At 39.5% G+C, this 72089-nt stretch overlaps 3 protein-coding genes across 4 annotated transcripts in view; 1 reads left to right on the top strand and 2 right to left on the bottom strand.

The window, feature by feature from the left end:
- Positions 1 to 19440: 19440 nt before the first annotated feature.
- tmem175 (transmembrane protein 175) lies at positions 19441 to 29429 on the top strand. The gene is made up of 10 exons (XM_078251440.1): positions 19441 to 19756; positions 21522 to 21560; positions 21749 to 21846; positions 21983 to 22034; positions 23539 to 23574; positions 23683 to 23766; positions 24059 to 24223; positions 26022 to 26100; positions 26261 to 26396; positions 26838 to 29429. Exons 1-10 carry the CDS (start codon positions 19553 to 19555, stop codon positions 27508 to 27510), a joined length of 1566 nt encoding a protein of 521 aa, XP_078107566.1. The 5' UTR covers positions 19441 to 19552; the 3' UTR covers positions 27511 to 29429.
- Positions 29430 to 29478: 49 nt separating this feature from the next.
- Positions 29479 to 62374, bottom strand: cds1 (CDP-diacylglycerol synthase (phosphatidate cytidylyltransferase) 1). Of its 2 annotated transcripts, XR_013502020.1 has the most exons (14): positions 62017 to 62374; positions 50112 to 50269; positions 45629 to 45725; positions 45305 to 45402; positions 41629 to 41768; positions 40236 to 40294; positions 39216 to 39298; positions 38724 to 38811; positions 37865 to 37933; positions 36581 to 36733; positions 36062 to 36181; positions 34809 to 34912; positions 33561 to 33755; positions 29479 to 30982 (listed from the first exon to the last, which is right to left on the bottom strand). XR_013502020.1 is itself a non-coding variant. In XM_078251441.1 (13 exons), the coding sequence occupies exons 1-13, from the start codon at positions 62083 to 62085 to the stop codon at positions 33620 to 33622; spliced, it is 1374 nt and encodes a 457-aa protein (XP_078107567.1). In that variant the 5' UTR covers positions 62086 to 62374; the 3' UTR covers positions 29479 to 33619. The 2 variants fall into 2 exon arrangements, 1 of the variants encoding a protein (XP_078107567.1); XM_078251441.1 differs by having other exon boundaries at positions 29479 to 33755.
- A 5306-nt stretch (positions 62375 to 67680) lies between these two features.
- The window catches only part of wdfy3 (WD repeat and FYVE domain containing 3), a 101933-nt gene continuing 97524 nt past the window's right edge, over positions 67681 to 72089 (bottom strand). Inside the window, exons 66-67 of the mRNA XM_078251438.1 lie at positions 70860 to 71057; positions 67681 to 68637 (exon numbers count right to left, since the gene is read on the bottom strand). Coding sequence (XP_078107564.1) covers positions 68517 to 68637; positions 70860 to 71057 — 319 coding nt within the window. The 3' untranslated portion in view covers positions 67681 to 68516. The remainder of the gene's footprint in view (positions 68638 to 70859; positions 71058 to 72089) is intronic.

Here is a 72089-nt window from a genome sequence, read left to right as displayed (position 1 = left end):
CCTGCACTGCACCACAACAGAGGGTGTGATTTATCCGTCAGTTGGCTAGGAGGGTGCCGGGTTCCACCATTAGCAAATGAGCCCTAATTCATCCAGACAGAAGAGAACTCACTTCCTCTAGTCTTTCAGTTCTTGACTCACAGCCCAAGACCAATGCTGCTCAGGAAGCTCTTTCCCCTTGAAAGTTCACACCTGTAGTTCAATTCCCTCAGACATGCAAATAAACAATTTTTTTTTTTAGGTGGTCAAATTTGATGCAGTAGATCAGTGCATCCTACACTTCCCATAAAGCAACTCAATAGCATCTTTCTGTTAGATCTTCCTTGCCTAGTAAATGCCCATGTCTTCCAAACTCCACACCCCCACTTTGTAATGCAGGCTTTCTGTTAAATATTCTCCAAGCCCACTAACTACTACTTTGAAGGCAAGGCAAGCCAAGGCAGCTTTATTTGTATAGCACATTTCAGCAACAGAACAATTCAAAGTGGAACAGGAAAAGATTATTCTAACATTTTCCCCTGATACCTGCTGGGCTCCATTATAATATTCAACACATAGACAGGAGTCTCGACTGACTCCTCAGACTGCAAACATGGAAAGCCCCAGATGATTCCTCACAATACTCAATTATGCTGGGATCAATCACCCTGACAGTTCATTGACAATTTGAGTGTTCATTCATTCAGTGGTCAAATAATGCATCTTTCCAAGAGGCCCCTATAAACCCTAAGGTGCTTATTGACACCTTTTGAATCCTATAAAAACCTTCAAGAATCACTCAGTTTTGATACATGTGGACACCTTTTATCAGTACCTTTAGCACGACTAACACTAAAAGCGAGTTTACACTACATGATTTTTGCCCTGATTTTCCACTCGCGGACAGTTTTTAAAGAACGCTGACGAAAGCCCCAGATCAGAGACAAATCAGCGCTAGATCCTGTAAACGATGATCGGTATGTGTGAATTTTCAATGACTTGATCAGAGAGATATCCAGCAGGTTAATTATCTGGGTCTGTGTGAAAACAAATCATGAGCTTGTCGAGCTACAACATGAGCAGGTAGCTCCCTGTATTCACTGCAAAAAAAATGTATTCACCTCCATATCTCTCGCTGCACAACAGTCAATCCTCGCTGCCTGCGTCTCCCCAACCAATCTCTACATACAACAGTTAAGAACCATACTATAAAATGGTCTCTGGTGTTTTTGAAAACTGGGTTTATACCAAGTACCGCAAGCCCACAGATCACAAAACACATCCAGTGCTTAAAGGATTTAACTTTAAATTCAACTAAGAAAAACATAACCACTGTTGTGTTTTTTTTTTTACCCCGCAACTGCAGCAATGTGCTTCTTTCTGATAAATCATTTATGAGGAAGGTTTTGAGGGAGTGTGCTGGAAGCTCCTCACTATTAATAATGTACTGAAGACAGAAGGCAGGTAAGAGAAAAAAGGTAAAAAAAATAGTTTCCCCAAAATATTTCTTCTGAGACATGTTTGTTTGATTATATACGGAACAGATATTGTTGAGGTTTTACAGGTTTGTCTATAACGATTTCAAATTATCGTAGAAAGTTCCAACTATAACCATGTGCTAAATACCTCATCAATCCAGATCATCTGAATTGCACTCATTTTGGTTTTAGTTCTGATTTGGCTGACACATAGAGATTTTCTAACCCATGAGCATTTCAATCTGGTTTACATGTAAAAACACAAGCTAAATTATTACGAAAATATGTGAAATCCCAGTGTAAGACAATGTATGCTTTCCTAAAGCCAACGTGACAAAAATGAAGCGGAGAAGCTACCTATAGCAGCTGGAGAGATTTAACCTACAGTTTCTTAACCTTAGGGTCGACTAAAATGCAGCCAGAATCCATGACATTTTAAAGATAAAAGTAATATGTGTTTGCTATATTCTAAACAGAAAAATTAAATAAATCACCAACCACACATAATCTCTTTGGAGCTTACTCCATGCTTGTAAAAATACTAAACTTTGCTATGGACAAATTCACGTTAACCTGTAAACTGTCAAAACGATGACAATTAGGCAACCGGAATCAAGGACCAGAAATCCCTGCTATAATGGAAGGGTTGTAATTTTATTATTAAAGGTCCAGTGTGTAACGTGTTTAGTTGTTCGTTATCAAAATCCAGTCCCTCCAGGATTTCGCGGCCTTTTTTTGAGATTGTTGCGGCCCAAAATGCCTGATTTCGCGGGAGCTTTTGTAAAAAATTGCAATAAAAGTTGCGATGTCTTTTGTATGTTTGTTGCAATGAAGTTGCGGGAGACGGTGAAAGTTGCAAAAAAGTAGCGATTTGTTTTATTTATTTTTTTATAGTTCTTTAAAAATAAAAAGGAAACATGTTTTGGGGAGAATAAAACTACTCTGGGCTGAGATTTCTTAGTAACCTTACCAAAAAGGCTCAGGATGCTGTAAATGTTGGTATAATATGAAAATGGCTGGTGGATTTAAGACTTAAATAATAATTTATTGAATGAATCAAATTTGAACATATGTGTCAGTGGCTTGTTGATCTTTACATTGTTAGTTAATTTCCTAACCTGGCCTGGGACACACATTCATACGGTTTGATGAAGTACTGACTTTAACTTCTCATTGCACTTACAATAACGAGCGTCGCTGTCCTCAATTTAGGTCATCGTGTCGTCTCATCTCCTTTTTTTCCTGCATCCACCGTGTGTGTTGTTTGTGTGTGTGTCTGTGTGTGTGTTTGTGTGCAAGCGTCAGTCGCGGGGGGAATGGAGCTGCAGCCCCGCCCGCTGCAGAGAGCCGACAGGATTGAAACGGCAGCAGTGAGATGTTCGACTCACATACGTCTCGTCTTCATATCACAAACAAGGAAATGATTAACCCGTTCTCACTCCCGCTTGGTCATTGGCTCTCAGAGTGCACGTGGGACTGCTGGTATTGGTTGAAGATGCGGGAAATTTCAGGTTATTGATCAAATTTGCGGAAAGATTGCGGTGATTGGTCAAAATTGCGAGTCGCATTGGTTGAATTAGCGTGAATTGGCGCCATCGCAACATCGCAAAATCCTGGAGGGACTGAAAATCTGTGTTGCGCGTTCACAAACCTGTCATTTTTCATGAATATTTACCACCACCATCAATTCCAAGTATTCCTTTTGGCTTGAAATTTTACATTTGCATTCGCTTGAACTGGGGTAGACGCTCCATATTCATGCGCCATCTTGAAATACGTTAGCCGGTAAGGGACATACAGGACATACTGCTCCACCTTTCGCGTTTTCGCTGTCACATGATAAACTCACAGGTGCTGCTAATGCTGCTAATGCCCCGGCAAGTTTGAAGAAGGAAACATGGAGGACCACACGTATTCAAAATCCAAATTTCAGGAACAGGAGTCTTCTTCTTCGCCCAGAAAAAGAAAAAGGATATTGAAAAGAGCAAGAGACCGGCTTTTTGAAGCGTGAAGGCTACCGTAGCTGTAATACGGACTTTGAACTGCGTTTGATTGCAATATATGATCTCAACGCTAGATGGGAGAAATTCCAACACATTGGACCTTTAAATAAAATATATATTTTATTATTTATTCCAGGTCATTCTTAAATAAAAATGTTACCGAACTGCTTAAAATGTAGGTGCAAAAAAACCTAATTATACAGGATAATGTTTCTGTTTGATGCACACAGTGACGGCTGAGGCACAAGCTTTCAGAAGGCATTAATTCTGCTTAAAAATGTATGAACTTGTCAAAGTCAGATTCAGAGCACAGAAGGGAAGCCGTGTCTGTAATGTTGTCTTATTTGATATCTGTGTGTGACAAAAGAGTAGAACATTTTTATTTTGGGGATCAACACCATAGATGTTGTGTTGTGGCAGGTGAAATAATTCCCAATATCAAACAGACAGCTGAGCTGGCAAACACTGTAGCGCGCACACAAACACGAATGATTTCCCTTTCCATGAAATTTTCATCGAAGAGGGGAGCCTGGGTCTTGATTAAAAAATTCTGGTCCCAGGATGGCGTCCCCCTCCAAGTGAGATGCAGGCAATTTTTCGGGTAACGATGTGAATTTTGATTCATTCCATGCATTGACTGAAACCAGATGGATCCTCCACTCCATCTTATTCCCCACAGGCCAGCTGAGTGACAGGCACACACACACTAAAATATGTCAAACCAAATGTTAGCGAAAACTGCTGGATGCAAGAGGGCTATTATTAGAGTGCACGCACGCGCACACACACACACACACACACACACACACACACACACGCGCACACACACACACACACACACACACACACACACACACACACGGTTTGTCTACCAACACACACATCGGATGTGGGATTTCCGCTTTCAGCTATTTTGTGTCAAAAAGGAAATCTCAGGGGAAATGAAAATGTCAGATACAGAGGTAGCCACTGACGTTTTTCTTCATGTATTATCTCTCGTGTCTTCAGTCAACAGAAATTAACTGTAACACAAACATTAAGTGTCCATCAGCCAAAACATTATTTGAATCTCTTGATAGCCAAAGGACAACATTTCACTTCCATTATTTATAAGTAGAAAAAGATCACACATCTTCTTCTTTCTTCTCTTTTCCATCCATACCAATTTGTTACACTTCATCTCTTTCCAAGCCTCATTACCTTCAATTTCCCATCCACTTTCAATCACTGTTACACACACACACACACACACCCATATAGTGCGTTTCACTATCTTTGTGGGGACCGTCATTGACACAATGCATTCCCTAGCCCCTTACCCTAACCTTAACCATCACAACTAAATGCCTAAACTTAACCCTTACCCTCACCTTAACCATAACCTAATTCTAATCCTAAAACCAAGTCTTAACCCTCAAACAGCCCTTTGAAATTGTGGGGTCCAGCATTTTGGCCCCACAAAGCTGTCCGGACACCGCAAGTATACTGTATTCTCACACACACACACACACACACACACACACACACACACACACACACACACACACACACACACACACACACACACAAACAGGTAAAAGTGTGAGGAAGAGCAAGAGGAAGAGAGAATCTAATTGAAAAGGGTAAACAAAGATGTAGAGAGCTGTCTTGTGTATAATTACTTCCCATCATGGCTTCCTCTTGTTCCCTCCTCCCCCTCCTCCCTGGAGGATGTTTTTAAACGACAAGAGGGTCAGCGAGATGAGGCGCGACACATCTGTGATTTTTCACACAGCAGATAAAACACTGTGGACACAAGTCAGCTTTGGGCTTCGACCCTCAAAGCATTGAGAATGTTTATTTCTGATATAAAATTTCAAGAATTGAGAATGCATGCATGGCGAACATGTTCCAAAACTCCAATATGTTCAAAGGAATAGATATTTTGGGAAATCTGCTTATTCGCTTTCTTGCCGAATTAGATGAGATGATGGAAAACATTCTCATATCTGTGTGTCTATATCCATCCTTTGTGGCCAGGAGTAAGGACTTCCAGGAGTCTCTGCTGGTTGACTGGCAACTTCATGGTGACAAAAAAGTTCCAGGATGTCACTGAATTAAGTTACCTCACTTAACTCCCCGTAAAACCACATCTTGTAGTTTTTACATTTCTATTTGTATGTGGATTACAGCTGATGAGTTCCCCCTGCTTCCAGTCTCTATGCTAAGCTAAGCATCTGCTGGTCTAGCCTCTCCCCAAAATGTCAAGCTAGTCCTTTAAGTCCATATTACGTGAACCATTGTTTTCCACTTATAAATAACTTTCAAAAAGCAAACCAATATGGGTGCCTCATGTCAGCCAAAGTCGGTCAATCAAAGTAATTAAACACTATGGGCCCTATTTTAACGATGTAAGCACACAGTGTGAAGCCCCTGGCACAGGTGCATTTAGGGCACGTACAAATCCACTTTTGCTAATTTAACAGTGGAAAAAATGCGGGCGCATGGTTCAAAAGGGTTGTACTTAGTGTCTTCATTAATTCATGGGTGTGTTTTGGGCGTAACATGCAATAAACCAATCAATCTCCCATTGCCTTTAAAAGCCAGGCGCGTTTGTACCTTGGCACATTGCTATTATGATGGCGGATTTGATAAGCAGGAAGGAGAGATTTTCAGGAGAAGAAACTGATCTGCTCGTGCGTGAAGTGAAAGCGTGCAAGCAGATTTTATTTTACATTTATGGCACGAGCACTATGCCACCAAAACTATTTCACATTGTTATAGTTTTATTGTTAATCTTTTGCATGTTTGTGTGCTGCTGCGTGTCCCTGTGTGTAACAGGCATAGGGTGCACGCTGTGCACGAGCCTAAAATATTTGCGCTGTTAAATTAACAATGAAATGCTGCGTTATTGACTTTAGACCAGGTTTTTGTTGGTCGATGGCACGATCACTTTCCACTGCCTCAAGATAGCAATACGCCAAGAATGCACCTGAACACACCTCCCTGTAAGAGCAGCACACCCATGGGCGTGCACATGGGCGCAGGTGCATTTGCTGTTTAAACATTGTGGGCGGTCTTAAACCAGCAAAGACACTTGCGTCGGGCGTTGCGCTGCGCTGCGCCGGGTGCAAGATAGGACCCTAATTCAATGAATAAAGTGCTACACTAACTAGCAGTCATCAACTGTCGATTAAAACTAATCAACGCTGTTTATAAATAACTAATAAGTGTGTTTTGTCAGCAAATACTTTAGCTTATTACTTTTCATTTACCTTTTAATTATTTAAGCGATTATTTGTGCTTATTTGTTTTCTGTCCCATCTGTTCCTTATGTGAACAAAGCATTATTCCCTAACATTTTGGACTATCTTGTGTCGTTGAGGTGGTATCCTATGATTTTATTTATTCTGACAGAAACACTTTATATCAGAATAATATCTGCATCATCTTCTTTCTTTACAGCATTTACATGATTTAAAAAAACATTTCAAAATGGGGGTATTAACTAAATAAACCAACAAACACTAGAGTAGTTATTTAGTTGTGTGACATGCAGGCAACTGCAGCATATTGACATATGATTCAAAAAATAATATTGTCTAAAATTCACTCAATGAACCCACTGTTATCTCATAATATTCCTGTCCATAAATCAGCAAGCAGCTTAACTCATAAGCTATATTTCCTATAGGGGCCCTCACTTTGAAACAGGCTTCATGTCAGTGTCAGAGAATGGGACAAGTTTAAGACTCAAGAGTCAATTATTGAGTACTGCTTACAATCTACCTAAAAGCTACACAGGCAGTTTGTAGTCCCAAATGGAAGCCATGACTACTGAAATGAAGAAGACCTCAAGACCCAGACTGAAATTGACAAGTTCCTGCCTCTCTCTCCACACCAAGCGACACATTCGCAGCAGTAAACGTATCTGAACTCAGATATCAGATGTAGGCAGACAGGCACTCTGTGCGATGCTTAAAGCCTTCCCCTGATGCTCTTTAATGATAACATCCTCTGTGCTGATCCTGTCTTACCCTACTGTCGCTGCCCTTTCCACAGCCTGTTCACCGGCTGACCCTCACCCTCCGGATGATCACATCTTATCCATCAGAGAGTAAAAGGCCTGGACATTGGGAGGGATTTACCTTCCATTAATGGTGCCTGTCTCAAATGGCTCAGACTTAACATACAACACACACACACACACACACACACACACACACACACACACACACACACACACACACACACACACACACACACACACACACACACACACTCACAGGTCCACAGCTTCTTCTCAAATAGCTACTTGAGTGTTGTCGAGATTAAAGAGCAATTACAAGCTACTCCACAAATGATAGATTGGAAGTGGAGTCAATGTAATGGTGACCCACTTCTGGGCGAGAAGAGGAAACGGGGAAGGAAAAGGAGAGGGGGGAAAAAGGGGAGGAGAGGAAACAAGTACATAGAAAACTACAGAACTTGATAATACAAACCAGTAATGTACAGTATGTTTTACATCTGATGATAGCACATTTAAGGTTCCCTGTGAAGCTTTGACCTCTAGGAGCACTATGGAGCTAATTTTCTATGAGTGGGTCTCCGTTTTGTTTATTTTGTGCAGGCACCCATAACACTGCAAGATAATATAGGCGGTGAAGAAGAAGACTGCAAATATGGATGTAAACCATGCTGGATTAAAATACGAAAAAACCCACAAAAATGTTTTGACCTCAAGGATACACATTTCTGTGTCTTCACTTGAATCTAGAATGTTTGCTTATTAAAAGGCTTTGTTGAATACTTGATTCTGATTGGTCAATCACCGCATTCTGCAGTCTGCTATAGAGCTCAACAGTGTTGCTCCGTAAGTAAAAGTCCCATTCATTTTCTCCATAAGGATTTTGATTGTTAGCCATTATGTCTAAATCATACAAGGTAGACTTACCACGAGATTGTGAAACGAAGGTTTATGCCTCTGTAGAAGCCACAAGTCTGTATGATATCAACCTTGTTATAAGAAATACATGTTTTATACGGAATGTCATGGAGAAGAACTACACTACACAATCCTAAGCACAACAGCGACATCTCTGATTGGTGGAGCTCGCTGTTACCATGGAAATGTTTACAGCACCTGTGAACCCGTGAACAGCTATAGCTAACTGCTACCATTGAAGTCTATGATCGTTTATTTACACAGTCTTGTACCTTTGCCTTTTAGGCCGTTTCCGTTTAGCCGTTTGCGCTGAATCAAATGTGTAATGGTCACGATTCATCTCGTAGCTGGTTGGCTTGGTTCCAGGCTTAAAACTCTTTATACAAGCATTTAATGAAACGTCAATGGAGATATTGAATGGGGAAAATCACTTTTGGAACCACAGCCGTTCAGAGCTTTCTACTGAAGGGCTCGCTCTACATTATCCCTTAAATAATTACTCTCATTCTTGGTCAGTCCTTTCTTGACTTCCGTAAAAAGTTAATTTTGTTGTACAAAGCAGATTTGCAGCAGTGTTGACTGGTTGCAGTATGCATTTTTTTTGTTAAGACAGAAGCTGTAACATGATTTTACATAATCCTGTTTTTTTAAACTTGCTATACTGATTGTATATGTACAACTTCAGAAAGACTTTTCTGGAAGTAAACCTGACTTGATGACTCCTGAAATCCATGTGTTATTACTGGGATTATGGGCACTTCACGTCACACAGTGTCACTAATCAGGTTTAATCTCACCATTTAATTTTAATGTACTTATTGTACATTGTTTGTGTTGTGTTTAAATGGGCTTTGAGTCTGACAATAAAGATGAACCGAACTGTTCATCAATGATTGACTGACGTGAGCTGATGATCACCATAAATGTGGCTCACACATAAGTACATGCTGCACTCGCACACAATATTACCCATAAGCTTTCACAGCCTATGGGCACAATCATTTCATCCCCTCGATGAGTAATAAAGCTCAGTCCGCACTGGTGAGAGAAGCAATGGCTGTCATTGGAGCATCGCTAATGTCTTTATAGTTGTGCTAAAGACAGAAATGGTGTGACCTTGTGTGTGGAGTGTGCAGGTCAAGCTGCCTTTAACTCACAAGCATCTATGAGATAACACAAAAGAATAGTCTATAGCTATAGAGCCTATAGATGTTAGCTGAATTCTGCACGGATTGTTCTACTTTTGTTGGTCTGTTGCACTTCTTGATATTGTTGGGTGAAATCCTATTATATAGTAATGCTAGTGATGATACTGTGGACTAGTAGTTGGGATATTCAGGAAGGACATAGTCACTGCTTCATATAGCATCATTTTCAGTTTTATACTGCAATTCTGTTATTCTCTAACAGCGGTGGAAGAAGTATTCAGATCCTTTACTTAAGTAAAAGTACTAATACCATACTGTAAAAAAAGTAAAAAAGGTCAGTAAAAGTGTTACTTAAGTAAAAGTATGTAAGTATCATCAGGAAAATGTACTTAAAGTATTCAAAGTACTCAATGCAGAAAAATACTCACATTTTAGAAACTGGAAACGATCCAAATAGTTCTTCTCTCAACTAAGTGTTTAATGGTCTAATCATTTCAGCTGGACTTGTAGCCAGTTATTGTTGGGTAGTTTAACTTATAATCAAACATCGTATTTTATAAACTACATGTGTTTTGTCTTCATTTGTAAAGTAACTAGTTAAGATGTCAGATTAATGTAGTGAAGTAAAAAGTACAATATTTCCCTCTGAAATGTAGTAGAGTAGAAGTAAAAAGTAGCATGAAAAGAAGACTCAAGTACAAGTACCTCAAATGTGTACTTAAGTACAGTACTTGAGTGAATGTACTTAGTTACATTCCACCACTGTTCTCTAATCCTATTTTTAGTACAAAAATGTAGTAGGAACCCAGTAAAGTGGGTTTCTACTACATTTTTGTTTCTACTAAAAGTACTTCTGTTTACTTCTTTAAGTTTTTTTGTGTGTGGTGTTTTGTTGTAACCAAAAGTCTATGGGTTGAGCAATGTTATATGTTTCACCGATTCTCAACCAACCATATCCTACCATATTGTATGTAACTAAGATTCTTCTTTTTGGCCATTACATATGGCCGCTTAGAAGGGTTTGTAGAATTTTGTAGAATGATCTCAAAATATGGAGGAACTTAATAGTAGATGTAAAACAAACTCATCAAAACTAAAATTAGATTACCAAAGGATAGTGTGACTATCTAATACTCAAGTGTGAGTGCAGCATTAATTCAGAATAAATGCATGAAGAGGGACTTCTGCATCAAGTACCTCAGGATAAACATAGACTATCTAGGGCACACAAAACTTTAGCTCCAATCACAGAAACAGCCAGTAAGCCAGTGTACTGGCACTTGACAACAGGAAATAGTAGCAGTGACGTAACAAAACTTGTACTGGCTCTTCAGGCAAGAGACCAAAAATAAAAAACAGAAAATATTTCTACGAATGCGTACACAGATACTGTACGCACTACCCTCTCCAATCAATATGCTATTTGTGGGCATATTTTGTTCTCATTCACTTACACATCAAAGACTAAAGTCATTAAATCTGCCCTACACAGGTCATGAAAGTCAGGATTCTGAAAATGTTATCTCATTAAGTTCATTTTCTTGCCAAATGAATTACTTCCATCTTCTCAGAGGAGTTGTTTTAACCAGCCAAAGAGTAAGAGAGGAAAGAGGGAAAAAATATATATATATATCATTCTCCGTTTGACCAAACTGTACGGCAGCCAAGCATGGTTGGGCTGGGTCTCAGCAAAGACTCCTGGGTAATAGGGTTTGAAGTAAAGGCTCATTACCTCCTCTATTTCCTTCTGACCAGCCAAAAAAACACCTTCTGGGTAACTCTGAAACACAGACTGGGTCCAGATGTGTCTGGGCTTAGATGAGCTGAAGTCCAATTGAATGATTTTATTCTACAGGAAAGAGAAAGAGATTAGACCATTTAAAATGTAAAACATTTAAACAAAAGCTTCTCTCTGAGGTGCATTCTATTGCACCGATATGACATGCATAAACCGTTTGATTAGATAATAAACCAAAATGTAACTTCCTGGTTATCAGACTATTCAATTGAAACTCTTGAAGCTCAAAATAGAGAAAAACACTTCAGTGAATTCATTTAGAGCTAAAGCATGGCTTTTATAGCCTGCTATTCAGGTATAATGGCCATTTCATTACAACATTATCTTTAATCTGACATTGCATTCTTGTTTCTCTGTTGGGATGACCAGGTTTTGCTAAAACAAATGGCCGTCAGTATTGACCGTACATGCACTAAGGTTGTGACAATACCAGAATTTTAAACTTCGATACTAGTATCAAATGTATAATTAATGATAATTTTAAACATGTTATCGCTACTTTTGACAACCTTATCATGCACTAGGGATGCACCGAATCCAGATTTTTGGGGTTCGGCCGAATACTGAATCCACTGGTTAAGATTCTGCCGAATCCGAATACCGAATCCTACTCCCATCCTCAGTCCATTAACACAGTAAACACATTAATGAAGTAAACATGTAGCTCGACTTGAATCGCCTTCTTTTGACTGAAAGTACTGCCAAACAACACTTTTTCTGCTCACGAGTTCCATTTTTACTTTTCCTACTGCATTGAACGGTCCACCTACGTAAACGCCTTCCCGTAATCAACGGCGGCGTCATTACGTCGACCAGCATAGCGCGCGTAGTGCAAGCGTAGGGTTCGGTGGAAAAATTTTTTTTACGGTTCAGCAGAAAACGAACCCCATCAAAAAGCCCAATATTCGGCCTGGATTCGGTGCATCCCTGTCACGCACAGACAATTATCTGGTTATAAGCTTAAATAAGTCAGATTTCCATGATACAAATGAGTGTTTTCCTTCTACAAATCCTGTAATTAGGACACCCAAGTGGGCATTATTACAGCGACACAAAGAAACAAAAAGGTAAAATTTGTGTTGATTAATTCAAGACAAATAATTGAGGCCATCAAAAAAAATGTGTAAGACTGCACCTGTTTGAAAGTATATCTTCATTAGAAAGTAGTCCCTATTAAAACTGCTCAGTGGGTTCTGTGGGTTATCCGGAGTAAGTCATCCTTAACTTTAATGTGACCACTGTATTGACGTTATGGTGGTCCCAAAAAAGAGGTGCCTGGACAAAGTTTAACCTGAGGTAGCTTTGCAGTGCATTGGTGTTTCTACACCAAACAAGCAGCCTGTGAATGTGGGGATGACAAAAGAGCATGCTTTTCAAGCACAAGTGTCAATGAAGTCCAACCTAATATCTGAGCCGTGCTCATTCTTCCAAGAAGCTGGATGCAGGTCAAAGTGATGAGCTCAATCTCTCTGCAGCCCAGTGAGCTCTGATCAAAAGAGCAAGCCTTTCTCATCTCAACTCCAAACAATCTCTCAGAGCGTCTGCCTCAGGCTGAGGCATGTTGACACTACACAGGCCAGGTGTAATGGAATTGACCTCCACCGCCAATCCGCTCCCGTTTTGCAAATAGACACATCAATAATATCCGCTGCGCTGGGCCGGTGCAGCTCGAACTGTAACCTCAGCAGATTGTAAATAAAGGTTGGATGGCTGCGGCAGCAGGAACGAGCCTTCCGCTCTTTCAAAATGTCTTTTTATCTGCAGGACGAGCAGGGAACTGTGGACTTTTATATCCAATACAAATACAATAGTCAAAGTCATAGTAACATTTGGCTAGTTGTTACAGTGGTAGTCATACTTGTAGTAGTAGTAGCAGTAGCAGTGCTGGTGGTGGGGGTGCTGGAGTTTTTTATTTTTTTATTTAGGTTTACAATGTTAATTCGTCATTTAAATGTTAGATAACATAGATCATTTAAAGGCAGTAATATATTACCAAATAAGCATGAGTTGATTGATTTTATAAAGCTGCTGAACCCTAACAATGTTATCAAAATGTTGGTCATGGTCTAATCATGGTCTTAGAGAAATAGTTCGACATTTCAGAAGATGTGTATTTACAGATGCAGACTTTTTAAGCTACTTTGCAAGAAAAAAGTATCTTAACGCCAGATAAAAATCCTGATTTTCTCCAGCTCCAGTTTAACTTCTTACTTTGCTGCAGTGATATACAGGAGTAGTGTACTTCAGGTTGTCAGTTGGCTGTGGTCTTGAAACTTTCAACAAGAGCGAGCAGGGAAACACTGCTTTTTATCCTTGTGTTAAGGTACTCTTTTAAAGCTGCATTACCACCACTTTCCCACTAAATGCAGACATGATTTGATGAAGCAAGTTTCAAGTTTGTTGAAGTAGATTTTCATGCTGTAGTGAAATGAAAGGAAGTCAATGGCTCAGCAATGTAAAAAGACATATTAGAAAACATTTATTTTATGCCCTGGAAAATGGTCAGCAGCTATTTAAAGAACATGTTATCTAGTGTGTTCTTTAATATTACTATTGCAGAATAATCTGGAATTAAAATGATCAAAGATAAATAAATGAATATATAAAATAATCAATTTCTGCATTGTGATCGGCCTTCACCTTGCCTAATTCTCCTACAATATCTTATTAAAACCTTTTTTATGTTGTTAAAAAGTGTTGTAGTTAACACTCAGTTGAGTTTTTTGATGTATGGAGCATTTTCTCCCAAAATGGATAATAAGAAAACTCCTCATTTGGGCCGTTCTGATGATGTAAGAACTGGCCATTATTCTTTCTGTGATAATGTCTTCCATTTTGTTTCTCACTTTCAGAGTCTCTGATGAATGGCAGGAATTTATAATCACACCTCAAGAGCTCTGACATTTCATCTTAACAAGTGACATAACAGGGAATGAAAGCTTTTTCCAGTCAGACCACTGCTGGGCACCAACACAGGACCAGAACATAAATGAGGAGCGACTGGACAGAAATATAGAGCAGCAATTTAGACAGACTTAAGTCAATTGTGTCATTTAGGAAGAAACAATACCTTAGTATTAGTCATATCTGCATAATACAATGATTACATTTTCAATAAATTAAATGTACAGCCGCATTAAAATGCTGCTCCGAGGGCTCGTAATATGAGTTTTTTTCCCATTTAAACAAAGTCTAGTCTAGATACAGTATATATGAATAAGTTATTTTGCTGTTTTGCAAATTGCCAACACAGAGTTGGGAGAGAAAAAGGTCTGAGTGCAGGTGATAAAAACAGACCCTTAAGGCAGTTTATGACTTCCTCTGAACCGCTCTAAAAGTGTTAAAAGTCAAACTGTGGCACCAAAGTGAAAAGCTGCTTTAATTTCCAAAGCAACACCTCAGTTCATCATCACTTCAGTCACTAATGGCGCTAACGATGACAGGACCCTGAGTAATATATCCATATTAGTATGTGTCACCTCTCATCTCGTCACCCCACAGCAGAACTGTTGCCACAGAAAACCACCTGAAGCCCTCACACTCCTCAACCTGACCTTTGAAAGTTGAGATGGTGTGTCTGTTTTGTGGCTACAACAGTACTCCAACATATCCTTTACAACAAGTCCTCCAAACCATATTCCTACCCTCTAATAAGACCCATAGGAGCGTTTCCTGTTGTGTCTGTAAAAATGTGTTTGTAATAGACTGGCACCCTGTCCAGTGTGTATCTCTTCTATCACCCAATACATGGTGGGATAGGCTATTGCTTCCCACGACCCTAAACAGGATCAGTAAGTACAGAATAGATGATGGACATTGTTTCAGAGTTTAAACATGGACTACAATATCTACACTAACCCAGTGTTTTTAACCTTGTCTATGTAATGAACTGTGGTCAAAACAGGGTTTTTGAAGGAAGGTGCCACCCTCAGCAGGCCTGTTACATCTGACAGAGTTTATTAAGTCGAGGTGAGAGCTGCAAACCCAGACAGCAGGGGTTGTGATGGCAGCCACGTCTCCTGTCAAAACTGATTAAGGCATCAGGAATCATGTCTGGGGAAGGGATGGTTGGGTTGTGGGAGGGGGTGGCAGTCAACAGTCTGCATACAATATCCCAGACTCAGTAATGTCTCAATAATGGGATGTGAACATTCAGATGGGGATGGCTCAAGGAGGAGAGGAAATGAGGGAAAGAGGTCAGGAGGATGGAATGAGGAGGGGGAAATGAGAAACGAAGAGTGATGTGCTATCACAGAGATGAGTCCTCAACAGATGGGCTTCCACCTGGGTGTCTCTCCAGGGAAATAGCTTTTGATGTGATGTGAAAAACTGAGGAAAGGGCAGTAGGCCAGGAGATACCTTCTACTACTTTTCCCAGGGTAGTGGTGGTGTCTGATATTTTTGGGAGGTATGGGAGGTGAGTATGCTTACATGCACACCAATATTCCACTGTTATTTAGAATATGACAATATTCAGAAGCATATTCCAGTTGGATATTCTGAATAAGGCCTTTTTCGGAATATAATATTTTCCGATTAAGACGTGGGATATTCCGGTATTATTCGAGTTTTAGAGGCATTCTTTGGACATGTATACAGAGCATTTCGGAATATGCGTCTCATTCTGGGGTTTTACCGCAGGTTTATAGTCAGCTGTGTGCGCTGCTACAAACAAACAAACAAACCAGCCAACAGTTTGCAAGGCTGCAGACCCGATAAGAAGAAGAAACGCAGCTACTTTTAAACATTATCAAAGACTTGGATATCAACAGGTTTTTGGATATTTGCACACATCGCAATACCGACCTTTTCTAAAGGTGGTTGAAGGAACGAAGGAGGGACGCTGTGTTCGCACGGTCCAACAAGTCCACCACCGCTGGTAAACTTTGAAAAAAAAAAAACACGGCTACATGTAAACGGGAATATTAGTGGAATATCCACTTTCATTAACCATGTAAACAGCTTAGTCGGAATATCATCTTTTTCGGAATATGGGCAAAACCCAGAATATTATGTGCATGTAAACGTAGTCATTGATAAAATAAAAACAAGTGTTTTTTGAATAATTCCTTTGTATTTTGTAGGAGATTTTACTTTTAGGCCATATTGCCCTGCCCTATTCTCAGAGCGTTTTCACACCTGCCTTGTTTAGTTCAGTTGAATCGAACCCTGGAGCGTATACCCCCTTGGTGCGGTATGTTTGGACAGATGTGAACACAGCAATCGCATTCGGGTGTGGACCAAATCAACCGGACTTAGACCAACTCCTCAAGATGGTCTCAGTCAGATTACAAACAAAATCTGTTATGCGTCGGTACGTTTTGTTTGTGGTGAGAACGTGATCCGACCCAACTACTAGTTTGACAGACTGATCTCATGAAATGGCGTTTGTATGACACGCCAATTCGTATGCCATTATTGGCGTGTTATCAAGACGCATACTCACTTTTTAGCGTGTTTATCAACGCCGTTTGGCTTCCATTGACTTACATTACCTTGCGATTGCGTGTGAATTTACGCCATAGCGAGTAGTATGAAAAGGGCGAGAACACAGGACTTTCACCCAGGAGAGTGGGGCTCATGTCCCACGTGTGGCGTTTCCTTAAAGCCAACGCCGTTGTTCTTTTCCTAAACCCAACCCCATTCTTTTTTTCCTAAATTCAACCGTCGCGTTCTTCTTTTACTAAAGCCAACTCCGTTTTTCTTTTCCTAAACCCAACCGTAGCTTTCTTCTCGCGATAACATGTTCTCGTGTTAACACGTTCTCGCGATACCACGTTCTTGCGATAACACGGCAAGACGGCGACAACATGCCAAGTGGCGTGTATGTTTAGCCCGCTGTATACAGCGTAGACATACACGCGGATAGCTCAAAATGCGTACAGATAACACGCCACTTAAGAAAGTCGGAGTGTATGTTTACGCGAAGTCATGATACCACATTGCATGAGTTTGAGCTAAACAGCTCCTGTAGTCAGGTGAGCTTGGCAATCTCCGATGCGACAAGATCATGCAAACTGTAGCAGCTTATAATGTTTCTGTCACAGAATGTTCTTGCATGGTAGTGATGCATTTTGGTTCACTTGGATTTTTCTGCATGGATTTTTTTCATGTATGGGAAACACTGGGTGTTCATGCTTCTGTGTACAGTGGTCGTTAATGCCTGCTAAGCTCAAGCGTTAGCAGTGATCAACCCCCTGCAGCTGTACTACGGTCACGTTTTGCCGCTAAAAACTTGCTTTTTGCCCTTTTAAAATGGCTACATGATTAACCTGGTGCATCAGTGGAGAGATGTGTTCGTTATTTGCATGAGCAGGGTTCAGGGAGGAGGACCCCAGGATGCAGAGACATAATTAGAAGAGACAGCCTACGGTGTGGCCTACGGCACTGGCTGCACTGGCCGAACCTGGGTCAAATAAGACTGGTTGAGAAACACCGGCCTGGAGCCAGACTCAAGGCCCCTGATCGCCCCAGGCTTTGCCCCTCTGTCCCTGAACTCCAGCTCACAGCTCTACTGGGGGTCTCCTGAGGCTGACAGAGCCAGCTGCAAAGTCAACACAAGAAGGGAATGAAGCAAAAGGGAAGAGCCTGGTTAGGTATTAAAGGGTAAATTCAAAAACTTTATCCCTTACTGCCTGCCAATAAACATGTCAGTGTCAAAGGAATATTACCCCTAAAAAGTAAGAAAACATTCAGATGTCCAAGGTTGACCAAGCTTAAACAGTACAATATATGAACAGAGAATGTAAAGGGACAAATAGGTATGTTACCAACATACTTATTTTAGTTAATACAGGTGTTCTACCTTTTGTTTTTAATGACTGTTCTGCAATCCACTGTTATAGGAGGGAGGGTGGGGATCAGTTACAGGTTGAGAAAAGAGCTTTTTTTTTGTGCCAGATACAGTATGATGTCTCCCTCTAGAGGCAGAGGAGTGCTTCACATGTCTAATCGGCATTTGGTAAACCATCCACATCACTGTAATCGAAATAAGTGACTCTCACTCCACTCCACATTTCATTTCATAAAACTTTTTCAATTTGGAAGCCGATCTGAGTGTGTCATTACATTCAATTTAGTAGCTGACATCAAAGTAAAACGAAGTGCTGTTGCCTTTGTTCTGTCAGGCCGGAGGGTCTGGCAAAGCGAGACGACGTTAGTAGGGAGGGACATGACGTTTCAAGGTGGAAAGAAATACTGGGGCAACAGCTAACTAACGTACTCTGGACAGGTGCAGGTGCAATGCGTTCTTTCACAAATATCAGACTGGGCACATACCTGTTCTCCTCAACGTTATACTGCTCAATTTCCAGTGCTAGTTTAATGTTTGCTGTTGAGATCCTGAAAGCCTTCTTGACCAACCCCTTCGAATAATAACACACGGGAAGCATAATTGGGCCGCAGACTAAAGAAAATTACACAGCCGAAGTAGCAGTTAATCCGGCCGGCGGTGAGATGTCGCTGTTCGTAACGTTAGATTGGTTTCTCAAAGACGCTAGCAAAGCAACATAGTAGTATACCTTACATAAACCAAGCCAAAGTATTTGGGCCATAGACTGTATACTGGGCATGCTTATTGTTGTATTCCCACACTCTGGGCACTTGACAGTCCATTCAACAACACAAAGTAAAACACCATTTTAAAACGAGACTAAAAAGTCTAATATGAACATGGCATAAATTCACAGCAAAAACACCACTACTGCCTCCCAGTGGCAGGGTCCAAGTATCACAATTCACTTTACTCAGCATAAGTCTATCTATGCTCAGTCAGCACAGAATGAAAAGTCTGTTCTTTGGGAAATGAAACCTTGGCATTATCACCATAAACCACCTGAATGTGTTCCTCTATTATATGAAAATGTTATATGACATCGATATAGATAAACTAACCTAATAACGTCCCCATTTGGTGATGGGACAGACACACAATGTGAAACATCAAAGTACAATTTGAAACCAAAATTACACCAGCCCAAATAAAATATAAATATGGATAAATATATCCACAGAGAAAAACCTGAACCCGTTTTTGGTTTTTAACTACCGAGTGAGTACCCTTCCGTAATCAACGATCTTTGCTGACAACAGGAAAACAACCGGGCAGCAGCTTCCGTTTTCCCCGCCCTCAGTCAGCTGTCGGTTGTTTGCAAACAGTAAGTTACCGTCCACCGGGTCCATGGTCCCTGCTGCGTCCTCTGCGATCCTTTAGCTCCTCCGCGATGGGGGAAAACGACGGCAGCGAAATCATAGAGCACCACGTCGAGGAGGAGATGGAGAAGAAATGCACGAGGAGCCACGCAGCTTCCTCCTCGTTCTTGGAGAGCGTCTCTCCGTCCGACAGAGAGGGCCACAGCGGTACCCAGTCCTCCCACAGACTGCTGGCCTACAGTGATGCTCTCATCTCCATTATCGCCACCGTCATGGTAAGACACCGAGCCTGAAATAACCAGAGGGTTCGGGCTTCAGGGTGGTGATGATGGGAGCAGTTGGCAGGGATCAATACACAATCACATTGTTATGATTATTCCCTGAGTTTAGTATAGGCTATCATACACAAGCAGGTGAAACATTCATTTTACTACTTCTGTTCAACTACATTTCAGAGGAGAAATGGCACTTCTACACCACTACACTATTTATTTGACAGCTGTAGTTAGTATTACATAATGTGTCATTTTGCAGGTTTACCTAAATAAACGTGAGATAAACTTATCAAATACAACACAGAAGTAAATAGTGCTTACTGTACATACTAATGCAGTGGTAATCCAGCCATTTTTGTCTTCATAATGAGTACTTTTACTTTAAACACATTTCCCTGATAATACTTTCATTCTTTTGCTTGAGTAGAATTTGGAATGCAGGACTTCTACTTTTATGTAATGCAGTTTATTTATGGTGTGGTAACTGCTACTTGTACTTAAAGGTCCTATGACATGCTGCTTTTTGGATTCTTTTATATAGGCCTTAGTGGTCCCCTAATACTGTATCTGAAGTCTCTTTTATATAGGCCTTAGTGGTCCCCTAATACTGTATCTGAAGTCTCTTTTATATAGGCCTTAGTGGTCCCCTAATACTGTATCTGAAGTCTCTTTTATATAGGCCTTAGTGGTCCCCCTAATACTGTATCTGAAGTCTCTTTTATATAGGCCTTAGTGGTCCCCCTAATACTGTATCTGAAGTCTCTTTTATATAGGCCTTAGTGGTCCCCTAATACTGTATCTGAAGTCTCTTTTATATAGGCCTTAGTGGTCCCCATAATACTGTATCTGAAGTCTCTTTTATATAGGCCTTAGTGGTCCCCTAATACTGTATCTGAAGTCTCTTTTATATAGGCCTCAGTGGTCCCCTAATACTGTATCTGAAGTCTCTTTTATATAGGCCTTAGTGGTCCCCTAATACTGTATCTGAAGTCTCTTTTATATAGGCCTTAGTGGTCCCCTAATACTGTATCTGAAGTCTCTTTCCCGAAATTCAGCCTTGGTGCAGAATTACAGCCACTAGAGCCAGTCCCACAATGAGCTTTACTTAGGATGTGCCATTTCTCATAAAGTGAAATTTTCATGCCATGGGACCTTTAAATCCAATTATCTGAATGCTTCTTCCAAACTGAGCACACGTGATCAGACAAACAGGGTTCACAATATGAAACATGGATTAGATAATTTCCAGATCTGTAAAATCTGTAAAAAATTTGAGAGAGGTTTGGTACAAATATGTGAGTTTGACATTTTATGGAGCCATAGGGCTAATATACATGCTCACTTTTCCAGCCATAAAGTGATTATGGCATGGAGTGCCCCACAGATTAAGTTATTTAAGCTGTTTTCAAGTCAGTCTCAGGGAACCTTTAAAACTAATGTATCCTGTGACCTGTGGACAGCATAAAACACAGGTATGCTGAGGACTGTCCAAATCCATATAGTTCACCTGCAGTGGTGAGTTAGTTTACTGTGTGTAAAGTAGTTTGTCACAACCTGATAATGTACTTTTGACCAGTGACAGAACTTTTCTAATTTAAGGTATAAATATATGGTTTAAATCAGCCATGATAATATTCATATTAGGGCCCTTAACATACAGAGAACCGGCTTACTGGTCAAATCAGATTGTCTCCACAGATGTTTAGTAACGTGTCTTTCTCTGAACAGTTGATATTTCTGCTAATGCGGCTTCCTTTATTCACAGATATTACCTGTTGCCCATACAAAGATGGAAAATAATGAGGTAATGTTTGACAAAAGTAATAGATATGTAATGTTATTTTCTTCCTAAAAAAACAGCTGTAGAACAAGGACTATTCAGTTCCAGAGTGGTGATGCAGTTCTACAAATCTTTTCAGTAATAATGTAGAAATGTGCTGATAGGATTTTAAGATAAGCCACATGTTATAAATCTGTTTGTCTGTCTTGCAGGAGTTGAGGGAGAGTGTTCAGCTTCTGCTGACAACAAAGATAGCTGTTTACTTAATGACATTCCTTATTGTGACTGTTGCATGGGCTGCGCATATCAGGTGGGTTATTATTATTATTATAAGTAGTAGTAGAACAGCAGTTTTAAGGGGTTTATATATATATATATATATATATATATATATATATATATAAAACATAATATCACTTGCTCATTCTTTGTGTTGAATTTCACAGGTTATTTCAAGTAATTGTACGCATTGATGATTGCCTTGCACTGCTGAACCTCGTAAGTACAGTATCAGTGAGATCACTGTGTTTAATACATTTGAATTAATTTCATTTAATTGAAGTCTATTTTCAAGTAATAATAATTTGGAGTATCTTGAATATTACATTAAGGAGAATTAAAGCTGAGGAAGGTAGTTTTTTTGGCATCATCGGGCAAAAAGTCCTTAATAATCTTTCAGCATATTGTAATTCAAGTAGACTTCTGCACATCCTACAAATCCAATACAAAAGTTGTTATTCCAGCATTGGCAACAACTGCCTACACTGCAAAGCGACCCAAAAAAAGAAGGACGGACTTCTCTAAAAGAGAGTCTGACAATAAACACAATGAAACGTGGCAATAAGCACTTAAGAGATGGAGAGAAAAGTTTGCTCATAGGTTAGCCTTCTGCTAACCGTAGCCAAAGGCTCACGGCTGTGGCTAAAGCTCTCGGCTATGGTTAGCAGAGGGTTAAACTATTAGCAACATTTTCTCTCCATCTCTGAAACGCTTTCCCGATATCGACCCCTGTTGTATTAAAAAAAAAACATGAACTTGAATCACAGTATGTCAGGCCCAAACGTTTGCAAAGAAAACAGGACTGTAATTCTCATAGAATTAAATTCTAAATTAAAAATGTCTTGTTTTATATTCTTCTTTTAAGTTATACGCCATGCATCACTAGTTGGTTATATTTCATGTCTACATACTGTATGGAGCACAGAACAGTGTTAAGGCGTTACTTTATATAGCATCACTTTTAATAAACATAGCTGGACACTATGTCCCTGTAAAGTTAATTTCTTGTCCTTTATCATCTCTTTGATTTACAATTTAATTAGCTTATTTGTAAACTCTGATTGTGCATTTAGTTTAAAATCCAATTAAAGAAAGATTTAAGGTTGGATTTCTGACACCTGCACTTGAACTCAGACGTACAATATGTATCACATAAATCTGCTTGTTGGTAACAGATTTCCTAAACAAATATGTCATAATTAATACTCAATAAAATAGTAATAATCTTGCCAATTCCCCTGCTAAGAGGAAAGAGAGACACATTTTCAGTGTGGTTACTTAAAGGTGCTGTAGGTAGGATTGTGAAGATCCAGGACATCGACAACTTCTCAGTCCCAAACCCCCCTTTCTGCTAAAGCCCAAACGGCGTCCTAAGCCCCTCCCCCCACAAGGGATAATGAATGCGTATGCATGAGCCGTGAATGACACGCAGTTAGACACCCCCCCACCCGGCCATGATTGGTGCATCTGAACAGGGAGCGGTGGATTTTTGCAAATCGCACTACAGGCTGTAGGTGGTGCCAGAGGAGCCAGATTTTTTTTTTTTAATTACCAGCTTCATATAGTTCTACTGGAACATAGGATCAGTTTCAGCAAATATGACAGAAAGTTAGTTTTATAAGTCTTAACTACTGCATCTTTAAAGTATTTTACTTGCAAATGAAACTTGTTTTGAGCATCATGTGTCCTTTCGTGTGAAGTTCTGCTTTCGGTTCTATTTCAGGCCTGCATGATGTTGATAACCTTTCTACCATACACAGTGAGTAAGAGTCACTGCAGCGGCTTAATGGCAGTTGAATTAATCACACAGTTTGCACAAATACATGTTAAGTTGGCCGATGGCATTCAAGCTCTCTCATCTTTGCAGTTCTCCCTGATGGCGACTTTCCCTGAGCACTTCCTCGGCATTTTACTCTTTTGTGGTTGTGTGATGGTGATGGGCGTCATTCAGGTGAGCCAATTTAAGTGTTTTTCTTCAGTCATCTTGAAATTAATCAGTACATCTTCCCAAACATCAAATAATTATGTTCTCGAAACTTTCTTTCATTCTTGATTAACAAAAGCAAACTGAAATATAAGTTAAATATGGATGTCTTTAGTGACACTTACTAATCAACAGTACCTGTAACTACAGATAGAGATGTTTGCTGCATTATTGTTGCTTTCTTTCTTTCTTTCTAGTGGAGCTACTGAAATTCGGTGTAATTACATGCGTCATAATCCTACATGCCTTGTTTCCCTAGTCGGTGATTGTGTTATACGCCTTCAGCCGTCCCTTCCTGCTTAACGAGCAGATCCAGATCTCCGAGAACCAAACCTACTACAAACACCACATCCTCAAAGTCATCATGCGGGTTCCCATCATGTGCTTTTTCGCCAGCATCTTCTCCTTCATCTTCTTCCAGCTGGTAGGTTTTCCTGCCTCCATTCCTTCTTTTCTTTAACTGTTTAAATATGCTCCATTTAACACAGTGTTTCCTCTATGTTGATTTTGTAGTGGCGGCCCACCATGGGGAAAATTCTGCCACCACGATATCAGAAATAGGGCTGTACAAAAAATATAGTTGCCTTTTAAATGATCCTACCAACATAATGCACCACATTGCAATTCAACAAGTAGAACTATTTAGAGGTTATTGGGCCTGTCCAGTTTAACTCCACATACTGTTGTGTTCATGTAGTTTATTGTCAAAATGTTCGCTTTCTTCCGAGTCGACTATTAAACGAACAGCTCCACTAAAACGTCACTGCGGTGGGTCCGTTCTAAGTCTAGACCTGTTGTAGATGTTAAGTACCCTTAACCTGACTCCGCCAGATGGATTTGTTCGGCATATCCATCTGGGAACTTTCCGTTCGAGAACTTTTGGGAAGGGGCGAAAATACTGGTTAACTGATTGGATAAACCATCTGTCTATCACCACCTATGTGACGGGCCAAATCAACCAATCAGATCAACGATATATCAAACTCTTGCCGAAACCAGTCGGGAGAAGAGCAAAAACATCTTTTCCTCCGAGAAAAGCCTCCAGTGCCATTTTTGCTCTTCTTTCAATGAAGGAATACTTTCTAATTTGGATAAAACTTGCGCGATAGCTACGCTCATCTCATCCGTGAAAGCCGCCATGTCGTTTAGACTGAACAGTCGCTTCTCGTTGCGTCACACCTAAACCCGCCTCAAAACCAACGGTGATTGGTCGGTCGTTTGGCGAACGGCTCCAAATTTTCTATGTCTCAAGATACCAGACTGATCTGCGAGTGGAAAACTGTAGCTCGTGAGATCAGGACGGTCTCATGAGGCTAAAGTACCCTATAGTTCCTCAAAAATACAGTTCAATCACAAAAAATATGCGTCATTGTGTGTGAATAGAGGTGAATAAATATATTAGTTTGTGTTGCAGCGAAGTGTCAGTTCCGTTTCATACATAAGAAATTTGGCGGGGGGTGTTGTTGTTCGGACAGACCTGCCCCCACTGCTAAAAAAATCCTGAAGGAAACACTGTAACATGTTAACATCAGTAGATGATTAAAGGTTTAGAGATGGTCTGTCGTGAGGGATGAATTAATCTTGTAATATGTCGTAGGGCTTTATTATTACAGATTAATATACTGATTGAATGACTTTTTGACCTTGACCTTTTCAAAAATGGATTTTGTTTGGCTGTTGACAGTAATTTGTGGAGGGAAACAAAGCTATCCAAAATTAACTTTGACTCTAATATGTCAACAAAATGAAACAAGAATTTTGATCCTGGCTTTATCCAATGTTCCCATTTATATACATTTTACATTTTGCGGATTTAAATCCAGCTCTGTGTCATGGCAGTGTGTAAACATGCTGCCCACACAAATATGTCACAGAACTGGCTTAAATTAGATAATGATAATGCCTAATTTGCATATTTAAACATAAAAATGTCTGAAAATTTGTAATACAAAAAATAATTGTCTTAATGTAAGTCACCAACTGGGGAAGTTTCATGGTGATATGTATTAGTTAAAAATGTTTACCCCATTCACTTGTAGTGTCTTGCCTTAATCATTAAATCTATAAATGTCAGAAAATTGTATGCATCACTATTCCCTGGAGCCCAAGGTAGCGTCTTCAAACCTTTGTTCTGTTCAACCAGCAGTCTAAAACACAAAGACATTCAATTTACAATAATATAAATCTCTTTCTTGCAGTAATGTTTTCATTTTGTCTTTCAGTCTTACGTGCTGTTGGCAATCGTCATCTTCCTGCCGTACATCTCCCGGTCTTTGAAGTGGTGTCGCAACAAAGCAATTGGTAAGCACTAGATTTTACATTGACATGTAGGAGAAACATAATAAATATGTGCTCACCTCTGGCCAGGTGTACTTTGCGTGTTCATGTAGATTTATTCCAGAATGGCTCGTGTCATGTGCATCACATTTTTAAAACATAAACCAAATCTTATCCATTTCAGGTCAGGTGGAGGAGACTCCAGACTCCATGTTGTTTTACACCTACCTGCCTAACGAGCCCCTCAGCAAGGACCGAGTGGAGGCTTTCAGTGACGGAGTTTATGCCATCGTAGCAACGCTTCTCATCCTGGACATATGGTGCATTTGACTTGTTTTCCTTTAGTGGGTAGACATAGAACAAATGCATATAAATATAATAAATGCATATACAGTATTGTGTATAGAAAAGAGTTCAGATTGTGATAAAAACAATAAGCTATGCATCAGGAGAAACCATTATCACATTTAATGAAACCATAGGGTTGCTCCAAAAAGAGAATCTTATGCATGTTTGATTTACTGTATGCACCAGTTATACCTGCATTAAGTGCCCCATTTCTCAGTGATATTTTCAAAGTTGCCTAGAAATGGTCAGATCCAACACCAAACATACCTGATTAGTTTTGTACAAATATGACTGAGATTTTGCTTAATTGCCAGTAGCATTAAACCATTGTGGATCAAGTGTGATTAATAGTGTGAGAAAATAGTGCTAAGAAAGCCTCTTAACGTCTATCGTCTCTGGTTCCTTCTCGTTAGCGAGGACAACGTTCCAGACCCGACTGTTGTGCAGAAGCAGTTTGGCGGGAGCCTGATAGCAGCTCTGCAGGTCTACGGCCCAGAGTACCTCGCCTACTTTGGTTCCTTCGCCACCGTCGGCCTTCTCTGGTTTGTGCACCACTCGCTCTTCCTCCATGTCACCAAGACAACACGCTTCATGGGCCTGCTGAACACCTTCTCACTGGCGTTTGTCGGAGGTTTGCCTTTAGCCTACCAGCTAACACACGAATTCCCACACAACTCTCGCAACGAACTTGAAGCCATTCAGATCAGCTGTGTGATCATTTTCTTCGCTGGTATATTTCAGCTCGCTATTTGGGTGGTCGCTCTTTACAATGAACAGGAAACCCTGCACCCTTATGTGCGATATGGCGGACGCGAGCACATATTTATGCTAGCTAAGCTGTCTCTGTACCCCTGCGTAGCTCTAGGGACGTTTTTCCTAACTTGTATTTTGAGTAAATTTAGCGCCTCAATTTTCCACCTGATGGAAATTACGGTGCCTTTTGCTTTCCTCGTGTTGAGGCTGTTGGTGCGTGTTGGGCTAGCATTGCTACGGCTAGTTTTCTGTCCTGATAGGCCTGACCACAGGGTTATTGTAGAGGAGGGAGATGACGAGACAAGAGTGCCATTCAATGCTTTAGTCACCTAGCTAGCTTTAAGAGAAGTGGCCACAGAAAATCAAGAACTGCCCGAGAAGTGAGGCATTGTTGCTAAAATGCTTGGTCTCTGAAAGAGTTACTATAGACTGAATTGGAAATCAAATGAAGAAGACTGTTCTCTTTTCAATATTTCTACTGGTCAATTAGACGCGACGTCACAAGTTGAAGGCGAAGTATGGAGACAGAGTAGTGACAGGAGGTTACTGACAGCCGAAGCCTATCCATTCATTAGTTTTGTTTTTAAACTCGAAGAATATACTTATGCTGTGACCTACAATAAGGTTTCACTTTGATTTTAAAGCTCAGATGTCCGGAAGTATTAGAAGGTAAAAAATGAGAAATGTTTTCAGTGATTGGCTTGAAGTCATATATGCTAGCTAGCTGATTATACACTTCCATTAGAACAGAAAAGAACAGGTTTTAATAATAGTTCAGTTTTTATGCCAAGTAAAGGTGTAAGCTGAATAGTCCGTCCAACTGGTTTGGTTTTAATTCAGCCTTTATTTATTATTCATTTCACCTCTATTTACCCAGAGAAAATTTGCGAAGCATGTTCGGACATGTTACAGAAATTCATACATGAGGTAGTATTTAAGATACTTTGTGTACGACAAGAAAATGTTTTGCTTTCTCAAGTTCGTCTCCTTTCAGACTTTTGCGCCAATATAAATGTTGCAGTTTACGTGTTAGCCAACAAGCTAACAGGTGTAGTCAGTGTAGTGTTTGTACTTATAGCATTTTACTGAACGGGTATGGCCATACAAATGCAAATTGCACTGTTTTAAAATATTTGGATTCAGATACTTGTTTGTACTAATCTGTGGAATGTAATTTCATCTTTTCAGTTATGTCTCAATGTGTTTTTCTCTACCGTTATCTTTAATAGGATGGGATAGTATGTTTACTTAAATGACCCCCACAACTGTTGTTTAACAGTATAAAAAGGCCAGATTGTGCATGGCTGTTGTTGATTTTAGTTTCAGTGATGATTTTTTGTTTTCTGGAAAACTCTGTCTTTAAAATGTAATGTTAACCCAACAATACTGACATCAGAAAGAAGTCAATTTATTTTGTTCTGTTTTTATGAAGAGGTTTGTGAAATCAGGTGTAGTACATTTCTCCAGAAAGGGTCACTGTTGTTTCTGTAAAATAGTACTGAATCCACTTTCTTGGCTGTAATGATGATGTGCTGTGCTATTATGTACACCTGTGTGTCTGATACTGACTCAAATCTGCACTTTAATGGAAACCTGTCAGGTTATGGAGAAGGGTTACATATATCGAAAAATGGACTAAACAACACAGAGTTGAAAGAGTGACAACAAAAAACTGTCAAATTATTTAAAATACTCAGCTGGCTCTGAATGTGTGCAGGTAAAAAGCTTGTTTATGATTGGTTGGACAAGCCATATTTTGGGATTTTCTTTTCTAGTTTTGCTTGTCATGTTTTTATTCTGTTGATGAATTAACATCAGCTTCCAGACCTAAGCTGCATTTAGAATGGTTTTATTTTATGTATTACTATTTGTATCTAATGATCTATAATCAGCATTGGTTGATTTGAATGGGAGCAGTGTAATGCATCCCAAATAATGAACACAATTTCATCATGTCAAACATTTTTACCTTATATAAAACTGCATTTGGATATTTTCCAAATCATAACCATTTTATTGTCATTCCTCCAACATGGTGGCTTGTTTGTTGAGGCCAGAAAGTCCTTCTCAAAATATTCTCTTTGACAGATTTATGTTTTTAATGTTCAGTTGTTGTTTGTAATGGCTACATGAGTGCAAATGCCGCATTTGCTCTTTCACACACTGTGCAAAATCTTTTTTTATATAATTAAATGTTAAGTCACAACAAGTTAAGCTTTGCTCTGTGAATAAATCTGAAGTTGTTCTTTCAATGTGAATGCAAATTCTCCTTTTGTCATTAGGAAACATGACAAACGCCAATTTAAAGAAAAAAAATCTTTATTTCACCTCCATACAGTAAACAGCTTTACAATATCCCTAACAGGTATCAATATTTGGTTTATACATGACTTTGTATTGCCCCTATTATTAACAGCATACTTCCTCAGTGTCATTTTTAATCATACCCACTCCAAAAGCTATAGATCTTCATTAGAAAACATTTCTGCTCAAAGCAAATCAAACATACACAAAATGATAAATTAAAAAAAGTCTTCAAAAAAATCTGCAGTGCATCATAACCTGACATCTGGGCTACTTAAACTACCTTTTTCTTCCCTACTTTTACATTTGTGTACCACACGTGTTTTACCTTCATAACTTGAATAAAAATATAAATTAGTCCACACAACTGCGATCGAATTTGAACTACAACTGTAAATCTGTGGAGTCTAAAGTGTGCCCATGGAATAATACACTTAATTATAATCAATCATTCACTCATGCATTTAAGGGACACTGTATAAAGTAATGTATGTATTTTGACAATTAATAGTTTAACTTCATTGTCTTTTAAAACTAAATTTCTTAAATGGATTTGCAAAATACGTACAATTTTCTTCTCTTATTTTGTTTGCATGTCTTCTAGAGCTGAAACAATTAGTTGATTATTGATTAACTGACATATCATTAGCAACTATTTTAATAAACTACTTACTGAGTTATCTGTCCTTCAAAACTCTCAAAACTCTCCTCAAGTGAGAGGATTGGTAGACAAAACAAACTGACTGATTAAAAAGTATTTCAATTTAAGTCATTTTAAATGTAAACTAATAAAAGCAGAAAAAATTGTACTTTTTTTTTTTATTCATTCAACATTATTTGAGACATTAGATGACAATTGTATAACATTTATAGTTTCCATGTTTCAAAGTTTCTGAAATAGGATAAATGTAAACATTACAAATAACTTAATTGATGTTTAATGCTTTTGATTAAATTTACCAATTACAATGTTTAATTATTCTGGTGGCACACTCCAGACTCCATACAACAGCATTAAAAAAACAAAAATCTAAATAATTGACCATCTGCTGTTTGTGTTGAGTTTTGGTCTGATTGCTTTAGTGTGAACACTGTCCACATGTCTACATGCTTTGCCTTATCGTGTTCAGTATGTAGTTTGGACAAAGACAAGCCTGTAAAGCAGTAGTGTGGGTTTTGCCTCAGATGGAGGCTTTAGTTATACATTTATACAGTACAATACAGCTGGTCCCAAAAATCCACCCAGCACCCCCATTCACTTTAAATGGAAAACACCCTAAAATGCACTTCTATGTATGAGGAAAACATGAACAAAACAAACTGGACAAATACATTAAAACATCCTCTTCGTCCAACAACTAAAGGAAGTGAACAGAACATTGCACAGGCCACGGATGCAAATGTTAGCAGTCCAGTCTGCAGCCCAGTTCCAAACTTGCCTCATATTTTTTCAGTTTTTTGATGTCGAAAGGAGACGGATGTTTGGACGTAGGCCCTGGAGCTTTTTCCAATAATGGAAGGAAATCAGTGTTAATCAGACAGTGCTTTGGTAAACATTTCTCTCTGAAAAAGTCTGGATTCAATCAGAGAATTTCATCAGCCCCATCTGGTGCCTCTTCATTGCCAGACCTATCTCTACAGCGCTGTGTTAGCGCTGCTCTATGGTCTCAATCACAAGCGTACTGGGCGGTGCTAAGCCCTGATAGCGGAGATAGCGTGGAGGGACATCAAGTCAGGCTTTGTCCCAGCAATGTACATCCGTTGAGCCAGACTAGGTGCCTCTTAACACGCTTATAATGCATCATCTTATTCATCACACTGGTGAACATCATAAACGCAATATATTTCCTGTAGAATTCAATGATTGAATCCACATTCTAAAGGAATCAAACTGCAACTTGCATAAGATATTGCAAATAAAACCACCGGCCATCAGATTTTGAATATACTTAAAGATATGTGTGAATACAGTGCTGTATGTATACACACATATTGTACAGTATATAGGATCCAAATGTACTCAGGTCTTATATTGCAAACTACATTCAAAACTTAATAATTTAACAGTGATTTAATGCATGAGAAGACTTTAAAATAGCAAGATCTGACAAACATTGAGTCGGAGGCCCTACCCCACCCCACCCCACCCCCACAGTGCAACTAAAATCATTGGTTAAATCGATAAAGGAAGCAGTCTTTTTTTCTTTTTATTAAGGAATAGTTCACCATTTTGGGAAAATAGTCTGAGTTAGATAAGATCAATATCACGCTCATGCGTGCGTTTAGTATGGATTCTAGAGCTAGGTGGCAATTAGCCTAGCTTAGCATTAAGACTGGAAGCAGGAGGAAAAAGCTTGACTACCATTCTTCAAAGTTACGCCTCTAAAAGCTCACAAATTAATTAAAATTAACACATAGGTAGCTGCGCGCGTTTGGTCGTCACTGTGACAACTACGGGAAGTTACTGCACGCAACTGTTGTTCACCAACATTGTGTTAAGAGCTTTATAGGTGTTGGTAGGCCGATTTTAGAACTCTGCTGTTTCACAATGCTTCCAGTCTTTAAAGTGCTCATATTATGCTTTTTCCCCTTTCCTTTATTGTGTTATATATCTTTTTTGTGCATGTTTTAGGTTTACAAAAGTGAAAAAGCCCAAAGTCCACTAACTGCGCGACTCCTAACAAACATGGAACAGAAGTGCGATGCCTCACTCTGTAGCTAAAACAGAGAGCTCAACACACAGGGTGAAAAGAGGAGCTGCAGCAGCATGCAGTACAACAATATGGTGTTTTTTGAAAATTAAACTATGTAAACCTATTCTGATATAACCTCTAAATACAATTATGAACCTGAAAATGAGCACAATATGAGCACTTTAAGCTATTCACCTCACGGCTCAAGGTACATACCCAACACACAGACATGAGATTGGTGTCGATCTTCTCGGCAACAGATGTTTTCAAATGTCAAACTATTCCTTTAAATACTTTTTTCCAATCTCTTGTATAGGTTCACCCAGCACACCTTCTAAATGAGCAGCAACCTCAGATCAAATCTTCATCCCTACCTCATAAAAATCTAATTTGTTCATGCTAAAGGCTACAAATGAGTTACATCTCTTTTTTGCATATCATTTTTCGTAGCTTAAAAAGTTTTTTTTTTTAGTTATAGTATGTATTACGTATTTGTGCAGCTAAATATCTTCAGTATATTTATGTACAATACATTAACTTGAGTGCTGATGCTCTAGTTTTTGCGTTAACATGCCTACAGTCAATCTGGATTGACTTTATTTGTGCGAGTTATTTAGATTTAGACAGAAACCTAAAAGCTTAAAGTTCCCTCTGTGGAAGAAGAGAATAAACATGGCTAAGTTAGCTGTAGCCCAAGACAGGACTTGTGTACATGCTACATGTTTTGTTATGCTGTGAGGTTAGGACCATTAAATAGAGCATAGTATATAAAACAGTGTCTATACTGTAGTATTCTGACAACCCTGCTGCATCATTGCTTCGCCCACACCCAAACCCCAGAAAGACAAGTCTCAACAGTCTGTTTGCTGTATCTCAGGTCCACGTGCCCAACACTTTGGGCCCAGTTTATGCTGGTAAAAGCTTTTTAAAATCCTTTTGTTCGGCTTAAGTCAGTGCAATATTGTCTGTCCACAGGGAAACTGCACATCCACCATCCACCTGCACTGAGAAAGCCATGTGCTTTAGGGTCCGTTTTGTTCAATAAGACATTTTATCTTCAGTCTGTACGTTTTTAGGATGGGGACTGCCTGTTCGCCCGTGAAGCGTGTTGAAGATTATGTGCCGGTCCAAGTGGAAAGCAACAAAGCCGCCTATTTTGTTGTCTTCGGTATTGTGTTGTTGTTTTTTACTACGAGGTTATTCCACGTACACTGGAGAGTCACCTCAGGTTCAAAGTCGTGATTATGAGCTGGTTGAAAGTCAAATGAAGGGTCGGCAGGATGACACTCTGAGAGAGGCCTGGGATCACACACACACTCTTAGGTATGGCTGTATGGTGTGTGTGTGTGTGTGTATGTTTGTGTCTCTGTGTGTGCACATGCTTACACAAACTTTCCAAACCATCACACACTCTGCAGTCATCACCCTGTGAAGCTGGCCATCTTTCACTCAGCCTGGGCAGCAGCTTGGGGGAGCATGCCCCTCTCTCTCAGCTGGGAGTGCAGAGTGTGGAAAATGCTGAGCTGCTGTTCAGGCCGAAGCATCAACAGCTGCTGTAGCACCTTGCTTGGGTTCGGTCCCCTGCAAGACAAACAATTAAATGTGACCACAATGGAAACAAGAGTGTAAAGAATCCCAAATCTGGAGCTACTTCATCTTATAACCAGTACAAGAAACTGGAAAAATTTAGGAATAATAAACCCAGCAGCTCAGATGCACCCGAGGTTCTAAAACGCTTTCTAATACAGCACACTGACTGTGGGGTTTAATGATGTTGTTTTATGACAGACAACAGACCTACACTTTCAAGTATTTGGGGAAAACATTTGAGTGTTTAGTTTGGGATTCAATTCAACTAAATTTTATTTATAGTATCAAATCATAACAAGAGTTATCTCGAGACACTTTACAGATAGACTAGACTACTACCACACTCTATAATTTACAAAGCCCCAACAATTCTAGTAATTTCCCCAAGAGCAAGCATTTAGTGCGACAGTGGCGAGGAAAAACTCCCTTTTAGGAAGAAACCTCGGACAGACCCAGGCTCTTGGTAGGCGGTGTCTGACAGTGCTGGTTGGGGATATGATGAACAGTGGCAATAGTAGTCACAATAAAGATAATGGAACAGCGACTACAAATGGTACTCGTAGTAGTTCATGTCATAGCAGGGCACTGCAGGGCGTTACAGGATGTGGTGTGGCACAGCAGAGCATAGCTGGACGATTCAGATATTCATTATTTTCCAATACTGTAGAATAACAGAATGGTTAAAAGTTAATGCCTTTTATTAAACCAAAAGACACGTGTTCCAGTGCAGCGTTTCCATTTCAGCTCAGTGCGAGTCTCTGTTTACACGACGTTAAGCTGAAAAAACATACACGAAGTCTGAAATTCACCGCGGTGTTAGGTTGGGATTAAGCCGCTACGTAAAGGTCTGCTAGTTGCTGGCTAATTTACACAGTGTAAACACTGACACCCAAGTGTTCCTTTCATTTTACAGCCATCTGAAGCTTTACGAGAACTAATATACAAACTTCTGAAACTTGAAATGACTGTAAGGAACTTGATAACACATTTTTCAGATTTCACTATCAGACACCTCTCCCGCGGAGCCTCCAGTCCTCCTCTTACCTGATGAAGCTGCCTATATAGACATGTGTGAAGGTGGCCATCAGGTACTGGCAGTCAAATCGATCCATGATGCCACCGTGGCCGGGGATGGTGTTAGCAAAGTCCTGCAGGAGAAGAGAGAGCAGGGTGCCATTAGATCTCAGGTACATGCTGAGCCTGGGATTAACAGGTGTGACATTAGGGGTGGGGGAAAAAAATCGATACAGCAAAGTATCGCCATATTTCACGTGGCAATACTGCATCGATACATGGACGCCAAGAATGAATCTTTTATTATAGAAATTGAACATGAGAATTTAACTTTTTAGTACTGAAATAACTAAATCTTTTGCTTTTTCAGTCCACTCGATGGTAAGATGAACAAACAGAGAAATTGATCATTTTAGATAAAACGTTGACAAAGTTTTCCTTTGGGGACATAATTTAAAGTTGGAAAACAGGTAATAAATTGCAATACATCGAAGAATACTGCAATATAATTAAAATCGCTGTAACATCGTATCGTGACATAAGGATCGTTAGCAGAGTATGATTTAATCTCATTATTGTCTTTGTTCTTTTTTTTTTGGTGCTGTTTGGGTGTTTCCATGCGGCAATTTGCAAGGATCACCTGTCAAACACATATGGTGTCCCTAGGTGGAGATATGCTACAAAGGCCGTCAGCGAAATTCAGAAACACCGACTACACAGACATTTCACAGCTGGAAGTCTTTAAACAAGGCGCTGAAACCCGAGGGACAGCAGTGGTGCCGCTCAGTGGCTGACAGCAGGAGGCTGCAGTTTACCTTGATAGCCTGCAGTAATGACTGTGCCCTGCTGTGTGAGGGAATAAGCAAAGCGTTGCTAAGCTACCTGTCACTTTAAGTAAAATCTCTGACCTTCACCACAGTTCAAGTGGTCCAACCAGTTTCTGCCATATTCAAATGTCTCCCTTCCACTAATCTCAGTGTCTTTGAGCTTGTAGCTTGAGGTGGAGCTCCAGCCAGCTGAGTGAATTTACTTAGTGTTGAAATAGTGAAGTAATAGCAGAAACGTATTGCGCAGACTGCAGAGATGTGAGCTACTAATTTGTTGTACAAATCTCACCTGACAAACAGATTAAAGTGAAAACTGTACCGAGTGGAAGATAAAACAATAAATAAAACGGTACATAAAGACAAGGGAAACAAGACTAAAACAACATCCCCAATGAAGAAAGTCAATCAGAGATGTAGTTAGCTTGTTGACAAGAGAGGAGAAGAGAAGTTCTTTACTTTGATTTTGAAGGCTCGCTTGAAGCCGCTGGCAAAGAAGCCGCCGAAAGGCCCGATGAGAGACCCGAAGGACGAGAGGAAGATGCTGTGGATCTGGAAGGGGTACAGGTTTACCGTTTTCTAAAAGAGAGATGAGGAGAAACATTGATAAATGCCTCATTATGATCTTCTCTCTCCAGATACTGGCATAGGAGAAATACTCTAAATAATGCTCAAGCAGACTGGCATCTCTGTAATGTATTATAGTGAACAGATCATTTCTAAACAAGCTTAAATATGAAAAAAATTTAAAAACTGAAGTGTGGTTATTGTTTGTTTTTTTTAACAATTTTGTATCTGCACAACAAAAAAAATGTTTAAAAATAAGCAAACTGGGCATGAGGGGTCGTTTAGTCTTTCAGTGGCATGGCATATACAATATGATTACAATCATTAAATATCTAATTTAGAACATCTATTATATTTCAAATGGTCTCAGTTGATGCAAACAATTTTAGATAAAAAAAACAAAAGTCTTACCCATCTCAGTGTGTTTTGTACCACAGCAGGAAGAGTGTATTCGTGCATCACAAATATGTCAGAAGGCTCACATTCAACTGTAAACCCATTGGTCTCACTGTTGACGCCCACAGGACACACAAAGTACTGGAACTGAGACAGGAGGTAGGCCAGCTGAGGGTCAAACAAGACACAAAGTAAAGATCCGCTTCTAACTCCGTATTTGCACAACATTAAAGCACCAAAATTGTTGAAGAGTCATGCTTTTGTGCAACCTTCACTTCAAATTTCCACCGGCTACATGCTGATCAACATCGATGACTTATAGTGAAAGTTGTCAGTAAATGTGGAGATGCTGCAAAAATTATTTCCCTTTCTGGTTGCCATGTTATTAAACGTCAATTCTGGCGCAAAATGAACCTAGGGGTTAATAACATATGTGTACACAGTTGACCGTTCTCTGGGATCAGTTTCATGCTAATCGAATGTGTATTTAGCTTGAAACAAGCTAGTGCCAACCGGTGATTAGCTGCTAACGCTACCTTTCGGGGCAGAAGGTAAATCACTATTTTATACCACTAACAAGGCTCAAAATAGCACCACACTTCAATGGTAGCATAATGAGGGTCCCTACATGTAAACCAAAGCATTGAGCCTTGTTAGTGGTATAGAAATAGCTATTTACCCTGTGCCCCGAAAGGTAGCGTTAGCAGCTAATCACTGGTTCACGCTAGCTTGTTTCAAGCTAAATACACATTCGATTAGCATGAAAACATGTCTCAGAGAACAGTCGACTGGGTACACATATGTTATTAACCCCTAAGTTCATTTTGCGCCAGAATTGTCCTTTAAATCTTAAAAATAAAAATAAAAACATTCTTTGCTGAGACTACCAGCTTTGTCTGGCAGTAGTGAGCATGATGAAACAGTCACAGCCTTTCTAATCTAGCAGATACCATCTCATTTTGTATTAAAAAAAAATAAATAGCTGAGATATGTCTGTTACTGCAACATGCTGTTGTTTTATGACAGACCTAAACTTTTAAGTATTTAAGGGGAAACCTTTAAGTCTCTAGTTCTCTAATAATGATCCTTTTGACATTTGGAAGTTTTTGCATTGTTCAAATCATAATTTGTCTAAACCAAATAGAGCCATAGGCAGCTTGATTTACACAATGTACTGTTCTTCCCTTCGTTTAAGGTGTTTTAATTATTTTCCAGACAGTTGTTTCATGTGCTTCTCTACCAAGAAGAAGAAAAAACGGACCATCTGAGTGAATTGAAAAGCGAATAAAGTGTACTCACGATAAAGCCAAAGACCACAGTGGCAAAGAAACCTCCGATGAAGCCCTCCCATGTCTTCTTAGGTGAGAGCTGCGGTGGTGGGGGGGGTTTGAGACAGAAACAGAGGCTGTCTTTCACATAAAAATTACATCAGCATCACCACAAACTACATGGGATTTAAAATAAACACATTTTCATCCTGCTGTCCCAGTTACTGAATAGCTAATGTTGAATGATGTACAGCAGTAGCCATCGTCAAAATTCTATTTCACACACTTACCCCGTATTTAACCTTATAGAGTTGAAAAGAATACAAATGGATTCGTTTAAGAGTAGAGTTTGACCCAGAAGTATTTCCTGAATTTTAGAAAGTAGTTTAAGAAAGTCACAGAATTAGTCATTTTCAAAGAATTCACGTTACATGTCTATATCACAAACTGGAGTTATTTATTAGCAGGTTTGTTTGACTGAAACACTGCCAGTCGACTCGGGGCTGATGAGAGAACAGTTTGCTGTTGAGTGGCAGAGATGTACTGGAGAATATCTGGAGCCAAACAAGCCCAATCCGTTCATTTGTTTTTCTGACACTTATTTGGCTCAGTGTCATGAGGCAGTTGCCCAGACATTAACTACCACACCGTCTGGCTCCTCAACCGCTTGTTTTAATGACCATAGGTAAGGGTTGGTACGTGATCAACTGGTATAGACAGAGTCTGATACAACACCTGCATCACAGCCGATGCCGCACCTAACCCCCCCCCCGCTGATCTGTTCATGTATGCTCTCTGTACTCTTGCACTTCTTAAAAGACAGTAGTAAAGGCACTCAATGTAGATCAAATCAGTAAAACAAGAACATCATAAGACAATATTTGATTTACCTTGATCAGTGGAGTCCTCCCAAAGAAGAATCCAAACAGATAGGCCATAATATCATTGCATATCACAATGGAGATTGGGACAATGAACCTGGAAAATGGAATTTCCACAATGTTAAGAGGTGATGGGGGTTGTTAAACCATCCATAAGCTGAAATCTGTCTGTGGCTGGAAAATGTGTCTACTCCACTATGAATTGATAACTGCCACTGTGGCAGGACAAAATAATGTGTTACATAAATTGTGAAAATAAAAAGGTGATCATTATGATTCTAGTTGACTAAATAATATTTCATCTAGTTTTTTTTTTGTTTTTTTTTGTTTTTTTTAAACATGACATGCTTAATTTGTATATATTCTACTTTCTGTTGCATTACTTGGAAAGCCTGTATGAAGAGCAACCACGACAGTAAGAACACAACTGTGACGACACACGTGCAGCGATAGTCAGAGACAACAAGGCGTGTTCCTCTGGACTGTCTGTGTGCTGCTTACCAGATCATTCCTTCAAACAGGTTCTGAATGACAAGGTGGGACTGAGTTACCACAATCAACAGGGTCACATGGGTCCAAGCAAACTGGAATGGCAAACACAAACACAAACACCACAGTGTCACTGAACTGGAATGTAGCCGCGCCTGCTCGGAAGTTGGCTCGTGTCAGAAATAGTGGATTCATACAAACAAACGGACAGACAAAGTGAATGACACTGACAGAGCAAACGTATAGGATAGTGTGAGAAGAGCAGGCAGTGGATGGAAAAGGTCTGTCACACATTTTGGCACTAGTGTCGCACATTTTTGAAAATATTAAAACAAGAATTTTGCGGAATTGCATGCAACAAAATAATTGAAATAACTTCAAAGAAACAATAACACAGCAGCATAATAAAAAAAAAAAAAACAGGACTGAGTATTCAAGCTGAGAAAGTGCCACCTTTTGCCAGTAAATATATTACTATGTATTAACCAAACCGCCCTTTTGAATTTATGATAATGTACATACTGCTGACAAGGGAATTCGAGTCTAAAAAGTGTTTGCACTCATGAGACTTCAAAGCACTTTCTATACATCTGTCTGCAAAATAAACTTATGAATGAAAATGAAATGAGTCAATACATGTAAAATACTAATACATTAAAAATAACAATACATACTCATTAAGTTACTAATAAAGTTAGTTTGGAATTAAATGAAATGTGATGCATAAAAGTGGCCACGAATGGCAGAAAAAGCAAGAGATGCATGTGAAGTTAAATAAATCTGAAGCCAATTGCAGAAGTCCTGCATTTCATAGTAATGTGAACAGCTACTCTGTGAATAAATACAGTTTAATATGACAAAAACTACTTCTACAATGGCAACATCAGGGCACAAGATAGATGGGTTTTAAAAAAAAAAAAAAAAAAACCTTCTCAGTCAGAAGGACATTACAGGAAGTAAGAAGCCGTGGAAAAGGATAGATAGGAAAGTTAGCAGTAGAGTAGAGGAGAGAGTTACTTGGCTGATACACACCATATAAAACTGCAGGCGGTAATGTTTCTTCACTAAACTCAGCACAAACATGCAGAAACCTGTGAAAGAGTAGACAACGTGCTGTCAGTTTTTACTCCAAGTTAAAAAGTATACTGTAGATTAAATAATATGCATCACATTTAACACATTGTTTACTGTATACTGTATGGGGAGATATGTGTAGCATTCCTGTGACTTAACAATTCACATTTTTCTTTCATGCAAACATCTGGGGGCTTTTTTTGAATTTGACGATGACTTTATTTTAGATAGGTGAATTTGAAATGAGGAGGCTGACGGCTGAAAGCTCCTGTGTCAGGTTTGTGTACATAAACCTGGGGAGGCCCTCAGGGGAGCCGTTCCTGCCAACAGATTGTGAAGATGCTGTCTTGTACTACAGAACGTCCTTGGGGCTGAAAAGTGCCACTGACGTCGACTGAAAGTCAGCAACACTGAATGTGTTCACCCAGCTTCAGAATGAAACTTAACACTGAGAAATCAGTAGACAGAACCATTATTCATCCATCCCAGAGGGAAACTTACAGCCACAGCAGCAGCTATTAAAATCAGAAAGTGGCTTACTTATGTTACTATTAATTATTTTTCAACACATACGGAAAGGCCCTAAAAAAACACATTTTCTCAATCAGCTTTTTATTATGCGCGATGGCCTCATTTTCTCCAGTTACTTTTATAGTTATTTCACATGAGAGATTTCTGCATTTGGTATTGTCTGTGCTTTTCGCAGTTGGAAAAAGTGATGCTGCGTACTTTCATGCCCATCAAGATTGGGTGAATCAATTGGATACGTCAAACCTGATCATATCACACCTACACAGGTGAGCTTTGAGTGCTAAACTCATAATAAATAATTAAGGGTTTTCTTATGCCAAACTTTGAATGTTTCTTATTAATTCATGATTACTTAATGTTATAGAAAATACTTTATGCATATGTGTAAATAAAAAAAAATACTGGTATGATCCATTAAAGAAAATTGTTTAATTAGGAGGGAAACTTTCTTATTAATTTCCACTTTTTTTACACATTGATGTATGTGACTCATTAGTTTAATGAGTATCTAGAAGCCACAGCTCAATGTATGTGGTTTTATGGCACATCCGGCTGCAGTTTACCAGAACAATAAACTGCCCAATAAACTCTATCAGTAAAGCTCTGAAGAAAAAGGAGAGGTCATTGTAAATCAGTTGGTAAACTCATGAGTTTGTACTGCAAGTCTCCCTGAGGTCTTTGCTTTTCTTTTTGTTTAATACATGCTGTATCTGGTCAAATCTAATCCAGACCTAAAAGTAAAACGGGAAGCAAAGGGGCCAAAGAGCGGGTGTGTTTTTTCCAGATACAGCAGTCGCACTGTCCTGAAGGCGAGACCCACCTGCGAGGTACAAAGCGAAGGAGATGAAGCGGTGATAGCGAGCCAGGAACTGCAGAGGTTCCTCCCTCTGCACCAGAGCCCCAAAGTAATCCGCAACAGTTTCCCCATAGAAGAAGTAGTTGACGCATATCAGGAAGTACCTGGGGCAACAAAACAGAGGGAATTATTTTTCTTCCCACTTTCTTTTTGTTCTTTTTTCCTCATTGTGTTTAAGTGCTTAAAAAGGCAAGGGGCAGTGTTGTTGGGCTTGATTTATCTATGTACAGTATACAGGTGCTGGTGATATAATTAGAATATCATGAAAAAGTTGATTTATTTCAGTAATTCCATTCAAAAAGTGAAACTTGTATAATGTATACATTCATTCCACACAGACTGATATATTTCAAGTGTTTATTTCTTTTAATTTTGATGATTATAACTGACAACTAATGAAAACCCCAAATTCAGTATCTCAGAAAATTAGAATATTGTGACAAGGTTCAATACTGAAGACACCTGGTGCCACACTCTAATCAGCTAATTAACTCAAAACACCTGCAAAGGCCTTTAAATGGTCTCTCAGTCTAGTTCTGTAGGCTACACAATCATGGGGAAGACTGCTGACTGGACAGCTGTCCAAAAGACGACCATTGACACCTTGCACAAGGAGGGCAAGACACAAAAGGTCATTGCTAAAGAGGCTGGCTGTTCACAGAGCTCTGTGTCCAAGCACATTAATAGAGATGCGAAGGGAAGGAAAAGATGTGGTAGAAAAAAGTGTACAAGCAATAGGGATAACCGCACCCTGGAGAGGATTGTGAAACAAAACCCATCAAAAATGTGGGGGAGATTCACAAAGAGTGGACTGCAGCTGGAGTCAGTGCTTCAAGAACCACCACGCACAGACGTATGCAAGACATGGGTTTCAGCTGTCGCATTCCTTGTGTCAAGCCACTCCTGAACAAGACACGGCGTCAGAAGCGTCTCGCCTGGGCTAAAGACAAAAAGGACTGGACTGCTGCTGAGTGGTCCAAAGTTATGTTCTCTGATGAAAGTACATTTTGCATTTCCTTTGGAAATCAAGGTCCCAGAGTCTGGAGGAAGAGAGGAGAGGCACAGAATCCACGTTGCTTGAAGTCCAGTGTAAAGTTTCCACAGTCAGTGATGGTTTGGGGTGCCATGTCATCTGCTGGTGTTGGTCCACTGTGTTTTCTGAGGTCCAGGGTCTACCAGGAAGTTTTAGAGCACTTCCTGCTGCTGACCAACTTTATGAAGATGCAGATTTCATTGTCCAACAGGACCTGGCACCTGCACACAGTGCCAAAGCTACCAGTACCTGGTTTAAGGACCATGGTATCCCTGTTCTTAATTGGCCAGCAAACTCGCCTGACCTTAACCCTATAGAAAATCTATGGGGTATTGTGAAGAGGAAGATGCGATGCTCCAGACCCAACAATGCAGAAGAGCTGAAGGCCACTATCAGAGCAACCTGGGCTCTCATAACACCTGAGCAGTGCCACAGACTGATCGACTCCATGCCACGCCGCATTGCTGCAGTAATTCAGGCAAAAGGAGCCCCAACTAAGTATTGAGTGCTGTACATGCTCATACTTTTCAGTTGGCCAACATTTCTAAAAATCCTTTTTTGTATTGGTCTTAAGTAATATTCTAATTTTCGGAGATACTGAATTTGGGATTTTCATTAGTTGTCAGTTATAATCATCACAATTAAAAGAAATGAACATTTGAAATATATCACTCTGTGTGTGATGAATGAATATAATATACAAATTTCACTTTTTGAATGGAATTACTGACATAAATCAACTTTTTCATGATATTCTAATTATATGACCAGCACCTGTATACCGTATGCAAGAGATTCTGGTTTTGTGCACTTCAATCTGAAATGGGTGCTAATGTACAAGTGTTCTTGTGTCCGATGTATGTTGTGTGGGTCACTGAATGTCTACCAGTGTTTCTGTCCTGCTGTACATTGACCTCGTGTGTGTGTGTGTGTGTGTGTGTGTGTGTGTATTTTTTTTATGACAGGTGGCCTTGGTAAAGGGGGCAAGTTTCAATTAGCCTTCATTTGCTTCCAACATGGCAGTGACCTTTGCTCCTGGCTGCACTGAGTGCTGCTGTTCCGTACTGTGGCAGTGTATGCAAAAGCAAGGCAAGGACCAGGAGTGTTAAACGGAGTTTGGCTAACAAATGAAATGCTACTTTTAAAAAGAGAGATTCTGCCCTTTTCTGGCTTTTTAAATATACTTACATATTATTATAACATAAAGACGGCTCAGAAAAAATAAAGACTGACCATTCAGGCGGTTTGGGGTCCTGTAACACACCACTGTGGCCCAGATGTAAATGTAGGGCTGGATATCATTTATTTTTCTACTAGTGTTGATACGATTTCTCCACATGTACCAAAATTATATATTTTCCGATACCTTTGAGAAATTAAAACAAACATTTTTGTTATTTATGTGAAATATTGTCTAAACTCAAGCAGCTGCTTTGGCTAAATAAAATAGTTGGGGACTTTACAAAACTATATCTAAGCACTTCCTTTTCCCATCTGAAAAAAGTTCCAAAGGACTTACTAATCTTATTTATAGTGCATCAGACCAAACACTCATCTTATTCCCTGAAACATCCTTACTTTCCTAAATATTTTACAGAATATCTAGACTGAGACTTCCTGTCTGAAATACAAATAATCCCCCTTTTAAAATATCTATGATCAAAGGGATTGGTGCAGACAATGTTAATGTGTGTTCATCAACATGTACGTACGTACGTACGTACGTACGTACTGTCCTGTTGAAGTGTCTCTGAGACATTGAGTACATGCACATAATATTCCATTTTTTGCCCTTATTCCAAAAAAGACTATATTCCGACTAAGCTGTTTACATGGCTGATTAAAGTGAATATTCCACTAATATTCCTGTTTACATGTAGCCATGCAAAATAGGGCTTTTCAAAGTTTTCCACCAGTGGCAGACTTGTTCGACCGTGCCAACTGCCAACACAGCCTCCCTCTTTCATTCCTTCAACCACCATCTTGAAAATGTCGGCGTTGAAATGTTTGCGCATATCCAAACAGGTTGATATCCAAGTCTTTCATAATGTTTAAAAGTAGGTGTGTTTCTCCTTCTTTTCTTTTGGGAATGCATCTCTACCGCAGCTTTGCAAACTGTTAGGCTAGTTGGTTCGTGTACAACAGCCATAGCAACGCACAGAGCTGACCATAAGCTGTAAACAGGCAAGTGGCCATAAACTGCAGTAAAAACCACGATTGAGACGCATATTCCAAATGCGCTGTAATTATCCAAAGAATACCTTTACAATCTGAATAATACCAGCATATCCCACATGTCCTAAATTCAGAAAAAGGCTTAATTCGGAATATCCAAATGGAATATGCTGTTTACATGACCTGTATCAAATTCGGCATAATGTCATATTCGGAATGATAGTGGAATATTGGTGTGCATGTAAACTACTCAATGGTCAAACAACTGCACCATTTGAGTCACTGAAGAAAAACACTATTTAAAACACACTGCTACGGCGAGATTTGAGCTAAGTTAAAGTGAAAATACTGCACTATTACTCTTTTCTCCTTTAATGTTCATAACACATCTTCAGTATATCTGCTGTTCACTGTGAAATCCATTCTCCTTACCAGCTTAGTGTCCTGAACCAAGGCAGCTCATAGGAATGGTAAACTCTGTAGCCGATGGTGATGATTTCTTGGAAACACTTGATTTGGACAGTCATGACCTACGTCAGATGATGGGAACAGAGCAGAAATATAACCAGAAGGTCTCAGCCTGAGAAACAAGCCGAGAGTCAGTACGGTTTTATTTACAAAAGCTTTTTTTTAATATCTCTCTGTTCAGCCATCAGAAAATACAAATATCAGATGTAATTACAAAAAATAATGGACAGTAGGATTAGTGCATTGAGGACTCATACAATTGCTACTGTATTAATTATTCTCACTTACCACTAATATAAGAGCGACAGGTCCCATATAGATGATGAGAAAAAAGCCTGAAATCATGGCTAAAGACAGAACTCCTCGTATCCAGTAGTTCTTCCATCTGTGGAGAATGGAAACTTTTCATTACTTGCTCCTCAACATTACAAGAAAATTTCATTCACTGATTTATGCTTCATTTGAGTTTTCATTCAAAGTGAGATAGAGAGTGAAACGTATGACACTGACATATGACTCGCTGTCTGGCGCCATGTGTATATTTCCAGTTATACAACATGCATAAAATTGAACATCAGAGCCATGAAATTATAATAGTAGATCATGATAAGCAAAGCCTTTGAATTTACAGAGCTTATTTATATCAGCTGACTAGTGGAGTTAAAGAAAGAGAAAGCCTAAAGGCAGGGGATGAGGCATTTGCCAATGGCTGTCAGGAAAGAGAACAATATATGGTCAGTCATAGTCACTGGTTTTAGAACTGTGTAAAATGACCAATACTTACAACTCGTTCTCTTGAACAAGACTAAGAGTCTACAGAAATGCTAGCAACGGTACTTAGGCACAACGGTACTTTGAGCGAAATGCTAGCTTTAAGGTTCTGACACAATTCTGACAGGGGACATGAATGTGTGTACCAAATTACATGTGACTTTTAACTGAACCTCAAATGTCAAGCTAGAGGAAAAGTCATTAGGATACATTGAAAGGGCGCCATAAATATCTATACAAAGTTTGGTGCCAAATCCATCTCATAGATGTTGAGATATTTCACAGGACAAGTTAAAACGTTCACCTGCTGGTGGCACAAGAGGAAAAGTCAGTCCATGATATTTGCCATTTTGACTGGATGCCAACCTCAACAAGAATAGTCTTATGAAGCTTGATTTATGGTTTTGTGTTGAATCTACGCAGTAGGGACATGTAGATACTGACCATACGCCGTAGCCTGACTTGCACCTCCCCAGAAATATAACTACATGTCGCAGCGACGCAGACCGATGCAACTGTGATTGGCCCGCTTTGCTGGGCATGGTATCGTTGCATTCCCCCTACTCATTTCTGGGTTCTCTTTCTCCGTAAACAACATGAAATCAAGGGGAGGGTTAACTGTTCCTGCTACATCTTTCTAACCATGGTCAGAAAGCACAGGGGAGACACATTGTTTCTCCATCTCCACCACCGGAGTCGGTACTCACTCCGAAGCCAAGCCCTGTCACTCTATCACCCTCTCTACCCCACACTTCCCAGCATACACACATACCAGCTCTCTTAAAAGGGATACGCTAGAATGACGCAGACGCACTAGCGCACAATTAGGCTATGGCATATAGAATCAGCCTTGAGGGCAGACGCCAGAGGAGAGCAGAGATATGGAAGCATGAGTGTGGCGTGTTGCAGATGTTAGCACGGAACAACTTTCAACTGTGATGGACAATAAATAAACTTCATCCCTGAAGTATTTTGGTTTAGTTTCTGTTGGTTTGTTAACCAAAATGAACTGAAACCATTGCTGGCTCAGTGCACGTGGTGCACGTGGCGCATGTGGTGAGACAAGAAGAGGAACGGGGCAGGCTGGCTAGAGATGGAAATCGCGAACCACTTCCAGTCCAGCCTCTTTTAAATTGTCCAATCAATCGGAATCGTATGCCTGCGAGCTAATCAATTCCTTTTATTCATCCCGGCATGTTTTTCTGACAGTTGCGCATTGCAAAACAATGACATCAAACTCATGTGTCTACGCTTCTGGAAACTTGCAACAAAAGTCATGGCAAAGAGGAAGAAACGGTCCAAAGCGTGGCTTCATTTCACAAACAAAGATGACAACAGTGCGGCTTGTTATATCTGTATCAATAAAATATCTTATTGATTCCCATTCCTAAGGCTGGCACAACCACGCAGTGAACAAGTGGGACGATGGCAGAAAGCTAGTCAAGTTCCCTAGGAGCTCTAATAAGGTCTGCATCCTTTCTTTTTGTTGCCAATCAAGGTATTCAGCATATGTTGCCATAATGCTTAGTGGTGACACTACCGAGGCTAAAAATGTGGAACAAGGCCACGTTCCTCTGGAGTGTTATTCACAACACATCATGCAGTGTGTGTTGCTGTGAGGCAAACTGCTGCACTGCCTGAGAGCAAAACAAAGAGAGGAAACTGCTAAAAGCTGCACAGGAGCCAAGCAGGGCAGAGAGCCTGGTGCCTGCTGTATGAATGGAGAAGAAAAACAGCTGCATCATGGAAAAAAAGCTGCCGCTGCTTCCACCTAGAACTGTGGGCTCTCACACTCTCTCTGATCATCACACCATCACTCACTCACTTTCTCTCTTAAACGACCTTCCTTCCTCCTCGCTTCACCTTCAAGTCCATCTATTCATCCTTCTCTGCTGTCATTTTGCTCGCTCCATTCATCTGCTGCAATCCCTCCTCCTTATCTCTACCACATTTTCCCCATCCCTCCATCTGTTTCTCTCTCTCTCTTCTTCTAATTTGCTTCCTTCCCTTTTCCCATCCCCCTCCCTCTTTCTCTCTCTCTGTGCAGTCTGTTCATCCACATGTCTCTCTGCAGCACAACGGCTCCTTTGGCACCCAGGATTAGTACCTCCCTTCTTGTGAGCCTTTAAGCCCTGTGACCTGGCCGTCACTCATTTGTAACACCCTCCACTTCTCGTCTGTATATCAAACAGGACCTCCTTAATTTGTGTTGAAGTTGCTGCTGACTCAGCAAAGACTGCCAAGTGTGACAGTACTGAACTGCTGGCAAGAAGCGTTTTACTACACAATACTACTACAAGAATGTAAGACGTGTGTTTAAAAACGTGAGAAGGGGGTGCCTGATATAAGCTGAAGCTTCTGACCCTAACCTTTGGTTACAACCAATACAATTCATTCATTCATTGCGTAAAGGGTTACTTTCAGCCTTCAATGCATTTACCAGACTTTACTATGTTGTGCTTATTTTAAGGTTCTGACACTCAAACAACTCTTTCCCCTTCTAACTATGCCATACGACTCCATAAATGAAGGGTAAAATATTTTTTTATCTAAAGAGAAACATCATTTCCTCTAGTTTACCAGAAGCTTTGTGTGCACAAAACGATCAAGCCTAGGAAATAACGTTTTTATTTTTCCATATTTTTTCATACATATATGTTGAAAAACCTAAAACAACAGTACCACTGTAAGTTTTGCTAACTGTTTGCATACTACCAGCCATCAATGCCACACCAAAATAAGAATGTTTTCCCACAGTCAGTGAAAAGTGTTTTTGCATGCTGCTTCATTAAGGACAAAAGTGGTACACGTTTTCATGACACTTGAGTACAAGGTAACAATACTTGACAGAACAGGTTGTCAGCACACCTTTTTCAGAACATTTAGGTGCACAAGGAACAGTTCAATGACTCATTGTAGGTGTCAACTGAGAGAAACTGGATTTTTTTCCTTTTCTTTCACAGGCCTTGTCTTAAAATCTACTAGCTATTTTAACCACCACAATGTACGTATTACTATGTCAGGGTTTTGTTTATTTATACATATGGTATACAGTACATGATCATTGTAGGGTTGAACCTTAACATGCCTTACTTACTCTACTGTTGTGAACCACTCCGAAGAAGGCTTTCGGTTGAATTTCAAAAATATAATATATCATTCTGACAGTTGTCGCTGGTCAAATGCTCAGAAAATCTCTGTGAAAATGGCGAAAAACGTCCACACAGAAAACCTCTGTTTGGACAGAACTTTTCTGAACTCTTTCAGCCACTATGCAAGTCCTTTGGTTTGCTGCAAATTCACTAGCAACTGCATTTCCTTCCATGCATTAAAACACACATGTTCAGACATCTCTGCAGGATCTATTTCTGGTCCAATTAACCTACATGCACAGGGGAAAGATGATCAGTCACTCTGTCAGGCTCAATACATGAAAGATGGAGGTCAAAACTGCTTGTTACAGCAATATTATGGCTGAAGTACATTTGATCAAGACCTCAGGCGTCTTTGGTTTAAGGTTTATAAAATCTTTATAAAAATGTATCTGACCCCACATTTTAGACCCGGTTTAGCATTTTTTGTAAAACTAAAACCTTGAGTCCTGTGGCTGTTGAAGTTTGCATGGTGACCTCTACCAATTTACACTAGTTCTACTTCCTGCTGTGGTTGGCTGTGGAAAAACAGCATTATCTAATAGCAGACCAACACACATTCATGCAAATATAATCTCAGTAAAAGTCAGAATTTAAACTTCTATCTGGGACTCTGTTTCATTTTCTGTACATGAGTTACAGTTAATTTTTTTTATTAGCTTGCTACCATCTTGGACAAAGCCTGTTGAGCTAAAATAGTAAGGCTAAGTGCTAAATGTTAATAGATCCTTGTAGCTTCATTCCTGTGAGATGTCTAAGCAGTGAAAACAACTCCAGGATGCACTTGAGGAACAAACAATCTATTGGCATCCATCTCTTGTGAGTATCTGTGTTTGAGCAGTGTGTACCTGGGCGGCAGGCCCTCCAGAGCTTTGTTCAGGTATTGTGGAGTGTTGTCTGTGTCTGCTGTGGGGAGAGGAACATCTGGCGTGTCTGCTTTGGAGTCACCATCACATTCTCCCTCTGCATCACCTTGCAAGCCCAGCCTGTCATCCCCATCGGCCTCCTGCCGGAACACACAGACACACACAGATATTCAAATACAGACTTAAGATAGAGAGCTTTCACTTGATACACAGGCCGGTGTAGAAAACAGGCAGACAACAGTGCTGTGCAACAGAAAAGCATAGGTATACAAGCAGCGTCATCCTATCAATAAAACAAGATGTACACTGAGAGCACTTCTGAGATGCAAATGACAAGTAAATGTTGAGGTAAACAAATAGAGTTCACTCTAAACTAAGAAGAGCCATACAGGACTGGAAGATGGTGGTTTAATTAGGTCAGAGTTTAGTCTATCACCTGGGAGGGAGAGGAGACTACATAACTGGTGCATGTGTCCTCTACGCTTGACTGTGATTCAAGTAGGCCTGCAAGTGGATGTGGAGGAGTGGGCTTGTTTACACCAGTGACAGCCTCTAGGAATTCAAAACCATCAGACCGTCTATGACTTAATTACTAAATAATATCTGCTAGAATAGGACTGGAAGTATGACACAGATAAAGGATTTACTGTCTGGCGCCATGTGTATATTTCCAGTTATAATATGCATTCAATTCAACATCAGAGCCATGATATTATAATAGTAGATCATGATAAGCAAAGCCTTTGAATTTACAGGGCTGACGTGCTTAATATCAGCTGACCATACCTGATAAGGCATTTGCCAATGGCTGTCAGATCTTTCTCTTCAACCAGAACTAGTGAAGATGAACACTGCTTCTGTAATTGTTGTGCATATTTTTTTCCAAATAAAAGCAACTGCGTAAAATCTGATAAAAAAGGCATTTCTGGTGGCTGGGTTGGCTCAGTGGGTAGAGCAGGCGCACATATACTGAGAGGTTTATGCCTCGACGCAGAGGTCCAGGGTTCGAATCCGACCTGTGATGATTTCCTGCATGTCTTCCCTTTCTCACCTAGCTGTCCTATCAAATAAAGGTGGAAAAGACCCCCCCTTTTCTTTCCATCACTTGACACGTGACTTTGCTGCGTGTACAGTGTTTATAGCCTATATTCCCACACCATGAACATCTTCACAAATGTAATGTTTGATTGACATTGTTACAGATCTGATAAACATTTAAAAAAAACAAAAAAAAAAACAACAACTTTCCTTTGTTCCTTGAGATCATTCTACTAAGTATTGTGTTGCCTTCATGTTTATCTAGGTATCTGAACATAATGATTCCAAATATTCCATATTTTAACAAATCTCCATAAAAGGAGAAAGTTTGATTCCAACCTCACCACGAAGCTGGAGGATTAGTGGCTAAGCATGACAGAGCTGAAAGTCTACACCTGGTGTCGGCAGGTCAACAGGCTGCTGCCCGTGAGGGCAAACATCTTTATTGGCGTTAATGAATCTTTAATCTGGATTTAAACCCAGTCAACAGATACAGCCTCTACAGTTGCATGTAGAATGGTCAAATGTAACAGAGTGATCACTTTATATAAACCTTTTCATCACATCTGTTGGGTCCTCTTGGGTTTCTTGTTGTAGTTGCAAAAATATATTCAGAATTCACCATCTGGTTTTGTAACATTGCATTTTTTTTCTCCTTCCGCTTTAGTGTTATTTCAAGGAAAACAATGGGGCTTGTCATAACCTACAATAAACAGAATGGAGTTAAAAAGATTTCAACATGTATTTATTTGTGTCCCACGAATCCAGAATTTATGCTCCAAAAAGTTCACTTGAAGATCCTCTAGTAATAATTAGAAGTTAGCACATGCATCAGATAACAAAAAGTAAAGACAAAAAAGGGGAGAAAATGAAAATAGACTGCTGATTATACATAACAGTCCCCCAAATACTTCTTAAGATACAGATGAACCACTGTGCTGTATTTGATAGTCAATATCTTTCTCACTTTTTCTAATATCTAAAAATGGCCTGTGCAAAATTTCTGAACTTTAACTACATAAAAAAATGAGCCCTAGTAGGTTAAAAAGAAAAATAACTTGATGATCGGCTATATGAATGCACAATATAAACAATCACAGTCAGCAAGATCTGGGAACAACTGGTAAGCAGTAGAGCATATGCCATATTTATGAAAGTCATACATCAGCACCTTGGTTTTTTAAAATGCTGGCTCAGTGAGAAGGGAAGGTCCAAACGGAGAGAACATGATGTATTTTCAGATTTAGCAGCATTAGTGTGGACTAGGGCTGCACGATATGAGGAAAATATCTAATTGCCATTATTTTGACTGATATTGCGATTGCGATATGATTCACGATATTGGAGGGAATGATCTTTTTTTGTATAATATTCTCATTTTCATTGAAAAATATGAAAATAAAATAAAAAGTGTGATTTTTTTTTGTGAGGATCTGTACCAAACAAAGATTTTTTCTTTAGTCTGTAGGATACGATTTGTAGGCCGGGATATCTCTGCAGCACCACAATCCTTTATTTTAGAATGGTTTGATACATATTTTGCCTGTAACAAACATTGCACCCCCTGCGATTTAGATATTGCACTAGTTCATATTGCGATTTTGATAAAATTGAGATTAATTGTGCAGCCCTAGTGTGGACATGACTTCAGGCACTCTAACATCATTAATACGGAAGTAAAAGTCAAGGGACATCCTAGAAATTAGGCAGGACACTTTGATGTGAGTTAACACCAGTACTGGTCTATCATGTAACAAAGCAGCGAGTGAAGATGCTTTTTCTGCCCAAAAGAGGCTATTTTTAAAACCTAGTGAAATTCCTCCTGAGATCATGCACAGGTTGTAGGAGATTAATCTTCCTTTTGCACTTGAGCGGCTCGCTGATGCTCCTGGACATTTTTTCCTTTTATGGTTACTTTCACTCAAACATTGCTAAAAACGGTCAGTGGGAGCATCAGGGTTAAATCGAGAGAGCTTTGGATAGTAATTAGCAGAGAAAGTGCAGAAAGTGGGAGCAGGTTGGGGTTGAGGCAGAGGGGGGTCACTTGAGTTGGTGTTGAGAGAAGAGGTGTAATTGAAGATTTCTACTCAGGTTTTAATGAGGAAACATTGAAGCCCGCAGATTGAAACAGTGGAATGCTACACTACAGGTTCCTCTCTCTGACAGTACACGTGGCTCTTGTCTCTGACACCCTTTTCCCAGTGGACAAATAAACCCACTTCCAGCCACAAACAGCTGGCTTTTGTCTTTAGTGGGAAAGCTCACAATCAGCATTTATTCCCAGGACAAATGACTCGCAGCAGTCACAGGTATTTATCAGCTACAGCTCTGACTGGCAACGAGGGTGGAAATTATAATTTTCACCCCTTTTCCGGCATGATGCTATGACGTGCGTTGCCTCCGTTGGTAACTTCTGTCAGCTTGGCCACAAATTCCACCCGTCTCCGCCCGAGCTCAAACACTGTTCCAAATTAGTCGGCACAAAGTTTGAAAGACACTGAATTGAAGTAACTAAAATAAAAAAGTAACCACTGTTTAACCACATTTTCACTGGCCTTCATGGTGCTTTCTAGTGTTTACCGTTTACTAGTCTGGATCAACGGAAGTACATTTTCAGGATAATTGCCCGACATCCAGTGCGTGGCTCACGGCAGGCCTGCTTGATTCTTTCAAAGAATGATTATACAGATTTACAGAGAATATGTTTACGGCTTTTGCTATCTAACTGGGACATTTTGGGACCGATTGATGGGTATTGCTATGGACACTGGTATGAGCAAATTACATTTAACCATATATCCAGCCAATTTAAATAGCTCACGTTACTGTATTGTGTGAACAGTTACCTTCATTTATTATTGTATGTGGCGTTTTCTTTTTGGTGCAAACTTTACACCAAAACAAGTTCCTTCCTGAGACTATTTTTGCAGAGCCGCTGTCGCTGGGTCCGCAGCTTAGCACCGCCCAAGACGATTGTGATTGGTATAAAAGGGAATCCAAACAAAGCAGAGCGTTTTTTCTCCAATCCTAGAATGTATGTGTGGTGTAGCCAGACCTTACTCCACAGCACTGTGGAGATAGGTCTGCCAATGAGAGACCCTGTTTTCCGGAGCTTTCGTGATGTCAAATGTGACACACCAGAAAAAAAAACAGAATGGCATACTCATCTACTGGCAATGGAAAATGAGTCTATCGCCTATTTTTAGCAGGTACAGTCGGTCTGGAATATGAAACAGGCCCAGTCAGCACATTACTTCATACGCACAAATGTGTGACATGCAGAGCGCCACAGTATTACGGCCTAATCTGGGAGTATGTACTCAAGCGTGTTAATTAAACTGCCAAACAATGTTAGTCTTTTGTTTATTAAGAAAAGTATGCTAACCGCTGTTATGTTATAGGGTCGAACGAGTCAGTAAATACAAAAAGAAAAACCTGCTGAGAGAGCATGGAATTAAACATTTAGGAAGCCACAGCAGGTGGTGCATCCAAAATTTCACTTTCACTGTTCATATTTTTCTACTGTCTGTGAGTATGACTGTCCTTGAAGCTCAGCTCACACTATCGTCTTTGTCCTCCTCCTGGTTATTAATGTCTTCTCTGCAGAGATGTGGGAGGAAGAGGGAGGACGGGGTCTGACAAGAGGACAGGTGACGAGCAGCTCAAGCCACGTCTACACTGAGGCTGTGTTCATATAACCAGTACCGGAGGCAACGCAGCCTCTTGCAGGGTTGTTTGTGTTCTGAACTAGGGCTGCATAATATCGTGTTTTTATCGCTATCACAGTTTGTACTATAAACACTTCGGGAAAGACTGCAATATTGCACTGGGATTTTTTTAGTTAGTTGAAAGAGAGTATCAGCAGGAAATGTTTAAAACTGAACTAAAATTGCACATTTTGTGTTGAGTGCGATGTCCAATTTGTTCAGTTAGGAATGTTGGAAATTATTTCACGCAATGTGTTGCATTTTGCAGTATTCTGAAAGCAGCAAAAAGGCAGAACTGAATACACGTTGTTGATTACATGTGTTTATCGCAAGTAATATCGTTAGCGCGATATTCAACATTATCGCATACTTTCCTCATGGCGTGCAATCCTAGTCTGAACAGCTAAATCTGGAAACTGTGCTTGTATGTAGAAACAACTGTTATCTATTGTTTAAGCTAAAATACCACACACACAAAAGTGGCTTATTTGTTTTTGCTAATATTTGCTAGTTTCAATTTTTTTTGTAGTAAAATGAACAATTTGGGTTTTGTATTGCTGAACAAACACAAAAAGAAATGTGTAAAGACATTAGCTTGGGCTTTGGCAAATTGTTTAACAACAACAACAACAACATGGTGACTAAAACAACCAGAATTTCACTAAATATACCAGTAAAGTATAACTTTTCGAATACAACAGGATCTCAGCCACAAGCAGGTGGTAGTGGTACAGTTGAAAATTTCCCCAGCCACAACAAAACATGGCTGCATTTAGAAATGAACCTGAAGTGGTGCAGTCACTGGTGCTGCAACCAGCCACCATCCAATGAATCTATGGGGCATTTGACTTGATGAAAAGTGACCAAAAAGGTGCAAAGGAACAGTGAACCCCAGTCCTTTTCACCGTCTTAATTGAGACACCTATATTTTAGCCTGGAAGGGTCAATAGTAGTGAGAGGCTGCAAAGCGACATTCTTACCACAGCACAACAAATAAACCTACACACCTGGACGGCCCAGACCAGCAGACAGCAGCTGGCTCTGGTCACAGGGGAGAGCATCACTGAGTAAACTACAGCCTACATTTGCTCACTCCTGCAGCAAGGAATTAAGCTAATCAGCACTGATGCTAGAAGCAACTTTTAGCTTACAACTTTTAGCTTACAACAGCTCTGCCTTTTTCCAACTGCATCACAAAGCAAAAGGGGCCATTTTACAGAAGACACTGCGTCTATGGCCGCAGAGATGGCACTGTAAGAGAGTGATGCTCATTACAAAAATCAATATTGAAACTAAAGGCCTTCCCACATTAGTTTTAGAGGTATACATTTTGACCTCTTGGTGGCAATACATTTAAAGTCAGGGGATCAAGCAAGTTCTAGAGGATTTGGATTTATCTGGTGAACATGGCCTGTATAAAATGTCATGACAACCCATCCAATATTTGTCAAGAGACTTCAAAATGATACCATGTTGCAACACAACTAGCAAAAGCCTAATAATCGATGCTGTCTTTGATATTTACCTCACAAAGCTCGAGGTTAAAAAACTCCAAATGAACGAGGTTATCTGAATGCAGAGCCACAATGCAGAGCAGATAAGACTCCTCTGCTGTCCAAAGCCATTTCTAACTAGGGCAGTGCAGAATGAAGCTGTGACTAACGGAGCGTTAAACGGCCTGCTGCCACCACCACTGCTGCTGATGATGGAGGCTTCATGGACGGCCAGGCGACCAGCAGCCAGCGAACCAAGGTCAACTGTCACGTGGAGTCTTGAGCATCCGCCAAGTGTCCCGGCAACAGTATGCAGGTCCATGAAGGGAGAGCAGCCGTGATAAGCATCGGGGCAATACGTGAATCAAACACACACTGCTGGGTATGTGTGTGTGGATGACTAATTCATTAAAGCGCTCATTTTCAGGTTCATAATTGTATTTAGAGGTTGTATCAAAATAGGTTTACATGGTTTAATTTTCAAAAAACACCATGTAGTTGTTGTACTGCACATTGCTGCAGCTCCTCTTTTCACCCTGTGTGTTGAGCTCTCTGTTTTAGCTACAGAGTGAGGCATCTCACTTCAGTTCCATCCTTGTTGGGAGTCGCACATGCGCAGTAGCTAGGTAAGGACTACTACCAGGGTTTCCCCTAGTGTATTGCGGGCCTAAGTTACCCCCCCACCAGGCCTAAGCCACTGGGAATTTTTTAAGGTGTTTTTAAAACTACAGTTACAGTGGGGCGACTCGGTTGTAAACGTAGACACACCATGGAAATGTTTACCGTACCCGCGAACCTTGCGAACGGCAAGAGCGAGCTTCTACCATTAAAGTATATGATAGTTCTAGTACGCAGTCTGACATTTTCAAAATGTTATTTTGAGCCAAATCAAAATGTTTTATGGTCACGATTCATCTCGTAGCTGGTTGGCTTGGTTCCAGCTTAAAACTCTTAATATAAGAAGATAAGGAGATATTGAACGGGGGAAAACACTTCCAGAACCAGAGTTGTTAAAGAAGTGGTCACTGTTGAGCTCTTTTAGGGCTGCAACGGTTTGTGTATTCATAACGAAGTCATGGTGTGGTGCACACGGACACACGCAGAATACACTGTATACAGTATAGTTCGTAAACGGGATTTCGGCATTGAAACTTTTAGCTGTACGCCATTAGCAAGGTTAGCAGATGATCGGCGTGCGATCCAGTCACACTACAGCCGCTTTTACACTGCAAACATGAAACTATCTTGACATTACCCGGCCGAGCTGTATGTGAGAACGCAAATGTCTGAATCAGTCGGATCAGACATGAAATGGTCCTTTCCCCTGTAATTTCAGATTGAGCCCAAAGTGTAAGGATTTAGAGCAAGCGAGTGGGCGTTTTGATGACGTTTAGTCATCGTCAAGTGTCAGTCTCTTTTACCCATCTCCTTTTACCCATAAACTCTCTTTCCGTGTTCCTTTCCTCAAATGACAACACTAGTAGGGCTGTCCCAAACTATCATTTTTTTAAACGATTAATCTAACGATTATTTTTTCAATTAGCGATTATTTTCCCATTGCTCAATTACTAACAATTTACACAAAACAAATTTCAATAAGGTTCAAATCTATATTTATTAAAATAGTTTAACACTGCACTGTTCGAGTAAAATGAATTTGTAGTGCAACCTGAAGCCAGATGTAGGCTATCAATCCAACCACAAAATAAAGTCACTTTCAGGAGGAATACAAAAATAAAAACTTAAAGTAAACAGAGCAAGTGCAAAAAGAGTAGCCTGTATTTTCTTTTCTTTTTTTTTTTTTAACGGTAGTAAGTAAAATAATGAATAAGCTCTTGTTTAACATCCAAGCTCTTCTCCCTTTAATCTTACAGTAAATAATTACAGTCTGTAATCGATAGGGTCACTCATGATGATGGTAAACCAAATCAACGGACTAACGTACTGTTGGGCTAGTACTGGGAACACATACCGTGATACTATGTTGATAATCGCACATGCTGGGGAGTAAAGCTTAGATCGGGCACAAAAAAAATCAAGCCCGACCCTACCCGAGCCCGTGCATGTTGCGTCCGAGCCCGGCCCGACACATTAACTGGAATTATGAGTCCGAGCCCAATTTTAACCCGACAATTTTTTAATACATGGGCCGTTATAACTGACGTTATAAAGGACTCGTGAGATATCTGAAACAATGTGGCCTGATTGCGCAATTATCGAAGACAGTGCTACAGATGAGGGAGACACGATTTTAGCACAGTTTACCTCACACTCAAGTCAGTGCAGGACATCTACCCAGAGGTACGGGAGAAGCTGGAGAGGCATAGATTTCTCCCCACCCAATTAGGCTAGAAACACAAATGCTTGATGAAGGGCCCGGCCCGGGGATAGTGGCAGGAAATATCGTCCCGAGCTGGCCCGTGGGTCAAGTTCGGGCTCGGGCAGAGAATCTAAACTCTACTTGGGAGGGAAAGGGAGCAGAGCAAAAAGGTGAGCAGAACTTACGGTGTTTTGCTGCTGTTATCCTGACTCAGTGATGCATTTTACAAAGTCTACAGACTACCACGTTGTTGTTGGCATTAAGAGTAAAATACTCCCACACTTTAGAAGACCGTGTGCGAGCCTTTTTCTCTCTTCCCTCTCTTTGAACTTGCGAGGAATCCATACTTGCGTTGTTGCTGCAGGCAAATTATTTGTGTCGACGCATTTACTACGTCGACGAATCGTCCCAGGCCTAAACACTAGTATTTTCACTTCTAATGGACAACATCGCATTTCTCCTAGAAGCCTCACATTTTGAAGCATTTACGCAATTTGAATGGTACTCTTCTCTCACCTGCCAAAACACCCATAACAAAAAGAGTAAATACTCCAGGACAGAAGGTGCATAGCTAGTAGCAGTATAGTGTATGTAGCTGGTGTATCCTATCCTGTATCATTTAATCATCTGCTTTCACTTAAGACACCAGCTCAATGCTTTCAAGAGAGGCAGACCTGCATATGGCAGCTTACTAGAAGGCAAACTCACACTTCTTAGCCATAAACATGAGCAGCATTGATCTTGTCTCTCATTAAGACGTTCCATTAATGTTGAGTTGTGCGGAGATTCATTTGAGTGTTGTTTGTGTTTATAAGAAGTCCATTAAAAGGGGAGCAGAGAGAAACAGCACAGTGTTTAAGAGCGAAGCAAATTTTCACCTAGCGTCATTTGCTGGATGTACCGCAGGAATGTTTGTGTTTTTTCGCCCCAAACAGCCAATGTGTGTGCTCGAACAGAGAGCACTTACACGTTGATTTGTCAACTGTAAAATGTTGTAATAAGATTGTTAAATAACCTACTTCAAAAGGAGGGGAATATGGATATCAGCCAATGTCTGGCAACAAACATCTATGACACATCATAATATCAGTGTGACAGAAGTGGAAAATATAACACTGAAATAGCAAAAGAAAAATAATGTGTGATTTAATCATAAACAGCATTGGCTGCCTCATGAAGACATTAACAGATTTGAAGGACAAGTGAGGTGAAACAGCAGAGAGTAGAGACATTTTTTAAAGATTAACACAGCACCATGAATACATGCACCGTCATTTAAGTGTCAAATAGCCTTTAACTGGAAGTAGAGCAGTTAATTTGAATGCCTCGGTATCACAAACAATATTATCTCAATATCTAATGGCCAGAGTTTCGACAATGATAAAATATTGCAAAAGAATGTATAAGCCTACATTGTTGGTTGTTTTTCCCACCTCTAATAACTGAAACTTAAATCAGTATGATAATTTACGCAAACAAACTTAAAAAGAAGGCCAACTCTTCAGTTTGCCAGGCCTATCCAGTGGAAAAAAACTCAAACTTTCAGGCATCAAGGTAATATGGAAATTGGTTACTGTGATACCACACTTCCCAAATAGGTGACATTGTGTAAAGCAGACATACAGCAGCACACGTGTGATTTAATGGAGGGCTGCAGAGTTTCTGGGTCATGTTAAACTCCTTAGCACAGTTTCAGAGACATTATTCAGAGTATCAGTGATAGCAGTGAGATAGTTCTTTCTCTGCGAGTCGAGTTAATCAGTGGGCCGGGTTGGATTACTCAACGCCCCCCGCATGCATTACACAGGTGCTGGTGGTAGGACGCATGAGTGGAGGTGGGGGTTGACTCTGTCTAACCTTTGAAACAGTCCCACTGAGGAGAAGACTAAGATGGTACCTAAACCCAAAGATATTTAATTAACAATGACAAAACAGAAAAGCATCACGGTTGAAGCTGGAGACAGCAAACGTTTGTCATTTTTGTTTGATAACTGACATAACTATGACGACGGATGATTATTCAACCGCTGAAATTAAATATATCCGAGTTTAAGAATGAACGGCCAAGCTTTTGAAAAAAAACTTTTGAGCCAACATGGATGAAAAGTCCTAAAAATGCTCCAATTAATGGAAAGTTATACATGCGCAGTTCTATGTCCAATCCTAAAAGAGGGATCCCTTCTCCTTGTATTGTGGAGAGTGTATGGCTAGAGGGCGTCCTATGTTGTAGAGATTGTAAAGTCATCTGAGGCAAAGTAAATAAAAAAAAAAATTTTCTTGAATGAGCTCCAGAACAAGTGAGTATGAGTGGAGAGGGGGTGTGTCATTGTTATTGATGCTTAATTAAGGAATTGCACTGTAATCACTACTTAAAAACAAAGTGAAAGTTGCACTGCTTCGCATTTCCTAGTTGCTTTTGAAATCTTGCTAAACGATTAATCAATTCAATCATCAACCTAATTGCAATGCAAATACATTTTAATGTCACAAATCGTCTGTTTTACTTTAAATCTGGATGTGTTATTGACTCACTTACTGTATGGAAAAGTATGACTGTCATTTCAGTCAATGCAGCGAACTATGCAGATAGTCAAGTATTTGGTGGTTCAAATAAATGGCTAAAGAGGCCATTATGTTATAGTTTCTTTTACGTTTATTCCCTTTTAATATGTTTATGTATGCACCATCCACCAAGAAAAATCTCCATGTAGCCTGAGTGTTAAGTTACTTAACTGGCAATAACTCATTTTCCAATTCTGATTCTGAAAAATAATGTTATTTAAGGCTTTTAAATCATTTTTTTGTTTAGCACTGGACCCCTCATTTCCCCTTTATCTCTCGCACAACAAGCCAAGAGGCCTTTCAAGCCTTGCACCTGCTCTAATGCTGCAATTCAACAACACAAATCAAACTTTGAAGTTAGATATTCAGCCGACACTTTATTATACTTTAACGTTATTATAATAAGGCTCTGACTGAACCAGCAGGAGCATGACATTACTTAGTCTATTCCATGATAACAGTGTGAACATATTGTGACATACCCGGCAGCCATGAGGACGTAAACCACACACCAAACAAACAAAGAAGTATTATTTCTTAATACGGAGCCGTTTCGGTGATTGATGTTGTGGCAGGATTAACCCGGCTGCAGGAACCAGCAGCTAACTAACTAGCTTAATTAGCTCCCCTGCTAACCTGACAACCCAGCTAGCTTGACTGGTTGGCCAACGTCTGACAAACCTGACTAACTTATTTTGAGGGCGATGTCTTCAGAAGGGGGGGGGGGGAGAAACCGTCGTGTTTTTACTCGTAACGGTTCAGTTTACCTTATCGCTGATATTCTCGGTGCTGTCAGGGTCTCCTCCGCCTGCGCCTCGCTTTCTCAGCTCCGTCATGTTTCGCTCGTTTCGCTGCTCGGGACGTTAATGTGTCACATAAACCGACACCGGGGGAAGGCGGGCGGGAGGGAGGAAGGAGGGGACACCAATCCTGGGGTTTTATTAGATAAAGTCCTGGATTTTTAACCCGGTCTTGACTTGAATGCTTGGTCCGTGAAGAAGGTCAGCTTTTCTGAAAGTCATCCGGTGCTGCCAAAGCGTAGCAACCGAGCTCGACGAGATACTAACGACAGCACTGTGTGTGTTTGTTTATCACCGCAGTCCCAATCCCTGCTCCCCTCCTACCAGAGTCAAGCTATTTAAAGTAAGGGCACGCAGCTTCCGATAGTTACTTTCGAAGTAAATGCTTTGCTGAGGAATACGCTGCTTCCATTTATTATTATTCTTCAATCGATGCTGACTCTGCGCCAGTGGTTGAAAGTAATTCACTTAGATACCTTTACTCAAGTGCTGTACTTTAACTACAATTTTGAGGTTACTTGTAATTGATTGTTTCTATTTTATAGGTTTATACCACTACATCCATTGGTGGAAAAAGTACTCAGACCATTTACTAAAGTTAAAGTAGTAATACCTATAATCTTTGACAAGGACAGTAACCCAGGTGGACTTTGAAAGAGAATAATAGAATAAAAAACCACAACTTGGGAAAAAGAAAATATACATACATTATGATATATATCTATATATTAAAAGTCAATAAAAATGTTGTTGGGAAAAAAAAAGAAGTAGTAGCCTAATACCATAGTGTAGAAATACTCTGTTACAGCTGCTACAAAATGCAACTGCATTCAAAAACTTACTTGAGTAAACGTATGAAGCATCAAAATATACTTAAATTACTCAAATTAAAAGTACTTTTTATGTAGAATGTCCTGTTTAGGCTTACTTGTTAAATTTTTTTGATAATATTTCTTCTTTTCCTTAAGTAAACTTTTGTATTCAGGACTTGTAATGCAGCATTCTTACACAACAGTGCTGGTTTAATCAAGTAATCAGGGTTCTCTCACAAATAAATAATTTCTTGAATGAAGTGAAAGATATTTTTTTCATTATATGAAACTATTTTAAAGGTCGGCCCGTGATCCTACCATAAACTCAACCACTGGAAAGAAAAATCCAAATATTGTCAGAACTTCCACTAAACAGGAGCTTTCAGATTTTGTGAAGGTGAAGGTTTGTATTTATGTGAAGCATCAGATATTGCACTATTCCTTCCCTCTCTTTTGTATATTTTTGTATTATATGTCTTACTGTCATTTCTGTTTTTATTCTTTATATGTTAAGTGAGTGTTGTACTTTGAGAGCAAAGATTAACCAGAGTCAAATTCCTTGTTTGTTTACACAAACCTGGCCAATAAGCTGATTCTGATTCTGAGTAAACACAAGTAGCAGAATCCTTCACTTATGTCAAAGTAGTAAATTACCAAAAATATTAAAAATACATTTCAAGTAAAAAAAATAGCCCTTCTGAAATATTTGTCTTTAAAATCTCTTCAATAAGTACATGTTTCCTCCCACATCACTAACAGATTGTGTTTTATCTTTTATTACTGTAAAATGTGTCTTTCATAGAGCCATACATTTGTGGAGTAAAAATGATTACCTCCCTCTGAAATGCAGTGGAGTGAAAGTAGAACACAAGTAATATTTATAATTTCATATGGCCTGTGATACAATTATTTACCTGTCCGTCCTATATTCTATTAATTAATTCCAATGTCTCCCATTGAGTGTAGGATATATTGCTTATTTTAGGGGGAGGTTTATTTTGAAGTACAAGCCACACATTTTCCGGTCTTAGTTTGTGTTTCTCAACTTTACACAGGTCTGTTGGTGCTGCTGCAGTGGAGACAGCCCCTCTCTCTCTCTCTCTCTCTCTCTCTCTCTCTCTCTCTCTCTCCAGTCAATCTATACTTGGTTGACCGACTTGCTTCATGCTGCGGTAGGCAACTACCAGTAATAACCGGTGCCCTAACTTAGACCCCTTTAAATATCAAATATTGAAAACGGCTAACTGTGGAAGCACATTTCCGCCAATGTGATGAAAAAGAAATCCTGTAAGTCAGGGAACTTTTCCCAAAATAATGAGTAAGTTTAGCATCTAAAAATAATGACTTAGTTTCTTAAAATAAAGATAAACATTCTCAAAATAATAACTTAGTTTCTCAAAATAATGACTTCATATCTCAAAATAATAATAATAACTTGGTTTCTCACAATAATATGAAACTTTCTCAAAATAATGAGTTTCTAAAAAATAATGAGAAACTATCGAAATGAGTATCTCAAAATATATTATCGAAATTAATTTGTCTGTCATTATTTTGAGACACTCATTATTTTGAGATTGTACAGTATCTCATTATGACTTACAAGATCTTTTTTTCTCATCACATTGGCAGAAATGGGCTTCCATACTTTGCTATAAAACACATCACCCACTTTCGTGTTTTATCTGTGCACTTTTTCCTGTTTTTTTCCTTCTTTTTTTTTATTTCCTTTTTGGATTTCGTCAAACAAAACCAGATTGTGCCGTTTCTCAGGATTGATAGTTATAACAGACATTAAAATAACAGTATGGGGTTACTTCACATTCATAAACATGAACCTTAGTCAATACATTTCATTCAAAAAATGTTTTGTATACACTTTAATTTTGTTAAATAAATGACTTAAATTTGTATTAATTTGTAAGTTGATATATCCATCACTCAAACAAGCTTGTAATCCTAATATATATATGTATATACAAAAAAAAAATCATATATATTTTAAGATTTTTTTGGGGGGCATTTCAGCCTTTAATGGAAAGAACAGCAGGGGGGAAGAAATGCAGGAAATCGTCACAGGTTGGACTCAAACCCTGGACCTTCTGCATCGAGGTATACATCTCCATATAAATGCGCCTGCTCTACCAACTGAGCTAACCTGGCCACCATGTATGTGTATTTGTGATACTGTATTCAGCCATTATAATTTGCAGATTCCTTTATTTCCCTCACATTAACAATTTGTGCCCACAATTTACAAAAGATTACCTAACACATCATGAAGACAACTTGACCCAACATTCAAAATAAAAGAATTGACTGTGTTTTTGGTGGTAAACAGCAATTATTTATTGAAATGAAATTAAAAAGAATAAGTAGCAGATCTATTGCATTATTGTAACATTTTGTTTCTGTAAGGGGGGGGGGTTACTCTACGGGTTTTTTTCTCTTGTAGGATGTAGTGAACACAAATATACAAGAAACATTCAGCTATCACAGATTGCACACCAGATACTGTAGTAATGCAGTCTAATACAGGACCACCAAAATAATCCAAGATTTTCTCTTTTTTTTTCCTTCTTCTTCTCTCATTAGTCCTTAAATTTCTCCATAAAGAGTAGAAAAGTCCACCCAGAGTTGGGAACGTGATCTCCAGCTCTGTATACAAACCTGTCAGTCGGTCATTAGGGACAACTCATAAGACAATGTATCCAGCCAAAAAAAACAAAAAAAAAAACAAAGAACAAAAAGAATAAAACCAACAAAATATAATGCTTAAAACATGTACAATGCACTGACACAGAAAGTCAGCTGTGTTAATAGACATGCAACAAGTAACAAAACTTGCTGAAATCCAAATAATCATTTAAAAAAAAAAAAAAATCTAAAACCAGTTATAATTGCATAAATACTTTGTACAGTTCATTTATCCGCTGTGAAATGCACCCTTCTGTTAAAATAACAACATAAAACGGCATTCAATAAAAACCTGCGATTCCTCTTGACTTTTCTTTTTTTTTAGTACATGTGAAGATTCAAAAAGAACTCTTGATTGATAGAAGCCGACATGGCCTTTTCAGCTAGATGGCATGATTGCACACTAAATTACAGTACGTAAATGCAGAATGATCAATAACAAGAGTGCATATTATTATTATAACATCATGGGAGCTGTAGGGTCGAATATTAAAGTATTATTTTCGTTTTTTTGACACGTTTGAGACTCTGTGAAGACGAGTGGGAAACAAAAAGAAAACCGTTTTCTCTGGGGAAAAAAAAAGAAAGCAGCACTTGAATGCACAGTTATTGCCCACAGAAAAAACAAAACAACTTTAACACATGTATGAAGAGAGAGGAGGGCAGAAAAAAAAACATGTACAGACGTTACATAAAAACAAAAACACTTTTTTTTTAATGTTCAACTATTAAACCCAGCAGCAACAGCCATCCAGCAGAGTAAATGGGGATACATTATGAACTTGTATCATTGCTAAGCTGTTGTAAACATATAAACCCCCTGATAGTAATGTGTCAATATGGAAGCCTGTACGGGGGTCAATCTGTGCCAAAAATGTTTTGTTGTATGTACTGCATATCTTTCTGTTGAATTTACATATCTCCTTGCTGTTACTAAAAAGTCTCATTGACAATCATTTTAAACATGCTGTGATCACATACAAATGTTAGATATGTCTGTTTTTACACGTGTGCTTAACTACTGTCGTTGCTTAATGTTGTAGCAACAAAAAAGCCATTGTCGTGTATTTGCTTGGTCATTGTTATTATCCCTGCAGTGTGTCCATCATGATTTGTGTTGCTTTAAGTTACTCGTCTGTTTTTCTGAATTGATGACTAGACGTCTAGTCATGTCATTTTCTTTATTTCTGTCCTCGTCATTTTTTTTTGTCTCTTTTTTTTTTTTCTCATGGCCCATGTTTTGTTTTTGTCTGTTATATGAATTCATGGGACGACTCTAAAATGGACAGTGACACATCAGCAGTGACAGTAACCAGGCAAACTCGACAAAAGCTCAACAAGTGGGAACCGTGAACATTGACGAATATACAAAATCAGATTTTTGGCACAAATTAAACTTCCATAGATTTTATAGTCACAGGTAATTCCTCTGACCTTCTCAAAACCTTCAATCAACTAAATACATCTTGAGCAAACTGCTCTCAGGACAACTAAACTAAATGAATTCAAATGATTATTTACATATTTTCCAATGCTTATAATCATTTCATTCTTTACTGCACAGACTCTTTACAAGGTGCTCGGCTGCTGCTCCTGCAGTTTAACATCTTTTGTGAGGACTGAGGATAAAGTGTGGTGAGTGCCACATTTCCTAATCTGCTGTAATAATGCCACAGGGTCGGAGTGAAGGTCTCCAAACCACAAATCTGAATAGAAACCAACAAGAAAATAAAACAATATACACTACAAATCCCTTTTCTGTGTGCATTCAAAAAGCCGCTTTCACGCTGTACAGTAACTAAATAAGGCTACATGAAAGAGACATGAGGGAAAGTTAATGTGTAGCAATATTACGTAACTCATTTGTCTTTTTTCACAGCTGATGAACCCATGATGTTTTCTCTCCCTAGACAAAGCATCTCGAAATAAACTGAGCGATATGGTTTAAAAATAAAATCCAAATAAAATCTGAAATGATAATGGGTCCAGTCTTTAGACAGCAGCAGCAGCAGCAGCAACAACAACAACAATTCTCCAAATGGGAATTCATATAAAGGACCGATTATGAAGAAGAAAAAAGAAAATCATCATAATTGATACATCAAAACAATTTGGCAAAGGATACAAAATATCTCTATGATGGTGATGGCTCGACACTGTGGGCAACACTTAGGAAATCAACTCTGTAAACAACAACTACAAAAAATGATCAGGAAATTAAAAATAAGTAATTTTGCATAACTAGACTCACTAGTAAAGTCAACCCACAGACATTAATTATTGACATTCATATCCCTTCCTCTGGACTCGCCGTGACTCGTGACGCAGACTACACACAATCAATTTCTTTTTTGTTTGTTTTTAAAGCCAGGAGTGGTTAGTCACAACGCTATGTTACAGGCAATATGTTTTTTTTTTTTCTCATTGACCTTATCTTTTGTTCTGTTTGTTCCTCTTACAGTTAAAAAGGCCATGATAAGTATTTACAATATTAACAAGTTTGTTATGTCTTACGGTGAAAGAGGAAGGAGTTTTCCCTGTTTCCCGGTCTCAAAGCAAAAATGGCGAGTGATTGATTCGAGCGTGCCGAATCAAGGTTTTTGTTTTTTTTTTCTTCTTTTTTTTTTTCCTTCCTCCAGGTGAGTGCAGGTGGTAAAAGTGGTGATTGAGTTTTTTTTTTTCTTCCCATTTCCTTTCAATCTGTTTTCATTGTTTCCCCCCCCACCTCGTCCGCTGAGACGGCCGACTTTCCCTCCTGTTACAAGCTGTCGGTGTGTTGCAGTACATGTGGTTACTGGACGTACGAGATATAGGATAGGGGATAGGGGGTTTGGAGGGAGAGCGTTTTGGGATATGTGAGAGGTGTTGAGGGAACGACGAGGCAGTTGGAGGAATGGAATGCTCCTCACTTTCCGAGTCCGCAGCAGGAGGGGGGTTTCTTCCGGGTGGAGGCGGAGCTCAGTTTCTGCAGCTGTCCTCGGCGCTTCGCTCATGTTGAAGGTTGTAGTAACAGTTCTGACAAACTCGCACCGGTGACGAGATCTTCAGCCTTTTGATCTCTGACTGGAAGCGACTGCACCTGCAGAACAATGTGAGATGAGGTGCACATTTTAAAAAAGAGCGATAGGCGGGAAATTCAGGTTCTCACAGGAGAAGGATGCTGAAAAGTAAAAGGTGAGAATCAAAAAATGGAAGAAAAATTCAAATCTATACAATGACCCCTTCAGTTTTAGCACACTTTACTGTGACATGAAATGAATCTACAATATAATAAATTCACTTTTGCCACACAATAACCCCATAACGACAAAGCAAAAACCTGTTTTAGAAACTTCCGCTATCCAAAAAATCTCATCTCTCATTTACATAACAGACTTCTTTCCAAAGCCAGTTTATATGAGCATAAACAGCTAACAATATCAACTAGAGATGTTCCGATACCAATACCAGTATCGGTTCCGATACTGCCTAAAACGCTGGTATCGGTATCGGGAAGTACTGGAGTTTATACACCGATCCGATACCACGTAATAAAGCCCTAAAGAAAATCTACGTTAAAGTAGTTATTTATGTTCTTTTTCCGTTATAACTGACTGTCAAACTGCAGAATAAAAGAATGTTCTGTGGCGTTCATTGTTCATGTTTCAGAAAGAGTTTAACCTGAGCCAGACCGACAACAAAGATAGAAATAATATCACATCCATACAGGGATAGTAGTATACAGCTGTTAAAACATAATAAAATATATGACACACTGGTATCCGATTGGTACTCGGTATCAGCCGATACGCAAGTTCAGGTATCGGAATCGGTATCGGGAAGCAAAAAATGGTATCGGGCCATCTCTAATATCAACAGAAGTTGTTAGTATAAGTATTATTATTTATTATATTATTATATATTTATTATATTTATATATTATTATATTTATTATTATTAAGTAGTATAAAGCTGCAATATCATTATTGATTAATCTATTACTTATACTAAATAAACCATAAGCAAAGGCTAAACAAGCATAACATATGCATGTCACAAGTTTCCAGAGCCCAAATTGATCTTACAATTGCCTAATGTCATATATTCATTCTACACATTAGAAGAAGAAATGTTAGCAAACGGTAAGGGGTTATAAAGGGTCAATAAATGCTGAATATACTATACGCATTCATGCTTAAGTCTACATTATCACAGGATAATCACTAAGACCTGTAAATACATCTAGTTCTGCCACTTTCTGCTGAGACGATGACCTACAGTAAAAACATCAGAAACATGTAGGCGCACTAGGGATGCACCGAATCCAGATTTTTGGGGTTCGGCCGAATACCAAATCCACTGGTTAAGATTCTGCCGAATCCGAAACCGAATACCGAATCGTACTCCCATCCTCAGTCCATTAACACAGTAAACACATTAATGAAGTAAATAGTCTAGGTCCTGGGTAATATTTGTATGCACTTCATTTAGTGGAGAATATCTCAACTGTGATAGACTAATATGACCCCGTTGAACAACGTGGGATGTGTGCCAAATCTCTACCCGGAGTAGTGACACTATTATCACACTACAGGTGAATGGGACTTTTTTTCCCTTTATAGATATGCTCATACACTTCTACCAGTTTAATCTTCATATTAAGAGAAATACTTTTGTATTACACTTTGTCTTAAAAATTAAATTAAATATGCAAATTAGGGAATATCTCAATCAATATGCATACATATAAACTCTTGAAGCTACAGATCTTCTGAGGTGATCACAATGTTTACAATGACCATGATTATAAGGTCATAGAAGAGTGTAAGCATTCTGATTTGATATAAAGAAAATGGCTAAAAAACAGTCAACCTATTACATACAACTAGCAACATAGAGGAATTGCCAGTTATTTATTAACCTAAACTTTAAAAGCTTACATTTCCAACCTGTTCTAAATATTGCTGTCATCGCCTCCAACTTTTTTTTTGCCAAACAACACTTCCATTTTCCCAAGTTCCATTTTCACGTTCTCACAGCCTACTGCATTGAACAGTGCACCTGCGTAAACACCTTCCCATAATCAACGACGGCGTCATTACGTCGACCAGCGAAGTGCAAGCGTAGGGTTCGGTGGAAAAGAAATTCTAAAGGTTCAGCAGAAACCGAACCCCGTCAAAAAGCCCAATATTCGGCCGAATCTGAACCCAAATCCTGGATTCGGTGCATCCCTCAGCTGCACATCCTCAGTAAGTAAAAGCAGAAGTTAAAAGTAGAAGAAGCCATGCTGGAAAGTGTGCCGTGTTGCTGTAATGTACTTACTTTTGGCAGAAGAGCTGCCCGCAGTTCCTGCAGTGGTGGCGTCGCTCGGTGAGGGAGAAGCGCACCGTGCAGCCGGAGCAGCTGTCAACCACCTCGTCCTTCACCCAGTGGTCGGCCGCCGAGCGGCCCGGCTGGTCGCTCACCGACCAGCTGAAGACTCGGCCGCGACCGTCGCCCACCAGGATCTTACTGTGGTCCCTGTAGAGGGGATGTTAAAAGAGGGGGAAAGCAGAGAGAGGTAAAGGGTGGAAGGGAGAAACGGGGGTGGTTTGTGAGACAAAGAGGGAGGAGAGTAATTCAGAAAGGACATCTTCCAGGTCTAAAATGTTTGTTTTGACTGGATTTGAATTGTGTTTTGTGTTCGCTAGTTTCTACAGTTTGAGATGTTAAACAAGTGTTCATATTATGCTAATTTTCAGGTTCATAATTGTATTTAGAGGTTATATCAGAGTTACATGGTTTAATTTTCAAAAAACACCATATATTTGTCGTACTGCACATTGCTGCAGCTCCTCTTTTCACCCTGTGTGTTGAGCTCTCTGTTTTAGCTACAGAGTGAGGCATCGCACTTCTGTTCCATCTTTGTTGGGAATCACACATGGGCAGTAGCTAGGTAAGGACTACTACTCAGTCAGAAGCAGAGTATGAGTGTGTGCCACGCTAGCAGCTAGGAGAGCATTATAACGTGTGTTACAAAGTGACGCACGTTTGTCTCTGAAGTAAAGGCTGGACTACAATAGAGCCGTTTGGAGCAGTTTGTGAACAGCGGTTTCTGTTGGAGATGGTAAGTCCCTTTGGGGTGGACTTTGGGCTTTTTCACTTTGTAAACCTATAATGTGCACACAAAAGATATATAACACAATAAAGGAAAAAAAAAGCATAATATGAGCACTTTAAGTTATCGTTTATCCCAACCTCTATCAAGCTGCTGAACTTCAATAGTAATTCTTAGCACAACAGAGAAAAGTGCAATAAATACACCAGCACTTTTCGCTTTAATTATTACAGTCACTTTTGAATTATTGTATTTTCTGTACAGTCATGTGTCCTTCCTTCTTGTCCTAAGATGCTTTGTCGATCTTATGTTGTTTTTATGTCGACTTTATGCCGATTTTAGAATGTTCTTTCTGTTACACGTTGTTGTGAAGCAACAGATTGTAGCACTATGCCCAAGCCAAATTTCCCCTCGGGGACAATAAAGTGTATTCTATTTTATTCTAGATAGTAAGA

Source organism: Sander vitreus, chromosome 5 (assembly GCF_031162955.1).
Source record: "Sander vitreus isolate 19-12246 chromosome 5, sanVit1, whole genome shotgun sequence".
In the NCBI taxonomy this organism is placed as follows: domain Eukaryota; kingdom Metazoa; phylum Chordata; class Actinopteri; order Perciformes; family Percidae; genus Sander; species Sander vitreus.
The sequence above is the reverse complement of the archived record's forward strand: the minus strand, read 5'-3'. Positions and strand labels throughout refer to the sequence as shown.

Excerpts from the sequence above, each read along its gene's own strand:
- tmem175 (XM_078251440.1), top strand. The coding sequence starts at position 19,553 with ATGGGGGAAAACGACGGCAGCGAAATCATAGAGCACCACGTCGAGGAG. Across the intron at positions 19,757-21,521 it reads CCATTATCGCCACCGTCATG|ATATTACCTGTTGCCCATAC; the intron begins GTAAGACACCGA and ends CTTTATTCACAG. Across the intron at positions 24,224-26,021 it reads CCTTCATCTTCTTCCAGCTG|TCTTACGTGCTGTTGGCAAT; the intron begins GTAGGTTTTCCT and ends TTTGTCTTTCAG.
- cds1 (XM_078251441.1), bottom strand. The coding sequence starts at position 62,085 with ATGACGGAGCTGAGAAAGCGAGGCGCAGGCGGAGGAGACCCTGACAGC. Across the intron at positions 39,299-40,235 it reads ACCGCCTGCAGTTTTATATG|TTTGCTTGGACCCATGTGAC; the intron begins GTGTGTATCAGC and ends TTGCCATTCCAG. Across the intron at positions 34,913-36,061 it reads AGCGAGCCTTCAAAATCAAA|GACTTTGCTAACACCATCCC; the intron begins GTAAAGAACTTC and ends CTTCTCCTGCAG.